The 60,948-nt window shown below is 33.7% G+C and overlaps 8 protein-coding genes across 8 annotated transcripts in view; 2 read left to right on the forward strand and 6 right to left on the reverse strand.

Annotated features, from left to right (window-relative positions):
• LOC110650589 (putative glucose-6-phosphate 1-epimerase) overlaps nucleotides 1-2,045 on the reverse strand; it is a 9,534-nt gene extending 7,489 nt beyond the window's left edge. The window contains exons 1-2 of the mRNA XM_021805626.2: nucleotides 1,775-2,045; nucleotides 375-449 (exon numbers count right to left, since the gene is read on the reverse strand). Coding sequence (XP_021661318.1) covers nucleotides 375-449; nucleotides 1,775-1,867 — 168 coding nt within the window. The 5' untranslated portion in view covers nucleotides 1,868-2,045. The remainder of the gene's footprint in view (nucleotides 1-374; nucleotides 450-1,774) is intronic.
• A 3,207-nt stretch (nucleotides 2,046-5,252) lies between these two features.
• Nucleotides 5,253-6,350, reverse strand: LOC110637376 (fasciclin-like arabinogalactan protein 14). Its single transcript, XM_021787442.2, has one exon. It carries the CDS (start codon nucleotides 6,277-6,279, stop codon nucleotides 5,431-5,433), a length of 849 nt encoding a protein of 282 aa, XP_021643134.2. The 5' UTR covers nucleotides 6,280-6,350; the 3' UTR covers nucleotides 5,253-5,430.
• Nucleotides 6,351-8,980: 2,630 nt separating this feature from the next.
• Nucleotides 8,981-11,698, forward strand: LOC110632398 (uncharacterized). The gene is made up of 3 exons (XM_058154058.1): nucleotides 8,981-9,881; nucleotides 9,929-10,738; nucleotides 10,829-11,698. The coding sequence occupies exons 1-3, from the start codon at nucleotides 8,981-8,983 to the stop codon at nucleotides 11,581-11,583; spliced, it is 2,466 nt and encodes an 821-aa protein (XP_058010041.1). The 3' UTR covers nucleotides 11,584-11,698.
• A 16,308-nt stretch (nucleotides 11,699-28,006) lies between these two features.
• LOC131183318 (uncharacterized) lies at nucleotides 28,007-29,568 on the forward strand. Its single transcript, XM_058154062.1, has 3 exons — nucleotides 28,007-28,105; nucleotides 28,220-28,618; nucleotides 28,732-29,568. Exons 1-3 carry the CDS (start codon nucleotides 28,007-28,009, stop codon nucleotides 29,566-29,568), a joined length of 1,335 nt encoding a protein of 444 aa, XP_058010045.1.
• A 4,584-nt stretch (nucleotides 29,569-34,152) lies between these two features.
• Nucleotides 34,153-35,604, reverse strand: LOC110637359 (disease resistance protein SUMM2-like). Its single transcript, XM_058154068.1, has one exon. The coding sequence runs from the start codon at nucleotides 35,602-35,604 to the stop codon at nucleotides 34,153-34,155; it is 1,452 nt and encodes a 483-aa protein (XP_058010051.1).
• Nucleotides 35,605-47,941: 12,337 nt separating this feature from the next.
• On the reverse strand, nucleotides 47,942-49,153 carry LOC131179954 (probable disease resistance protein At5g63020). Its single transcript, XM_058147304.1, has 2 exons — nucleotides 48,274-49,153; nucleotides 47,942-48,134 (listed from the first exon to the last, which is right to left on the reverse strand). The coding sequence occupies exons 1-2, from the start codon at nucleotides 49,140-49,142 to the stop codon at nucleotides 48,128-48,130; spliced, it is 876 nt and encodes a 291-aa protein (XP_058003287.1). The 5' UTR covers nucleotides 49,143-49,153; the 3' UTR covers nucleotides 47,942-48,127.
• A 2-nt stretch (nucleotides 49,154-49,155) lies between these two features.
• Nucleotides 49,156-51,227, reverse strand: LOC131183321 (probable disease resistance protein At5g63020). The gene is made up of 2 exons (XM_058154072.1): nucleotides 49,325-51,227; nucleotides 49,156-49,199 (listed from the first exon to the last, which is right to left on the reverse strand). Exons 1-2 carry the CDS (start codon nucleotides 50,982-50,984, stop codon nucleotides 49,156-49,158), a joined length of 1,704 nt encoding a protein of 567 aa, XP_058010055.1. The 5' UTR covers nucleotides 50,985-51,227.
• A 5,760-nt stretch (nucleotides 51,228-56,987) lies between these two features.
• LOC131183324 (probable disease resistance protein At1g12290) lies at nucleotides 56,988-60,057 on the reverse strand. Its single transcript, XM_058154077.1, has one exon. The coding sequence runs from the start codon at nucleotides 60,055-60,057 to the stop codon at nucleotides 57,013-57,015; it is 3,045 nt and encodes a 1,014-aa protein (XP_058010060.1). The 3' UTR covers nucleotides 56,988-57,012.
• Between the last annotated feature and the right edge of the window lie 891 nt (nucleotides 60,058-60,948).

Here is a 60,948-nt window from a genome sequence, read left to right on the forward strand (position 1 = left end):
AGGGATGTGACTATCCCACTCATAACCAATTGGTGCCCTGTAGACACAACCATTGCCAAATTGCATGACATGACACAAAAGTTTGCAAAAGTTTACAACTCCAAAACTTGATAACTTCTCAAAAAAGGTGAATTCCAAGTTAATCATCCCAGTTATAATGGAAAATAACAATTGACAAATGCAACTCTATCCCTAGCCAAAACAAGAATCTTGGTTAATCATCTTTCAAGGGAAAAGTGATGCACTGATTTCTGCGCCACAAAGAGTGGCTTCACCATTGGCTCACATTGAAACACACATATGGACGCAATAGTTTAAATTCACCATGGCTGTTCAGCCATACAGCTTAAAGCAATTACAATTAAATTACATACCTTGCTACTAACAAAAAGCAATTCTTCCCGATGTTCATTCTTCCAAGATGTGACTTGACCTCCATACAAGTAGATCTGTTAACAAACAAAAGCACAACAGTTATAAGACCTCTAACCAATCTGCTTTAATAATGAGATCTCCACTTTCCTTTTCATTAAATATTAGAATAGAGAAAAACACAGGAACATACATTGTAACCAATAAGCGAGGCATTTATGATTTGCCTGGCAATAAAATGGAAAGAAATACTAAAATGTAAAAGACAAGTCATGAGAGTGGCAATAGAGATGGCTCCAAACTATAGCAGCAAAGACGAAGGATGATACGGAAGAACACAAAGTGATCAAGAAGGATTTAACATTTCTAAACCATTTAAAAAATATACAACTAATCCCTTGTTTGGATGCTGGTTTATCATGGTTTCATATTTATTGATATAATTATACTCTTTGTTTGTTTAGATTGTTCTTAAAGAATGGTGGTTTTGGATTGTAATATGATGGTTTCATAACTATCATTTTACCACAGGTTTTCATTTGGTGGTTTGAGATAATTTTAAATTTTTATATTCTCATTTTATACAATAACAATTTATATATTTAAAATAATAAGGAGGGTATTTTAGCAATCTTCATATTTATTTTACTATTAAACTATCCTATATCATACCACTTTTCTTAACATGTCAACAATAAAAACATATTAATAAACCCACTGCACTCAATCCGAACAGGGTGTAAATTGAGCAGAATAAGAGAAATGAACGAGAAAGCCAACTACAACTAGATTGAGATTCAGCTGAGTTGTGTGCGCTTGTGCAGGTGTATACACACACGTGCTATAAGAGGTTTTTCTTTTTTATCACCATATGATGCTGAAATTACAACAGGATGGAATCCCCAACCAGAGAAAACGAGTTGATACAGGTTAAAGACAAGTAAGCAACACAAGCTAGAAAAGGTAAACAAATAAACAAAAGATGAAGAACAAGATGAAAGATACAGCCTTTACAATTCAATGAGCATTCAAAAACCATAAAAGAGATCCCAAAAGGGTATCCAAAGTTTCATGTTTCTAGATATAACAAACAAAGTCAATTTACAATTTAATAAACCGAGAAACGGGAAAGAAAATTATAATACTCCTTGGCCGGATTCATTATTAATCATCAATAGAAGCCAATAAACATGGAATTGCTGAGACACCAAACACAAATCCTAATCCTAATAAAATTGGCACAGATCTAAACAGAAGAACAAAGTCATAGGCACCAACTTATCCTGAATCAAGCAGCATTAGTCGAAAATAAAATTTCGAAATGTTGATGAAAGAAACAAAAATCGAAAAAAATGAGCAAATGGGTATTATTAATTTGAGCAAATGAAAGAGAAAGATATACCTCGGCAGAACAACCACGAACCTCACGCAAGATGACCTTGTCGAGGCCATTAATGCCCTTACAGTGCTCGACGTACTTGCTGTCCTCAGACATTTCTCCTCTTACACAGTGTGTACGTATCTAATAAAATTAAGCGAATGAATCTGAAGGATTGGAAAGGGAGAGAAAAGGTGGAAAGGGTGAAGGAATTTAAGAGAATGGGAGATCATCTTATCTCATCTTTTTCCATTTCTATACGAGTCCACTGTTCAAAGCGCTCTCCCCTCCAACGGTGTTTTAATCTCTTGCTTCTTATAAAAAAAATAAATAAATTTATTTTTATTGTTATTATTATCGGTGATAATTATAATAATTATTATTATTAAATTTAATGATAAAAATAAATTTTGGATTAAATTTTGGAAGAATGCAGGAAAAAAAAATCATTATAATAGGCTTAATTTAACATGTAATCTATTAATTATATCGCTTATATTCGTCGTTTTTAATTGAAATAAACTTTAATTTGCTTTTATATATGTTTAATTTATTTTATTTTTTATTTAATTTAATTTAAAATTTTTAATTTATATTTAATTAAATCAAAAATTAAAAAAATTCGTATGTAAATTGATATATATATATATATATATATATATATATATATATACTTAGTTAATTATTTTTATTGTTAATTAAATAATTATAATTAGTTAATTTTTTATATTTTACTTTTTTAATATTAATTAATAATATGGAAATATAAAATTAATATTTTATATATTTAATTTTATTAATTATAATTTTAAATTTTAAATTAAAAATAAAAATAACATTTTGTAATTTAAATAATTAAAATTAATTGTAATAATAATTTTTAATTTTAATTGATTATATGAAAATAAAAAAAATATATACTTTTACTATTTCTCAATTTAATTAAGCATAATTATTATATTTTTTTATTTTAATTAATTATGTGAAAATAAAAAATAATATTTTTTATATTTTTATTTTAATTAATAATATTAAATAATAAACATAATATTTTGATATTTTAATTTAATTAATTATAAAAATAACATTTTAATATTAAATAAATGTTGCATGTAACTGAAATAAGAGAAATAGAACTAATTTAAGTTTAAATCAAATTTTATTGTAAAAATTAAAATTAAATTAAATTAGAAATTCTTAATAAATATAGAAGGTAAATTGAATTTTAATTTTTTTTTAATTTAATTAAATTTTATTTAGTTTTTAATTTATCACTTAAAATTTTTGTAAAGAAATTAAGAGAATGGAAGGCGAATATTAGCAGACAAATTCAAGTTGAAGCAAAATCTTTAGACATTTATTCAGTGCATATTAAAATTCTTATTATTTGATTTCACCATTTAATTGGTAACAATTGATGTGACATTCCATTAAAAGAAAATTTTTGTGGCTTTTTTTTTTTTTTTTTTTTTTCATCAGATAAGATTTTTTGGATTTAATAAAAGGCCTTTAGCCCATCAAATTAGCCACTGCTACCCACTCATCAAAAACTATGTACAAACCTACAACCCACTGATCGGCAAAGTAATAAAGTCTAATGGTACGATGTCGTTTAACGCTTTACAACGTAGGGCTGAGAATATATATTTATATATATATGGATTTATTTTGTTAGTACTTTAAGTGACAAATTGGTTAATTGGCATTAAAAATACTGATATGGCATAATAATTTTTATTTTTTATTCTAATGTGGCATAATTAATGGTTGAGTTGGACCCACACATTAATTGCATAAACCCTAATATTTTTAATCCCTAACCCAAATCTAAGTTCCCATCATCCCAACTCATCACCCCTCCACACTCTACAATTCTTTTTGCTTAAATGAGATGTATTAGGCTTCTACATTTCTCTATTATTATGCGCTTAAATGATGGCACTATTTATATTATTTAATAGACTTCTTATATGTATTGTTAATTGACTTGTATATTTATTAATTATTACAAATTTATTGGATACAATTTTTTATGATAAAAGGAGAAATTATATTAAATATAAATTATATGAAATTTAATATTATATATATATAACTAATATTTAAATATATTAAACTACTAATTTTTTTCATCTTTTCCGATGCCTACATTTATATTTATATTATTAGAAAATTTTATTTTCTACCCTTCACTTTTTTCTTTTAATTTGAATTTTTCTCTTCGCCTTATAATACAAGAGATTATTAAATATTATTGATATATATATTATCTCTCACATTATATGTGATATACTCTTTATATTATAAAAAAAGTCTATTTTTTTATAGGAGAAAAAACACAATTCATATGTATATCGAGAATATATAACTAAATAATATTCTTGGCTGGTAGTTCTTCGAACTTTCCCTATAAAAATATTTATTTCAATCACTATAATTCTCTAAAGTATTTGCGTTAATATTATTTAATAGTAAAAAATAATAATATTATTTTTATATTTCCCTCTATTTAACTAAATAAAAAATAGAAATTACAGGTATTTATAATTATTTAATATAAAATTAAGATATACTAATATTTTCTATAATTTATAAAACTAAATTCAAAATTTATTATATGCGTCATAAGTTAAAAATATCATTTTTACATTTTTTATATAATTAGTAAATTTAATTAAAATTAATTGCAATTAAAAGTATATAACGTGAAAATTAATTTGAAAATACGCTGACCTAAATAAAAAAATAGCATTTGGTTTTTCAATGATTTATTCTTTTTTATCAGTAGGGGCTTTTTTTTTTTTTGAATGAGGAGCCATTTTCAACTCTGGGTAAAGGTTCCTTATTGTTCTTCAAGATTGACATGACAAGCAATATCAAAGAAATTTGATCCTTTGGGATAGCAGTTCATATCAAAGCCCTGCAGAGAGAACGACACTGCCACTGAAGAATCCAATTGTGACAGAAAATTAACGTAAACCATGAGAAGATTAGTGATTAATTACCTCACTTTCCGCATACTTACGTTGCTAACACTTCCATTTCTTCGCCATCGTATTCATAATGATGCTGCTTCTTTAACCCTTCACTTTCGGAGTTATCTTCAACCTCTGGGTGCTTCGCTTCTTCAGAATGCAAGTTATGCTCAATCTTCTGTTTATTTATATGTGATTCTCGCAAAGCGCTGGCTCATTTTCTGATTCGTCTTGCTTCTTTGGATCATGGATGGTATTGGTGGTGGAACTTCCTTGATTGGTTGATACTTGCCCGAGATTTTAGATTTGGCAATTGCCGGAAAGTGAGTTAATTGTTGAAATTTGGCAGTCATTTGAACAAGGTACATCCACAGAGACGAGGCTTGCACACTGTACAACAATGTTGGTACAATGCTACTTTGTGTAGCATATATTAAAAAAAAAAAAAGCAGCTCTGAAAATGAAAAGGCAATCTTTTCTAATGAATCAAGCACTCATCTCTGATTCCATTTATGGTGGAAGGCTTACAAAAATAAACAGTTTTAAAGGCAAACAATTGATTGAATTGAAATAATTTAATCACTCAAACGCCAAAAAAACACATGAATTCAAAGAGGCACTGCAACCAACACAGCCTCAGTTGGTGAGTGCAAAAAGAACTAATCTTTCTACTCCCTTATTACTCCTAATTCCTATCCTGATGAATCAGATCATATTGGCTAGACCCCAGGCTGATGACAAAACCATCGCAACCATAGCAAGGCTAGTTCCTGTTCCACCATTGACAGATTCACCGCCAGAATGAGAATCCGCCTCAGGAGCATCTGCGGCAGTTGGACCATCCATGGTGGGAGATGAGGCTGAAGAATCTGCATTTGGGGTAGGAGATTTCGACGGTGTGTCAGCTGTAGGTGAGTCAGCATCTGCTGGTGCAGGAGCCATATCTGAGTCAGGGGCTGGAGACTTTGCTTTGGATGGTGCAGGTGCCTCGGCTGGTTGTGGGGTACTTGTTCTTGTGTTAGTCTTGGTAACAGACTCAGGCATTATAGGAGAGCTAACCTGAAGCACTGAAATATTATAGGGTTGGGAGGTAACAGACTTAACCAAATTGGAATTAAGACTGGATCCTGCAACAGCAGAACCAAAGGCAACCTGATCACCACCCATATCTGTCACATTCAAGAACCCTTCTTTGCCTCTGGCCTGCCCACTGGACTGGTAAAGAGTGGTGAGGATTACAGTTTTCTTTGATAAGTTTTGGAGCTTTGCAGCATCATAGTAATCCAATATCACGTGCAGGCTCAAGACCCTTTTCTGCGCGTCCGATGATAACCCATTTATAGGGGATAAGTTGCCATTATCAACAGCGAGGACGGTGATGGTTCGTCGGCTGTTAATGGCGTCTGCTAATTTAGTTCTTGATAGCAGGCCATTGAAATTGCCGAAATCTGAATAGTTGCTTAGGATTGTGGTGATGTTAAAAGCAGCAACAGTCGAGAAGAGAAGAAAGAGAGTAAAGAAGAGAGCAAAATGGGAGAAGTTGATGAGATGCATTTTTACTCTTCACCGTCACACACAGACTACAGAAGAGATGAAGATGATGATAACGATGATGATGAATGATAGAGAAAGTTCATTAGAAAGTGAGGTAAAAGGGAACTTTTATATGCAGATCGAGTGGACAAGAAAACAGGTCTATATTTGTCGAGGAGATAGTTTGCTAGATCGATTCGCCGCGTTTAAGGGGATGTTTGGAGCGTGGTTTTGGCAAGAAATAAGGGTGGAAATGGTTTCCAGGCGCCAGGTGCCAGTTTTACAATGGAATTCACAGTTTTTGCACCGAAACTTCGATGCTCCATGTGTTTCAGTAGTTCAACCATTTCAGGACATTGATGTTCAGATCTGGAAGCAATTGTTACCTTACTCTCCTTTGTTTCATTACTAAAAGCAGCTGCATCAACATTGCAGTTCATTCGGCCCTCAGCTGAACTGGTCTTCTAATTTCACAATTGTATTGCCATTGTTTCATCAAAGTTCATTTTGACATTCTTTTTAGGGGAAATTACCGTAGAAGTGTGCCGTGAGAACGAAATTACGGAAAAAGGGTCGATAATCCAAAATTTACCGAAACGGGGTGGGGAGAAAATAAAGACGCTAGTCAAGATAGCGTTTTAGAGTGGGATGCTATCAACAATGGCGTGCAAGCCCGGACGCTAGTCAAAGAAGCGTCCCACTGCCTGCACGCTATTAACAGAAGCGTCCCATGCCTGCACGCAAACAAGAAAATCGTCCAACTGTCCTGCACGCTAACAACAGAAGCGTCCCGAGCGTCCAGCACGTCCAGCAGTTTGGACGCTACTAACACAAGCGTCCCGAGCGTCCAGCAGAAGCCTCCAGCATCCAGCAGTTTGGACGCTACTAACACAAGCGTCCAGCAGCATTCATGTCCAGAACAGCAACCAGAACGCCAGTAACACAACCAGCTGAGATTCTCTGCATCAACCAGACCTCGCTTGCGTGTTGGTCATGCAGCCCCGTCGTGCAGCCCCGTCTCCTGCATCGCGTGCCCGTGGCGTCCCGTCGTGTCCCGTCAAGGCAGAACCACAGTGGACGCTTCTCAAACTAGCGTCCCAAGCTCCCACTGATTTAAGCACCACTGTCTCTCTCGTCTCTCTCATTCGTCCCTCTCTTTTACTCCCTTTCTTCTCTCATGTTCAAGCTGCTTCTCCCTTCTCGCGGAGCTGCTTGGGAGCTGTTTGGTGGACCAAGAAATTTTGTTGTGTTTACATCCTGGTACGTATTTTAGTTTTTTAAGGAAATAAATATATATTATATTTAAATATTTGGGTGTTTATATTTGTTTAAATATGCATGCATTATTTAAATATTTGAGTGTTTATATTTGTTTAAATATGTATGTATTTATATGTAGTTGTTGAGTAATATTTTATAAATATTAGGTGATATTGTCATATATTAGAAGAAAAATGAGTGATTTATTATTAATATTTTGAAATGAATTTTTTTGAATAATATATATTTAATTTTTATAATTTTTAACTAGTTTATAGATAATCTTAAAAATTAAAGGAAATATTTTTAACAAAAAAAAAAAAAAAATATATATATATATATATATATATATATATATATATATATATATATATATATATATATATATATATCAATAATAGTATAATATTTTAATAAATGATGAAATTTATTAAAAATATAAAATTTTATATAAAAGAATAAATGAATAGGAAAATTCTTTTATGATATATTATATAAAAGAATGAAATGAAATAGATAAGATAATAGTATATTCTTAATAAAAAGTTTAATTATGAAAGAAAATAAATTTAATGTAAATTAGAAATTTAAGGATAATAGGAAAAGTTAATTTAATCTAAATAGTGGTTTAATTGAAAAAAAATTTAGTACTAGGTTAAGATTCGAATATATATATATATACATTTTGAAAAATTGTAAAAGTTAGTGAAAAAAGAGAAAAATAATAGGAAATTTAGTTTATAATATATTATATTAAAGAATAAAATAAAAGAGATAATATAATATTATATTCTTAATATAATTAAAAAAAATTAATAAATACCATAAATAGCCGAAATAAAGTTTATATTAGTTAAAACATAAAAGATATATATATATTTTTTAAAATATAGTAGTTGAATATGTAGATTAGAAATATTTAATGTTAAAATTATAGAAAGAAGAAAAAATTTCAAACAAAATAGTGTTTATAATATATTATAATAAATAATGTAGAGAATATATAATATAAATGAATATTATTAAGTTGATAGTTCAAACAAAAATAAAAAAATAAAAGAAATTAAAATAATTGAATATTTATGGTTATCCTAATCGATTATGAGAATTCAGAAAATCAAAAAATAATTAAATGAATCGAACCAAAAAACCAAAGTGGTTCGATTCATTTTATTATTTTTTTTCAACACATTTAGTTGAATATATGAGGTGAACCGGACAGTTTATCCGAGTACTTATAGAATTTCTTAGGTGACCGAATCAAACCGCAGCAGCATTAGATTTGATTTTTTAAAAAAATTTTAGATTTGAATTAAAAATTTAATAGGTTTGGCCGAAATAAAGAACCAAACTGCATATTTATTTGAATTCTTTTTTTTTTTTATAAAGTTAGGCAATACTATTAATTATAATTTTTCTTATGTGTCATTCAAATAACTAGAATTCTTATTTAATCAGAAAAATGTCAATTCCATCGTTTGCTACCTTATATTGGGATGGAGAAATTATTATTGATGGTGAAGGCTGCGACTATTGTGGGGGTTCATCAACAGTCATTACCATTGGTAGACGCATGGATTTTGGTACTTTAGGTATGAAAATAGTACGTGCAATTGATCTTGAAGCTGGGTGTGAATTTATATCGAATATCTTTTTCAGACAACCAATTGAAGGAGATGGTTCGGTGAAATGGGATTGTATGGGTTTGACTAACGATGATGATGTAAATATTATGTTTAATTTTATTGATGAAATTGGAGGTATGTCATCGATAGAATTATATATTGATATTTTTCGACCGGATGCATCTAGAAATGTTGTTGATGAAGCGGGACCATCAAATGTTGGTACTATTGATGAGGTAGTTGTTCGCTATCAATCATCTGAACTTGATAGTAGTACGTTTGAGGATAATGTTTTGGGGGTTATCAATGAATCTGAAGATATTTGTGAACGTCGATGGGTGTACGAATCAAACGAATCATACTTTTCTGATAGTCATAATTGCCCCAATAATGGTGTCGATGAAGAGGATTCTGATGAACAATGGATTGATAGTGATGAGGCAGACTTCAATCAGGATGTTGAGCATGATAATGAGGTAGTAGTCAACTTGCCTTCATACTATAACACTCATGTTGCAAACCCAATAATGCCTATTGTCCATCCTCCACCTTACTGTGAATTAGATTTTTCATTGCTAACAGTTGATCCATGGTCAAAACCGCAATATAGTTCAATGTGGGATCCATCGAATGAGTTTGAAGTTGGAATGACATTTCCGTCTAGAGAGGCTGTCCAAAGAGCTGCCAAAGAATATCATTTACTTAGGCACCATGACTTTTCTTATGATGAGACAAAGAGCAAAACGTATGCTATAAGGTGCAAATATAGAAACAACAATTGTAAGTGGAGAATGCGTATGCCTCGTCGGAAGGATCTGATATATGGAAAATTACTCGATATAACGGACCCCATACATGTGTTAATCCATCAATCTCACAAGATCATAGGCAATTGGATAGCAAATTTTTATCTGATTTCATCCTAGCAATTGTACGAGAACAGCCAAATGTGAAGATATCTGCGTTACAAGCAGAAATCAAAGATAAGGTTGGATATATGCCGAGTTATCGGAAGATGTGGAAGGCTAGACACGATGCAGTTGTTAAGATATTTGGTGGTTGGGAGGAATCTTTTACAAGATTGCGTCAATTCATGCTTGCGTTGTGCAAACACAACCCCGATTCTTCGTTCTTGATTGAAGATGACCCTCTGTTTGTTAATAATAAATTAAAACCTGAGAATCGGGTTTTCGATAGGATGTTTTGGGCATTCAAACAAACAATTGAAGGTTTCAAGCACTGTCGGCCAGTTATTTTTATAGACTCCACATTTTTATATGGAAAGTACAAAGGGTGTTTATTTTGTGCTACGGGACTGGACGGCAATAACCATATTTTTCCTATTGCATGGGCAATAGTTGATTGTGAAAATACAAGGAACTGGGATTGGTTCATGTCTTGTTTACGGGTGTTTGTGACTGATCGTTCTGATATTTGTGTTATATCAGACAGACATATTGCCATTAAAAAAGCAATGCAGCAAGATTGGTGGCAGCCTCCTAATGGACATCATCGATACTGCTTAAGACACGTACTGAGCAATTATAACACGAAGTTTAAAAATCCTGACATGAAAGAAGCTCTCCGAAAGGCAGGTTAGTTTTTGCCAAAGAATATTATTTTTGCAAGTATTAATTGCATTTTCAATTTTATATAATACAAAAAATGTCAATTTTTTTTAACAGCTCACCAAATTCAGAAAAAGAAATTTTTTGATGCCATGGACACAATCAAGAGCGAGCATCCAGATACATTTGAATGGGCCAGAAATATACCATTGGAGAAATGGACACGTTCTCATGATGGAGGAAAAAGGTATGGCTCCATGACAACCAATACCGTTGAGTCAGTTAATGGAATGCTTAAGGGGATTCGTGCACTACCAATAACTACAATGGTAGAGAAAATATTTTTCCAATGTGTCCAATATTTTGACACACGCCGCACGACCTTCCGCGAACAATTGCAGTTGGGCTTCAACTTAACACCGGCATGTCGTCAAATTTTGAATGAAAATTTGAATGAAGCAAACTCACTTAATGTTCGATTATTTAATCGCGATTGTGGTGAATTTGAAGTTTGGAAGGATAGAACTGGGGACAACCACATCGTCAAACTTTATGAGAGGACATGCACATGCGAGAAGTTTCAAGAGATACGTATTCCATGTTCTCATGTCATAGCAGCATGCCAATCAATGTCAATTAATTATGAGCAATACGTTTCAAATTATTATACATTGGAACGAACGCTTAAGTGCTATGAGTGGCAGTTTCATGCACTTGGACATCATGATGATTGGCCAACAGACAATGATCCAATCCTTGTACCTGACCCAAATCGGAAAAGGTCTAAAGGAAGACCAACTTCTTTAAGGAAGATGAATGAAATGGATTGGATGGTGATTCAAAAGAGAGGGGATCCGTCTAAAATCCATTGAAGGACACTATTTTCAAATACTTTGTATTATTATCATAAATTGTTGGACATAGTTTTCATTATTATGTTTTCATTTTATGTGTATTATTACCCCCCCGTTGTTAGGTTACGTACTTTTCAATTTTATCTTAAATTATTGCATTATTTAATATAATTACTGCATTATGATTTATTTCGTATATATTTATTTATGCTCTCTTTTGTTTATGACTTAGATAAAATAATGGCTCGTATAATGCGCACTCCGAAAAGAATTGTCAGTCAACAACAGCGGGCAAGAGTACATGGTTTAATTAGGAATTTGATTAATCTACCTATGGAAGTAACACCATCAACTACAGGAGATTACCTACTCTGCATTGTTAAGCATATGATAAGGGTGAATGGGCTAATTCAACAAATCATATGGGAAGGAGAGCTATTAACAGATAAACCTAGATATTTGGCTTTAAAGTCAGCTTTTAGTTGTGTCCAGGATAAAGGCATACTTGACAGTGTATGGCGAAAATTAGAAGCTAACCGTACCCCATCATATTTACTACTTCTTAAAGGATTTGTCAAAGAATATGCTAATTGGGTCGCTACAAGGACAATGTGTCGGGCGAGTGGTATAAAAATGAGTGATAGGATGAAATATACTATGGTAAAGACTTTTTTACCTAAAATTGACTACACATTGGAGAAAGATATTTATGACGAGCTAATTAGATCATGTCCTGTAAATCAAATAGTCAGACTGACCTAATTAGTTGATGTAGTAAACAATGTTTATATAGTAAACAATGATGTACTTTTATCTTTGCATTGACTATGTAATGTAGACTTATTAATTAATGCATTGAATGAGAAATTTTTATTTATACCATTTTATACGTGTATTAAATATTTTTGTTACCATTCATGTTTTATTTACTGTATAAGGAAAATATGTGTATTGTTTTACCTGTCACAAATACAAAATGAAAATGTATATTTAATATAATGAATAGGTATGGCTAATCAACAAACAAGAAGAGATTACATTGTGCCAGGTCCAATTGATCCAGAGCTTCTACGACTCCAGTCACAACACCGTTCTGAAGGGATTTGGTCTGGTACAATGGACCATGAGGTGCTTACATGTAGAAGGCAGGGGAACATATTGCATGCTGACATTGATGCCCGAATTATTCCTCATCTCCACGATTCTGGATTTATTGGAATTGCTAGATTAGGATTTTTTCCCCTTGACTGGCACCTTATTAGTGCCTTTGTAGAGCGATGGCGACCGGAAACTCATACATTTATGATGCCAATTGGGGAGTGCACAATCAGTCTTTAAGATGTTGGCATTATCACCGGATTGCCAATACATGGTTCTGCAGTAACTGGAATGTCACGAGCCGAATGGCCAGAAGTTTGTGAGCTCTTGTTGGGAGCTAGACCATCTCCAGAAATGATTCGAGGACATACATTAAAATTATCATGGCTAACTGATGAGTTTGGAGCTATTCCACATGAAGCTGATGATTTAACAGTGTTATGGCATGCAAGAGCATTCATATTACGACTCATCGGTTCGATATTTCTGACAAGACAAACTCACGTGTGAACTTGATGTTCCTACCCCTATTAGAAGACTTGAGGCAAGCTGCGACATACAGTTGGGGTGGAGCTTGCTTAGCCTTCCTTTATCGTGAGCTTTGTCGTGTTGCAGTTACTGAAGCAAAGGAGATTTCAGGACCCCTGTTCATATTGCAAATCTGGGCTTGGGAGAGATTTAAAATAATCTCTCCATCAATAAGAGATCCATCGGCACCTCATGATGCACCTCTAGGTGCTAGGTATGTAACTAAATTTATATTTTTTTCCATTAAACAATCAAAAAATTGATTTTTATTGCATTATATTTTAAATTTTCTTATCAACTAACAGGTGGAGTGATGCGTCCCTACCGCAAGTGCACGGGTCGTACAAGTAGTATAGAAAAGATATCGATCCCACGAGGAGTTGTGTTAATGATTGAATTTTTGATATAAAAGTTGACTAAATCGAAGTATTTATGAAATTAAAGTAATGAATTGATGGGTAATGGAGTGTGAAATCTATATATGCAAAATCAATATTCTATTCAACAGTGTATTAATTAAACTAAAATTGCATCAAATTGAAATAAGCAAGTTGAAATATGGTAAGATTAAAAATGGCAAGTAATTAAATTCGATTAGAAATTAACAATGGTAAAAAGATGATTCCGGAGTTTGGGATTTCATATCCGAGCTATTTTGGGATTTTTAATTGGTTATCCAATCTTGTGAAACTAATGGTTTTAAGGAGATTAATTCTTAAATCCTTTGAATACCCTTTCGAATGAGACAAAGAGTGCCTTAATCAAACTAATCCTACTTTCGTGGACTTAGAATTAATTAAGACCCATTAAGTTCTTTAATTAATCTGTGAATCCTCTTAATCTTTAGCCTATTTCTAGGTCTAAGTTAATTAAGTCCAATTTCTTGATTATCTATCACAAGACCTTCTCCTTTCGGTGCTTCAACCATGGATTAAGAACATTACTTAATGGGATCCTACACTAAGCATGTCATTAAGCACACAAGAAATGAATAAAACTCATCAAGACCACAAAATATGGATTACCCAATCAAAATCCACAAAATATCTCAAATATTACAACCATTACTCCAGAATCAAAAGTAAACTACTCACTATCCATAATGCTTACAAGATATATTGAGTTTAAATGGAAATAAAGCTTTAATCTAAGCTAAGAAGTAAGAAATTAAACACTAAAAGTATAGAAAAATATAAGGAAGGAAAGAAATCTGCAAATCTTAGTTGAAAATGGTGTGGAAGGTGAAAATGACTCTTCAAATTCTGCCTCTACTCCATTTTCCTTTTCTGCTCCTTTTCTCCCCCTTCTAAAATGGGATAATGAGACTATTTATAGCATATTTCTGACATGGAGCCCTAAAATGGTCTGTTCTAGTAGGAATTATTTGTGGTAATCTTCTTGACTCATTAATGAACTCTTTATGGGATCGCATAAGTGGATCGCATAAGTTATGCGATCCCTTATGCGATTTTACTGTTCTCGAGTCACTTATGCGAAACTGCATGACTTGGTGCATAGGTTATGCACAATTCCGTGATGGTGCATAAGGGAGGCGAGAATGTGCATAAGCTATGCAGTCTCCTTATGCACATTTCGGCTGGTTCTGGAACAGTGATCTTTCTACTTATGCAGATCTGCATAGCTTATGCGGCAAGTTATGCACAATTTGGTCAATGCATATTTCAGCTTGAAAACTTGTTTTTGACATCTTTGGCTGTAGAAGTCACTCCTCAATGGCAAAAATTTCTCTTCAGTCCTTCAAAAACACCATTTTTCCTACAAAACAAAGTAAAAATCACAAATTAATTCAAAATCGACAATTATGAAAAACTAACTAATTAACTAATGAAATTAGCTAAAAATGACTAATAATCAAATAAAATGGTTATGAAATTAGACCTAAATGACTATGCAAAATGTGTGCATCAAATACCCCCAAACTCAAGCTTTTGCTTGTCCTCAAGCAAACTTTAAAATGTGATGCAAAATTTTAGGGGTGCCTTATCCAAAGAGCTATGAAAATCACCTATTAAAGCAACTTAACACCCCTTTAGCCATACCAGCAATCCATATACCCATCCTTCAAAAATGCAAAGAATCTAATGCTTATCCAAGCTTTCACCGCTTAGCCATCAAGTCAATTATCATTCAAAATCCCCAAACCAACCAATCAAAAGAGAGAGTCATGCTCAAAAGGAATTCTAGAACAATCAATAGTCAAAGTGCCTCTATATAGAGTGATGGAATTAAATGAATGAATGGATAATTTTCCAATCCCATAGGCAAATTCCCTACTCCCATCTCCACTAATGTAGCAAGTACTATCAAGAGATCAAAGGTCTTTTTAGGGATGTAATGAGGCTATGGGGTTTAAAATGAGGCTAAGAAGAAAAATGGGTAAAAAGGATTCAAAGCATGAGAATATTTTCAATCTTGACAATATAAGGTACACTTCTTATTATATCTTTTTCTCTCTTTTTTTTTTTTATACATAGGAGAAAGAAATACACAATGAGGATTGTCAAGTGCTAGCATATTTTACAAGACACATAAAATGGAGGGACATTTTGATACTTTAACTTGTATTTTGCATTTTCTTTTAATGATTGTCCCTAAAATTGCCACCCCCAAACTCATTTCTTTTAATACTTTGGGTGGATTTCTTTCATTTTGAATGACAATGGTGAAAAGCACATATACTAGCACTTTTACAAAATGACAAGCACTTCTTCTCCCTTTTATTGTATATTTTTTTTTCTTTTTTTCTTTTTTTTTTATTTTTTTTAGAAAGTGTACCTAATATTCAATATTATTCTCATGAAAAGGGTTGGAGTGTTTGGTTCATTGGCTAGGTAGTAATAAGGATTTCAAGAAAAATTAGGGATAAAAAGGCTCAAAGGGGTTTGCAATGGTCAATTTTAATTAGGAAAAGGGCTAAAGGGTTTAAAATGAGAAGGTTTAAATCAAAGAATGCCTAATCATTTCTCTTTTCAAGTATAAGCTGGTATTTCGCCTTGAAAGGTTTAGAAAATTTGTTCTAGGATTGGTGAGACATCATTTGACTACCTTATATCCAATAACTCCCTCTAAACACTTCCATCTCCAAATGACTAGTTGGGTGACTTTTTGGCTAAGAAGATATAGGCAAGGGATAGACACTTCAAAACCTTGCACCTCTTAGGAAACTTTCAATCCACAAACCCAACTAAAGGGTGAGTCAAATCACTCTCATAGGCAACTTTTCAATACTCAAGGGATTTGGCAAAAGATTTTAATGCATGATGTATGATTCCTAAAATGAGTAATTTATTAACTAAATGGAGGAAGTCTATTTGTATGCAATGTGTGCAATTTCTAAGTGATGTATAATGTGTGTGTAAATGTGTTATGTATATGTATGTGTGGATGTATATGTAAAATATTTACAATATATGTAAATGGAATGGGATGAGATGTTCCTATACTCAAAATGTGAAAAATGAAGCAAAAATCAAGCAAAAATCAGAATGTGCACCCCCAAACTCAAAATTGGACATTGTCCTCAATGTCTCAAGTAGTGGATAACCAAAACTCAAAGCAAATAATATTGACCAGGAATTGTAAAAATTAGGAGCAAAAAGAAAGAGTTACCTGGTATGGAGTAGATGAGAATTCAAGATAAAGGGATGCATAAGAAGCTGCACAGGTTATGCAGAGTTAAGTGCTGTCCAGAACATGTGCATAAGTAAGGTGTATAAGCCGTGCGGTTCTGCATAAGGGGCAATATAGGTTGCATAGGCTATGCAGGACAGTTGCATAAGGGGAATACAACCTGTGCAGTGCTGCATAAGTAGCAGAAAGGGTTGCACAGGCTATGCAAAATATTTGCATAAGGAAATTCATAGCCGGTGCAGTGTATACAAAAGTTGCTGCAGGAGGATTGGCAAGGGGAAATGTACAACCAGCAGTAGAAGCATTGAAATATATACAGAGTATGGGCAAATATGTACAAAAGGGTAATAAGTGCAATGAAAATCAAAGAAGACTAATGTAATAGCTCTCTAATAAAACTTCAAGAAAAATAGAATTTAAAACAAACTAATTCAAAACAAATAAACATAATTCAAAACAAACTATAAATGTTTGAACATATTTACAAAGAAAAGGTCCTACAAGATTGAACAAAAGTAAAACAAAAGCTAATCTAGGTCTATTGTTTTGCCTTTGTCTAAAGATGTTGCTAAAGGGCTGGTGGCTGCTGCCGGCTGTCGAAATGATGGTGCTGGAGGAGGTGATGGAGGTGGGGGTGGCATGCCCAGAAAGATCATGAGTTGATTCACCATTTCCATCAATTCTTTCTGCTTGTCCCTGGTTTCCATGACAAGGTCAAATAGTTGATCATGACGATCCTTGAGTGTATCAAGACCAGTGTCAAGCTTCCTATCCACAAAGTATATATCATCACTAAGCCTTTCAAGATAGGTGAATAAGGCTTTAGTGTTGAATACTGAGGGGTCGTGGATGAGGAAGGTTCACCAGAGGAGGTATGAGCAGAGGTCTTGGGGTGTCTTGTGCAGGCTGAGGGGGTGGGGTAGGTGTAGTAGGGTGCTGTGGGACTGATGGGAAAGGTTGGGTTTCTGGTTGTGCAATGGGCCTGGCCACTGCAGTTGAGCGATATCAAAATATGACAAATTGAACCTGTTTTGGTTAAGTGTGCGATATCAAAATATAAAGTGTCCACAAGTCTTTGGTATTGAGTGTTCTGCAGATTAAAACCAAAATGCTTGGCTATGACATCGATGAGCCCACCCAAAACAATGTCACCTATGGATTTGGTGGCAATATGCAAGACATGCTCACAAAAGAAATAACCAGAGAAACCTTAACTTTGTAAAATGCACACCATAACATAAATAGCTCAGATTTTCCCAAAGACTGTAACTAGTCCCTCCGCCCAATATGGTGCTAGCAATCAGCCTATGAATAAACCTAAGTGCAGGGTCAAGTATTTGGGATGTTTTTGATCTTCCAGCAGAGAAAGTTTGAGGTTGGTTTGTGATGATTCTCCAAAATTGGGCAGCATTCCAAATGCCCTTGTTGGCTACCTCTACTCCAGTATGTGGTACTCTAAATAACCCATCAATTGCAAAACCAAAAATGCTATGAAATTGGTCCAATGACAGCTCTCTATTTTGCCCCAAGCATCTAAATTTCATAATTGGCTTATGGTCTACATCATGCAATTTAAGGGTAGCAGAGAATGAAGAAATAAACTCCAAAACTAGAGTTGGATAAACTATCTCCTGCTTATGCACAAATTCCATCCAACCCATCCCATCAAGATATGTAACTACATTGTCAAATAAACCAAGAGATTGTAGGGAATCAGCAGATATATACCTAGTGGGTTGTACCCTTCTATCTTTGAGTCGCTTAAAAGCTGCTTTTTGAATTGTATCAGGAAGAGGCCAGGGTAGCTTTGATACCTGTGAGGCTGCCGAAATTGTCTTTTTGCTGGAAGAGGGTGTAGAGGTTGGAGCTTTTGGCTTTTTGGGTGGTGGTTCCGACAATGGGGTGGGAGGTTCTTTGCGTTTGGACAGAGGAGGGGCAGAGGGCATGGGTCGCACAGATTTTGACCGGATTTTACGTTTGTACGTGGTTGGGGGAGGTGGTGGGGGTGTCGCTTGTGGAGGGGAATTAGGGTTAGGGGGTAATGTTGACAATGGTGAAATTTGGAGAGGGGAAGCTGGACGGGAATGGGGAGGAGAGTCCATTGCCGATGGGGAGGATGAAGAGATAAGGACGGAAATGAAAATGTAGGGGGAAGTTTAGGGTTTACGTGGTGAAAGTGCTAGTGGAGAAGAAGGGAGAGAGACGGTGAAAATGCCGGAAGAAATGGAGGTTGAAGGACGGTCGTGGGTAGAAGAGTCGGGAAGTGGAGGTGGGAATTTTGTTTGCCGAAAAGGAATTTGAATCGAGTTTGTAAAAGACTGCGTAAGGGGAAAATGATTTATGCATAACATGTGCACTCTTTTATACATGTTTCAGAATGATTTAAACTTCAGAGAAATGGCTTATGCACAAGTGCATAGGTCATGCACTGTCCTTATGCACTGTTCGGCAGGTATTGAAATCTTGGGTTGGTGGTCATGCAGTTGTGCATAAGTCATGCACCTTCCTTATGCATGTTTCGGTGACTTTTGAAATTTTGAGGAGTGAAGTCATGCGGGAGTGCATAAGTCATGCACTCCCCTTATGCATCTCTCGGCAGAATTGGTTTTTCAGAGAATCGGGTTATGCAGAAGTGCATAGGCCATGCACTCTGCTCATGCACTCTTCGGTAATTTTTTTGAAATTGGGCTGGTGGTCATGCAGTTGTGCATAAGCTATGCACTCTGCTTATGCACTCTTCGGTGGGTTTCGAAATTCAGAGTATAAGGTCATGCAGAAGTGCATAAGCTATGCACTCTGCTTATGCATGGCTCGGCAACTTTTGGAATTCAGAGTCTTTGGTTATGTAGAAGTGCATAAGTCATGCACTCTGCTTATGCAGACTTCGGCAGAGAGAGAAAATGAAGAATTTGAAGTTATGCAAATGTGCATAGGTCATGCACTCTGCTTATGCAGGTTTCGAAAGATGTGAAATTTGACAAAATTAGGCTATGCAGAGTTGCATAAGCTATGTACTCTCCTTATGCACTTGCAATAAAGGTGAAAAATGGTAAGAATTGTGGTTATGCAGGATTGCATAAGCTATGCAGTTGCTTATGCACAATTCAACAAGATTAAGATTGCAATGGAACATGAATTGCAACTGAGAAAAATACCCTAAAATGAAGAAATATAATTCCATGAAGCATAAACCCTGAGAAATTTTCACCAAAAACACATCAATATATACAAAGTTCATAAAAAATGCATCACACAAGCTTGTAGAAGATGGATCCTGCATAAAAGATCTTTGAGAACTATGCCATTTTGACTCAAATTCTGCAAATCAACATTTAGCACATAAAACTCAATAAAATCTGCATAAAGTTGCATCTATTCACAAATGATGAACTCTCCAAGTTATGCCAAGAAAATGCAATATTGTACACTTTGAATCCACAACCCAAGTAAGCTCAAAACTGCAAAAATGACCAACTTACCACCATATTAGCATTAAAAGCACATATACTTAAAAGTCACACACCCCACCTCACCAAAAACACAAGCCATTTGCTGCAGATTTCACTTTTTGCTGCAGATTTCATTTTGTTTTCTCTGCATAAACCAGGTTGCAGCTCCTGCACAGGTTATGTAGCAAAAATCAATCAGTTTTTGGGAGAATTTGAAGGACAAAATTTTCAAGTTAAGAATCACTTCCCCAACAGTTCACCAGCCTTTCTTCATTGAAATACATCTACAAGGAACAAGATTTAACAATGTCAAAGATTGAATTTGGGGGTATTTGAGATAAAAACAAAATCAATGAAAATGAAAGTAAATCAGCAAAAGCAAAATAAAAGGACTTGGGATGCCACCCAAGAGGGCTAATTTATAGTCCTTAGCTGGACTCTTCATGAATTTCAGTGAAAAAGGGGTGAGGGATTGGAGAGCTTGTAACAGCTTGCTCCCTTTATTGGGTCTCCAGTTATGTAATGTTTCAATCTATGCCCATTGACCTTAAAATTCCTAGATTTTTCACTCCAAATTTCTATTGCTCCATAAGGGAAAACCTTAGAAACTCTATATGGACCAGTCCACCTTGACTTGAGTTTTCCAGGGAACAATTTCAATCTTGAGTTGAACAACAAAACTAAATCACCTTCTTTGAATTCCTTTTTCCTCAGATGCTTATCATGCCAAACTTTAGTTCTTTCTTTGTAAATACGGGCACTTTCATAAGCATCCATCCTCAATTCCTCAAGCTTATTAAGTTGTAACAACCTTTTCTCACCAGCTTGCTTAAGATCAAAATTCAAGGTTTGAATGGCCCAATATGCTCTATGTTCTAGCTCCACAGGTAAATGACAAGACTTACCATACACCAACCTAAAGGGAGTAGTTCCTATAGGGGTTTTGTAGGCAGTCCTATATGCCCATAAAGTATCATCTAGTTTGATAGACCAATCTTTCCGAGAATTGTTCACTGTTTTCTCCAAAATATGCTTGAGCTCTCTGTTAGAAATTTCAACTTGTCCTGAAGTTTGAGGGTGGTATGGGGTAGCTATCTTGTGCACTACACCATACTTCCTCATTAGGCTCTCAAATTGCTTATTACAAAAATGGGAACCCCCATCACTAATTATAGCCCTAGGAGCTCCAAATCTGCTCAAGACAAATTTCTTCAAGAATTTCACTACCACTCTAGCATCATTAGTTGGAGTTGCAATAGCTTCCACCCACTTTGACACATAGTCAACCCCAACTAAGATGTATCTATTACCATATGAAGGAGGGAATGGCCCCATAAAATCTATTCCCCAAACATCAAACAATTCCACTTCAAGAATATTATTTAGGGGCATTTGATCTCTTTTTGACAAATTTCCACTCCTTTGACATTTATCACAATCCAACACAAATCTCCTCACATCCTTAAAAAGATTTGGCCAAAAGAAACCAGCTTGCAAAATTTTACTAGCTGTCTTAGAGATTCCAAAATGTCCTCCATAATCTGAAGCATGGCAATGATGCAAAATACTCTGTGTCTCCTCATCAGGAATACACCTCCTTATTAAACCATCACAACATCTCCTGAAGAGTAAAGGATCGTCCCATCTATAAAACTTCACCTCATGCAAAAACTTTTTCTTTTGTTGCCATGTCATACCTAGAGGTAAAACTCCACAAGATAGATAATTCACAAAGTCTGCATACCAAGGTAATTTAGCAACAAGAGAGAAAAGTTGTTCATCCAAGAAAAACTCATCAATAGGGATTTCATCCAATTCTTCATCATCCAATTTCAACCTACTAAGGTTATCAGCAACTACATTTTCAGCTCCCTTCTTATCTCTAATCTCCAAATCAAACTCTTGTAGCATCAGAATCCACCTAATGAGCCTAGGTTTAGCCTCCTTTTTACAGAGCAAATACCTGATGGCTGCATGATCTGAAAATATAACCACTTTTGAGTCAATAATATAAGGTCTGAACTTTTCCAATGCAAAGACAATTGCTAAAAATTCCTTTTCAGTTGTTGCATAATTTGTTTGAGCCTCATCCAGTGTTCTACTAGCATAATAGATAGCATAAGCCTTTTTGTCCTTTCTTTGACCAAGAACAGCCCCAATTGCATAGTTGCTAGCATCACACATAATTTCAAAAGGTAGGCTCCAATCAGGTGGTTGCATGATTGGTGCAGTGATAAGAGCTTGCTTCAACCTGCAAAAGGCATCCAAACACTCTTGGTCAAATACAAATGGTGTGTCATTACTTAACAAATTAGACAAAGGTTTAGCTATTTTAGAAAAATCCTTGATAAAGCGTCTGTAGAACCCGGCATGTCCTAGGAAACTTCGAATTCCTTTGACATTGGTAGGAGGAGCCATCTTCTCTATCACCTCAACTTTGGCTTTATCAACCTCTATTCCTCTGTTAGACACCAAATGTCCAAGCACTATCCCTTCCTGAACCATGAAATGACACTTTTCCCAGTTTAACACAAGTTCAGTATCTGCACATCGCTGCAAAACTTTAGAAAGGTTAGCCAAGCATATATAAAATGAAGATCCATAAATGGAAAAATCGTCCATAAAAACCTCCATTATATCTTCAATGAAATCTGAGAAGATTGCCATCATGCACCTTTGGAAAGTGGCTGGTGCATTACATAACCCAAATGGCATTCTCCTATAAGCAAAGGTTCCATATGGACAAGTAAAAGTGGTTTTCTCTTGATCATTTGGATGGATAGGGATTTGAAAAAAACCTGAATATCCATCTAAATAGCAAAAGTAAGAATGCCTAGCCAGTCTTTCTAACATCTGATCAATGAAGGGAAGTGGAAAATGATCTTTTCTAGTGGCAACATTTAATTTTCTGTAATCTATGCACATTCGCCAACTAGTTACTGTTCTGGTGGGAATTAATTCATTATTTTCATTTTTGACCACTGTCATTCCACCCTTTTTTGGAACAACATGTACTGGGCTCACCCAAGTACTGTCTGAGATGGGATATATGATCCCTGCATCAAGCAATTTTAAAATTTCCTTTTTAACAACTTCTTTCATATTTGGGTTCAACCTCCTCTGATGTTCAATAGATGGTTTACAATTTTCTTCCAAAATGATTCTATGCATGCAAAAGTGTGGGCTTATTCCCTTAATGTCATCTATGGTGTATCCCAAGACTTTCCGAAATTGCCTCAACACTCTTAACAACTTATCAGCCTCTAAAGTACTCAAATTTGCATTTACAATTACTGGATAAGTGTTATTAGTGCCAAGAAATTCATACCTGAGCTGAGAAGGAAGTTGCTTAAGTTCTACCTTAGGTGTATCCTCTTCCTTGAATGATGGTTGCTTAAATTCGACTTTTTCCTTTTGTGTGAGTTGAAAAACTGGAGCAGAAATGAATGGTGGACTTCCCTCTAAGTGTTGAGCATATGCAGCTACATGAGGGTTGTCATAGTCTATGCCTCCTCCATGAACCAAACAATTTTCAAGTGGATCTTCTGGATATTTCTTTCTGAAGTGTTCTTCAACCAGCTTATCAATAATATCAACTCTCAAGCAAGTATCAGCTTCAGAATGATGCTTCTTCATAGTGTTATTAATATTGAAAACCAATTGCTCTTCACCAACCCTAAGAGTCAGTTTTTCTCCCTTAACATCAATTAATGCTCCTGCTGTAGCTAGAAAGGGTCTTCCCAAGATAATTGGGATATTAAAATCTTCCTCCATGTCCAAGATGACAAAGTCAACAGGTATGTAGAACTTCCCAACCTTCAGAGGCACATTCTCCAAAATCCCTTCAGGATACTTAATTGACCTGTTAGCTAACTGAAGAGAAATGTGGGTTGGTTCAAGATCTCCCATATTGAGCTTCTCATAAATGGAAAGGGGCATAAGGCTAACACTAGCCCCTAAATCACATAAAGCTTTTGTAGAACATGATTCCCCTATGTGGCATGGAATTGAAAAACTCCCTGGATCCTTGAGCTTTGGGGGAAGTTTCCTTTGAAGGATGGCACTACATTCTTCTATCAAAGCTACAGTTTCATCATCTTCAAGTTTCCTCTTGTTTGAAAGAATTTCTTTCAAGAATTTTGCATAAGAGGGCATTTGTGAAAGAGCATCAACAAACGGTACATTTATGTAAAGTTTCTTCAAAACCTCTAAGAACTTCCCAAATTGCTTATCAAGCTTGGCTTTGTGAAATCTTTGTGGAAAGGGAAGTTGTGGCTTGTAGGGTTCAGGAGGTATATATTTCTCTTCCTTCTCTTTAAATTCCTCCTTACATTTTTCTGCACTCTCTTGTTTTTCACTCTCATCAGTTCCTCTCTCATTTTCTCTCTTCTCACTGTTTTCACTCTTCTCATCATTTATAACTTTCCCACTTCTTAAAGTAATAGCTTGACATTGCTCTCTTGGGTTTTCTGGTTGACTTGGAAGTTTTCCAAAAGACTTAGCACCTGAGGAAGATGCTTGTTGTGCAATCTGGTTTTCCAGCATTTTGTTGTGTGTTTGCATCTGTTCCAGCCTTGCTTTCATCTCTCTCATCTCCTCATCATGCTTATTTTGGTTAGCAAGAATCTGTTGCAATAAAGCTTCAGTGGTGAAATTTCGTTCTTGCTGTTTTGGTGGAGGGTTCATATTTTTCTGCTGAAAATTAGGCAGTGGTTGCCTATTTTGCTGATATGGAACTCCTTGTTGCTGTTGTGATTGAAAATTCTGATTTTGAACTTGATTTTGCTAATTTCCCCATGAAAAGTTGGGATGATTCCTCCAATTTGGATTGTAAGTTTGAGAATAAGAATTCCCCATTTGTTTGTTTCCATAATTACCAACATATGCTGCTTGTTCTCCATAATCTACTCCACAGCTGGTAGTTTCCTCTGCATAAGCCACTTGTTGTGAACTTCCAGCTGATGATGATGAACTAACCAACATACTCAGATCTTCCATCTTCTTAGCAAGGACATTTGTAAGTGCATCAAACTTTGCATTAATCATGTTGAATGGATCAAGATCATACATTCCAGCAGCTTGCCTCTTTTGAGTTGGAGCTGGTCCTCTTGGACTACTCCAAAAATGAGTATTCTTTGCAATTTTCTCCAATAGCTCATAAGCTTCATCTTCATGCTTAATAATAAATTCTCCTCCTGTTTGAGCATCAATAATTCCTCTGATTGCAGGAGTGACATTTGTGTAAAAATTCTGGTTTATCATCCATTTTGGAATGGCATGATGTAGGCATAATCTCTCTAATTCCTTCCATCTCATCCATGACTCATAAAGAGTTTCATCTTCTCTTGGTCTGAAAGCATTCATTTGATTCCTCAACTCTTGAGTTTTTCCAGGTGGAAAATATTGTGCAAGAAATGCATCAGTGAGTTGCTCCCAATTTGTAATGGAGTTATGAGGTAAAGAATCAAGCCAATCCAATGCTCTATCTTTCAAAGAGAATGGAAATAGCTTCAATCTTGCTGCATCATCAGACACTCCAGGTTGTTTGTGCATGTCACAAATCATAGCAAACTTCTTCAGATGTGTGTGTGGATTTTCAGAAGGATGTCCTCCAAATTGAGAATTCTGAATCATTTGAAGAACTCCAAAATCCATCTTGTAGCTATTTGCATCAATCCTTGGTCTTGCTATGCTCTCTCTCAAGTCATCAAAACGTGGAAAAGCATGATCCATCATACTTCCCCTAGGCACGTTTGCATTAACAACTTCTTCCCCTTGAGCTTCATTTTCATTGTTTTGACCATTTCCAGCATTCCCATTACCAATTCTAATTCTTTCATCAGCCATGTCTGCTTCAATTTCGGTTTCTCTCAAAGCTTCTTTTCTTTTTCTGGTTTCTTTCTTGTTGGCTTTACAAAATTTCTCAATTTCAGGATTAAACAATAAGGATGTGTCACTTGTGCTTCTAGCTCTTCTCATAAAAGGTTAAAAGTACCTGAAAAAGAATAAACAAACACAAAATGAAAAGATAACAAAAACAAAACTAAAAATAACTAAAATAATCAAGAATTCAATCTTAAACAAACAACTCCCCGGCAACGGCGCCAAAAACTTGATGCGTCCCTACCGCAAGTGCATGGGTCGTACAAGTAGTATAGAAAAGATATCGATCCCACGAGGAGTTGTGTTAATGATTGAATTTTTGATATAAAAGTTGACTAAATCGAAGTATTTATGAAATTAAAGTAATGAATTGATGGGTAATGGAGTGTGAAATCTATATATGCAAAATCAATATTCTATTCAACAGTGTATTAATTAAACTAAAATTGCATCAAATTGAAATAAGCAAGTTGAAATATGGTAAGATTAAAAATGGCAAGTAATTAAATTCGATTAGAAATTAACAATGGTAAAAAGATGATTCCGGAGTTTGGGATTTCATATCCGAGCTATTTTGGGATTTTTAATTGGTTATCCAATCTTGTGAAACTAATGGTTTTAAGGAGATTAATTCTTAAATCCTTTGAATACCCTTTCGAATGAGACAAAGAGTGCCTTAATCAAACTAATCCTACTTTTGTGGACTTAGAATTAATTAAGACCCATTAAGTTCTTTAATTAATCTGTGAATCCTCTTAATCTTTAGCCTATTTCTAGGTCTAAGTTAATTAAGTCCAATTTCTTGATTATCTATCACAAGACCTTCTCCTTTCGGTGCTTCAACCATGGAATAAGAACATTACTTAATGGGATCCTACACTAAGCATGTCATTAAGCACACAAGAAATGAATAAAACTCATCAAGACCACAAAATATGGATTACCCAATCAAAATCCACAAAATATCTCAAATATTACAACCATTACTCCAGAATCAAAAGTAAACTACTCACTATCCATAATGCTTACAAGATATATTGAGTTTAAATGGAAATAAAGCTTTAATCTAAGCTAAGAAGTAAGAAATTAAACACTAAAAGTATAGAAAAATATAAGGAAGGAAAGAAATCTGCAAATCTTGGTTGAAAATGGTGTGGAAGGTGAAAATGACTCTTCAAATTCTGCCTCTACTCCCTTTTCCTTTTCTGCTCCTTTTCTCCCCCTTCTAAAATGGGATAATGAGACTATTTATAGCATATTTCTGACATGGAGCCCTAAAATGGTATGTTCTAGGAGGAATTATTTGAGGGAATCTTCTGCCAGCTCATTAATGAACTCTTTATGGGACTGCATAAGTGGACTGCATAAGTTATGATCCCTTATGCGATTACTGGTTCTGAGTCACTTATGCGAAATCGCATGACTTGGTGCATAGGTTATGCACAATGCGTGAAGGTGCATAAGGGAGGCGAGAATGTGCATAAGCTATGCGATCTCCTTATGCACATTTAATTTGGTTCTGGAACAGTGATCTTTCTCCTTATGCAGATCTGCATAGCTTATGCGGCAAGTTATGCACAATTTGGTCAATGCATATTTCAGCTTGAAAACTTGTTTTTGACATCTTTGGCTGGAGAAGTCACTCCTCAATGGCAAAAATTTCTCTTCAGTCCTTCAAAAACACCATTTTTCCTACAAAACAAAGTAAAAATCACAAATTAATTCAAAATCGACAATTATGAAAAACTAACTAATTAACTAATGAAATTAGCTAAAAATGACTAATAATCAAATAAAATGGTTATGAAATTAGACCTAAATGACTATGCAAAATGTGTGCATCATGGAGTAGAGCTCGACAAATCACTGAAGTTACAACCCATGTACTACAACAAATTCGATACAATCTTGATCGAATGCGACCTGAAGATGTAAATCAAAATTCGCAAAATCTGACTTAAAATAGTGTTATATTTTTTTCCTATATTAATCACTTTATGTTTTGCAAATTTAGTACTTCATGTTTTGCTCATTTTCACTTGCAGATTACATGGGAACCATATAATGAGGAATTGTTGGATGAGCTGCCCGACATGTGCATACAGGGTCGTCCCATATGGAAGGCAGTGGTGCCATTAATTTGCTTCCATATTATTGAATGGCACCAGCCTGATAGAGTGATGAGGCAGTTTGGTTTGGCCCAACCTATTCCACGACGACCGATGCAAACAGATGAGTTACATGAGATTACTCTCCGATTTAGTGAGAGTAATTGGGCGCACCACCATGCGACGTACATTAATCGTTGGAATAGGCGAGAACATTACATTGTTCAAGGGCAAGAAATGGCACAACCACTCCACCATCATTCTGAATATATGGAGTGGTATCGTCGAGTTGCAAGACGTTGGATCTCAATAAGTGGAGCTGCCATTGGTTGTGTGGTAATCATTTACAATACATATTTTTTCATTATTAAATACTTAGTAATAATAATTTTTAATTACAGTGTTTAACACAAACTGTAACATAATACATGGACTTCATATTTTTACAGGAGGATGCAATTGAGGATTGTTTGCTAAAATTACAGAACCCATCAACAGAAAATGTGGCTGAAGTTAAACGTACATTAAGAAAAATGATGATTGCTCTAGAGGAAGAAAGTCGACTTTGCCAAATGCCACCTCCTCAATCCGCACCTCAAGCAACAACCTTTAATGATGAATTAGAAGAGGACCAACCCATCAACCAGCCTGAGCCCTCACAAAGAGTAGCACGACGCCGATCACGTCCTGCTCGAAGTCGTCAACATCCAGTGCGTCCAGCCTCTCCTCCCGATGATGCTTTGCCCCCACCTGTTGCATTCCACCCTCATCGCATCACATCACCGATCATTCTAATCCTATTCCCTCGGCTCCTGCACTATCTAACCCTGCTCATTACACTGGTTGGATGGCTACCCCATCAATGCCTGGCCCATCAGCACCATGGATGTCATATCAAACTCAAATGCAAAACAGAAGCACATTCGACTTTACTGAGAGTCAACAGCCGCAAACACCATTCGGCGGCTTATTTGCTCCATTTGGCAGAGCATCAAGCATTGGGCCATCACGATATCGCCAGTCAATTTAGTGGATATGGGTCAGAACAATACTTTGAACCATATACTTCTTGTGCCTTAGGCAATATTCCATCTGCGGGTCTATTTGGATACCATGAACAAAGTGCTGTGCATTATACTGCAGGGGGAGAATCATCGGGACAACATCAAGGGCAAGCTAGCCAACCCAAAGATGCACAAGGTCATCCAGCAGAACATCAAGAAGGGGGAGAACATCGAGTTCTTCGACCGAGACGACATATACGAAGACCTGGTTGTGGCACATGACTTATTTAAATATTTGTTATCATTTATATATTAATTATGAAAACTTCTCTCAAGTTATTTCTCGCTTTAAGTCAATTGCTACAATATGTTAGTGACAATTTTTATATTTTTTGCACAATTAAATTTCCTACAAATTTTTAATAACTTAATTTGGCACTAACTGAAAATCAATTACAGTATTTAAATTTTATATTGTTATACATGCCAACACATAATAAATAATAATTTTATTTCTTTTAAAATTTAAATTTATTAATTGCTATCAACAAAATAAATTATTCTAATTATAATAAGAATAAAATTTAATATTAAAGCAACGAATTTTACTTAATTTATTATAAATTTCAATTTTAATTTTTTTAACTTGTATTAATTATTGCAAATTTTTATATGAGTATGATGCTAAATACTTTCCATTCAATTGTACAACATTTAATTTATTTAAATCTATAAAATTAATTATTCTTTTAATAATTACAATTTAAATTTTTATTAAAAAATTTAGTTCAAATAATATTGTTATTTTATAAAACTAACATATTTTTTTTAAAAAATTATAGTATATATTTTTTTATTTTTTTCACATAAAATTTATAGTAATTTGAAATTACACAATACCCTTTTACATTTAACATTTAATTTCCTTAAATATATAAAAATAATTATTTACACTTTAATAAAAATTATACTACATATTTTTTTTTAATTTAATACAATTACAATTTTACACTTTAATATTTTAAATTTATAAAACTATTATATTTAAAAAAAAAATTTTTTTTGGCCGAAATACTTTGTGAAAATCGCTACTCATAGTAGCGTTTTCACACTTTAATATTTAAAAAAAAAAATTTTTTTTTTCGCAGAAATTCGCTACTCATAGTAGCGTTTTCACACTTTAATATTTAAAATTTTTTTTTTTTTGCAGAAATTCGCTACTCATAGTAGCGTTTTCACACTTTAATATTTAAAAAAAAATTTTTTTTTTGGCAGAAATTCGCTACTCATAGTAGCGTTTTCACACTTTGATATTTAAAAAAAAATTTTTTTTTCTGTGGGCAGAAATTCGCTACTCATAGTAGCGTTTTCACACTTTGATATTTAAAAAAAAAATTTTTTTCTGTGGGCAGAAATGCTTTGCGAAATTCGCTATTTATAGTAGCGTTTTGGTAGAAAATTGTGCCAAAACGCTATTGTCACTGGCGTTTTATTTGGACGCTATTTCTAACAGCTTTTTTGACATTAAAACGCTACTAATAATAGCGTTTTTAACGTTCTGACTTTTTCTCACCTCTATCCGGTAAATTTTACACATCACACCCATTTTTAATAATTTTAATTTTCAATTCACCCTTGTACGGTCAATTTCCCTTCTTTTTAGCCCTTCAATTTATTTAATTGATTTTTTTTCTTGAAAATCTATTTTAGCGTATATTGAAAGTGAATGTTGTTGGGTTGGACTTATAGAAAAGTTTGATCAATTTCGTTCCATGATAATATAATTAATTACAGTAAAACGTAGAGATAATAAGCAAAATGGTAGAAGAAGAACATATTTTTAAATAAAAGAAATAATCATTCCACTACATAATTCATTTCATTGCATTTGACAGAGAACTTATTACATTCTACTAAAGAACTGTGTTGACATCTCTGCGTGAAAGGTATTACACCATGCAAGCTATCATGATTATGCTAACGACGATTCCAACAGCCATGCAAGCTACTTGAGCCACTGCCAATAGAAGAGAAACCTCTTTTGACGGAGAACTTATTGCAGTCCTGATACTTCAGAATGCGCAAAATCAACAAAATAACGCCACCTACACCCCCTGATTACGAAAAAGAAAAAATCCATCAAGACAGCTTCCAAAGCTAAATGCAGCATTTGGCCAACAACAGCACTCCATAGTTTGCCAGCTCATCCTCTGCCACCAAAAAAATTGCATCAGAAGTCAGACTCAACAATAATACTAAAAGCCTTCAAGCATTTGATCCAGGAAATAATATGATGGAAATATGTCAACGTGAGATAATAAAATTGTTTTACAGACACTTTAAAATAAAGCCAAAGTATATATTGATATGCAAAGTGGCAAAACAAAGAACTGAATTGGGCTTTTTTTTTTTTTTCGGAAGAATAAGAAGGAGATTGAAATAACGAGTTGAAAATAAAAACCAATTACCTATGGAAACCAAGCAAATGTAAATATCATTAACGACCGCGAGAAGGCACGAAGCATGGTAGAAAGGTAGTTTTAGTAGAAACATCCTCCCATTTAACATATTTCCACCATTTTTCCTGTGCTTCAATCTCAACTTTGCCTCCATTTGCGCTGCTCGAGTTTAATGGCAGCTTCCTAAGCTGTGTGCATTCATATACTTAGATTTTTTCTAGAGAGGTAAAGGACAAGGCTTTGGGTTATATGCTTTTCAGTTCTGGTAATTGAGACAAGGTGAGAAATTTGAGTTTTAAGAATGGGTTACAATTTTCATACCCAACTTGAACAACATCTAACTTTTCAACACTTATTATCTCTTCTATATGCTCGTTAAAGCGCACATCCAAACGCGTCAAATTTCGAGCTAGAATAACCCATGTCAGATCCCTCAATATGAGGTTTCTCCCTAAACTCAATGTATGAAGGCTATTAAAGCATGTCTCTCTTGAGATTATTGAGTTGCCTAGACCTCCACCTGCACCATCATGTGTTTCTATCTCTTCCATTACAACATGGACACCCAACTCTTGAGTTACTTCCACCATCTATAACTTCTAGATTATGCCAAACGACGATTATGATAAACTAGATATGACTGGTAAGCTATCATGATTATGCCAACGACGATTCCACCAACCATGCAAGCTATTTGAGCCACGGCCAATGGAAGAGAAACCTCTTTTGGCACAGTAGGAAAAAAAGCACACAAGAATCCAAACATTCTGCCACAAACTGATTTTAAATATGATATTTTGTGCTGTGTTGGTGGGCTGCTTAATTCTTATAGTTGAATCTTTATTTGTAAGTGAAGTCTTGGCTCTTAATCTTCAAAATCTTGTTTCCTCAAGGACTAACAAGCCTTATCGGCTTGATTAACGGAAGAAATGAGTATATCACATTATCTCACATTGCACAGCATTATTTATCAAGAAAATTATTGTCTAAATTCAATTTATTATAAACTCAAAATTCAAAATACAAATATATATGATTCATATACTTAATAAATAAATTTCACAATATATATTATATTTAAAATTTATAATGAATAAGATATAAATAAGAAAAATTCTATTTTTCAATGGGAAATTGGCACGGTTCAAGTAATTGGGCCGATTTTGTCATTTTGTTAATGTTTGAAGATAATCTCTTTATTTTCTTTTGCTAACGCTTTTTTTTTTTTTTAATTTGAGCTGGCCAGATTGATAAATGCGTTAAGCTTAGCAATAAGAACCTGGATTTTTACTTCCTTTTGAGCCGCGTTGTTCGTGATGAACACTAATAAATAAATTGAATGTATCAAAGAAAAAATCAATAAAAATGCTTCACGAGACTTGTAAAACTTTTTAAAATGATTAAAATAAAAAAGAAAATGAAAAAAAAAGAAAAAATTTAATTTCTAATTAGGATAAAAAAATTAAAAAAAAAATCTCAATAAGTTTGTAAATTATATGTATTACTATATGTGATTCTAGAGGAAATTAGTTTATTATGAGTCACAATATTTTTATTTATATATTATATATTGATTGAAATAGAAAGATTGAAATGATTCAATACTTAAATTTTATTATTAATATGTATAGCTAAATGTGGTTATTCAAGATATTAAATAAATGGTAGCTTGATCAATAGTAAGTAGTAATGTTAGTATCATATAAAATGAATTATTGACAATTTCATTATGAGAGATATAAAATTCACATTTATATATCAACTAACACAAACACAGAATATTTGCAATCAAATTCAGAAAATTCATAGCTTTGGAATATAGATATGAGATCCAATTTTATATTTAAACAATAATGCAAGCTTACACATGTAGTAATAGGAAATGCGCAAGAATTGCAGTTCTGATACTTGAGAATGCGCAATATCAACAAAATAACTCCACCTACACGCCTTGATTAAAGCAAAAAACTCCACCAACATAGCTTCCAAAGCTAAATGCAGCATTTGGCCAACAACAATAGTTTGCCAACTCATCCTCTGCCACTAAAAAAATGGCATCAGAAGTCAGACCCAACGTGATAATACTGAAAGCCATCAAACATTTGATCCAGGAAATAATATGATCAAAATATGTCAATGCGAAATGATAAAATTGATTTACAGAGCCAAAGTATATATTGATATACAAGGTGGGAAAATTAAAAAATGAATTGGGCTTTTTTTTTTGGAAGAATTAGAAGGAAATTGAAATAACAAGTTGAAAATAAAAACCAATTACCTATGGAAACCAAGCAAATGTGAAAATCAATAGCGATGGCAAGAAGGCACAAAGCACGGTAGAAAGGTAGTTTTAGTAGAATCATCCTCCCATTCAACATCTTTCCACCATCGTTCCTCTGCTTCAATCTTAACTTTTGCCTCCATTTGCGCTGCTTGAGTTTAATGGCAGCTTCTTAAGCTGTGGGCATTTATATACTTCGATTCGTTTTAGAGAGGGAAAGGACAAGGCTTTGGGATAAATGCTTTTCAATTCTGGTAATTCATCCAAGATGAGATATTCGAGTTTAAAAAATGGATTGAATTTTTCATCCCCAACTTGAACATCATCTAACTTTTCAACACTTATTATCTCTTCTATATGCTTGTTCTCGCCCACAAACAAATATGTCAAATTTGGAGCTAGAATAATCCATGTCAGATCCGTCAATCTGAAGTTTCTCCCTAACATCAATGTATGAAGGCTATTAAAGCATGTCTCCCTTGAGATCATTGAGTTGCCTAGACCTCCACCTGCATCATCATGTGTTTCTATCTCTTCCATTACAACATCAACATCCGGCTCTCCTAAATCACTTCGACCAACTGTATATATAAATCCTAGATTCTTCATATTTGCTAACCACCAAATGTTGAGAGATTGTGGACCTGGAAACAATCGAAGGCTTAGAGCTCGAGTACAGTAGAGTAATGTGTGGGTGTTGACATAACTCTGGAGACCTGAGACACTTGTTATTGTGATGCTTAATACATTCAAGTGTTCCAAACATTGTAGCTCCTCTATTAGCATATTATCTTTCCTCAATAAATTATCTTCCCCTTTTTGGACCTCAAAAATACCAACGTTGTACATTTCCAAAACTTGCAATGATGATAAACTAGATATGACTCCCCTTGGAATCATATTTAGATTGATGGTATTCTCCAATTTCAGATATTTCAGATTTACCAACATTTTCAACTCAATTGGCAATTGCCTTGTCAGCGTCCCTGACAGATTAAGATATTGCAATGAGTTCAATTTTGATATTCCCATTGGCAATTCCCTTATACCAGTGCCGAAGAGGTCCAGAACATTTAGTGCATCCATAAACTGAAAGAAACCATCACTGATCTGCCTCAAACTATAATTATAACTGAGAAATAAAGTCAAAAGATGAGGACGTCTAGGAACTTCATGGATTCTCTCAATGGAGTTTGCCATCAGGGACATCCGTTTTAATCGTTCCCATTTTCCAACCTCTGGTACTTGAGTTAATTGGGCACCCGCTTCCACAAAAAACTCATGCTTTTCTTTTTCACATTTACATGCTATCCACAGAGCCATGTAGCGAATCACATTATGCATTTTCACATATTCGCGTAGCTCTTCCAATAAACATGCCCCAACAAGTGAACCGATTATAGAATATGACTCATTGCGATCACCAAAATTCTCACAAATCCAATAATCTACCAATCCACGTTTGGGAATTTCAAAATCTTCCAGAAACAAGGAACAATATAAGAAACAAGATTTAACTTTATCACTACTAAGACTATCATAACTAAATTTCAATCGTACAAATACCTCAACCTCCATATCTTGAAATACCTCATCCTCCATGACTGGTAAGCTTGAGGCAGAACTTCTTAGTATCAAGATCAATATCTTGAGCCAGAGGAACAATATCAAGATCAATATCCCCAACCTTCTTCAGAAACAACGCCCAAGCTTCTTCCCAATTCAAAGGTTTCACTTTTATCATCTTTTCAGCTTCCATTTGCCTGCCTACTCTGTAAGAGCGTGTTGTGAATACTATCTTGCATCTGTTTTGTTTAGTAGGCAGAGGAACCCCAATTTCTTCAAGGTCAACACGCTGCCATACGTCATCAAACAATAGTGCAAATTTCTCTCTACTCAATACATGGAATATGTCATCTTCTTTCTCACGGAAGCTTTTCTTTTCCCATTTATCATCAGAAATGCCAATTTTTTTCCAAATCTGCTCTTGAATCTTCTCAGGTTTCAAATCTTTAGAAACCACAGCCCAAATCACAACATCTGTTGTCCCAAAATAGTCAGGGGGTGAATTGGATTTAAACAATTTTTCGGCCCTTGCTTGTAGCCTAACAAAAAATTGTAGCTTTGTTCAACTAGGTTCTCCTTTATATATAATGAAAGTGATATGTGTTTTAATAATGTGTCACTAAATTGCAATTCAAGCTTTTAATCAATATTTATAGCAATTTTTAACATAACATGTATCACAAAATATTCAACTAATTTCTCAACTTACTCAATATATCCTCAAGTATATCAGCTCAATCTATTCAATCAACATTCAATATCATGTGTAAAAATTAAATTGCACAAAAGTAAAGAGGTTAAGGTTAGAGAGATCAAACACAATGATTTTTATAGTAGTTCGGCTTAACTAGCTTACATCCACTCTCTCAAAGAACCCTCTTTGAGTCTTCTCTCCACTATTTGCTCTTTTAAAGGAAAGAGACCAAAAGCCCTTTACAACTTTTCAACACCAAGCTTTTACCAAGATAGCTTGAACCCTTGACAAGTGCTATCTCAAGTGCTCACACTCTCAAGCTTCAATAGGTGCTTGTACTACCTCTCTTAAATGCAATTTAATGTTTTAACACTCACTCTCGCTCAATACAAATTGAACTATAAAGAAGAGATGAGTTGATTTGCCAATGGTAGCTCAAAGACTTTAAAGCTCTTGAATGAAAGTAATAAATGAAGAATCAAGATTAAAGTGCAATTGTAAGCTTTCATAAAAAATAAAATGAAGTAAAGAAGGTGTATTTATAGTCCCAAATCATTTTAAACCGTTTGAAACCTTTTTAGAACGTTATACACTCTATTCTAGGCAAAATAGCAGTTATTTTATCTTTTTGTGCGAAGTTAAGCAACTTTGATCATTTAGCAAACTAATAAAATTTTGTCGATAGTAGTAAACTAATTAGCAAACTAATGTTTTAGCAAATGCATTAGCAAACTAATATTTTAGCAAACAAGTTAGCAAACTAATTTACTAGATGCCTATTTCAAATTGTAATCTTTAAAAAATCTAATTTAGACCTTAAAAATATATATTCCAATAGCAATAACCAAGGTCATGATGAAAGAAAATTTTATAAAGTAATTGAAAAAAAAATTTAATTTTGAGCTCTATTTGACTAAGCTTTCATCTATTCTTTTTACAAGTTCTAAGACTCAATTTCTAACTCTATGACTTTCATCCCTTTACTTTGAGTCTTGGCTTTCATAATCTTGTTCTTTCTCATCTTGGATTTGTCTTGAGATGCCTTTGAGTATTCTTCCTCCTTAGATGCAACTTCAAAGATTCTTTATGAATAAGAGAAAGAATCTACACATCACTTTAAAGTTGAGTTAGATAGATTCTGTTTGAGTTTTGTTATCATCAAAATCAATGCTCATTTTGAGCTACACGGGGTTAACAATCTTCCCCTTTTTGATCATGACAAAACTCAATTGAATCATCAATCAAGAATAAATAAAAGTGTGCGTAAGTTTATGTATATCCAAGCAAGTTAGTATGCAGAAAATACTCCCCCTAAATATATGCACACAAGTTAAAAAATATTATCAGCTATACAAAACTCCCCCTGAATTTATGCTACAAAGCATGTTCATAAGATATTCACAATTTCAATATGCAAAATGTTAAACTTAATAAACTTAATAATTTGCACATAAACATACTTCCATTTTCAAAGTATAAGCACATATCCATTCCATTCTCCCCCTTTTTGTCATCATCCAAAAAGGAAACAGGAGATATTAATAAAAAAAGAATCAAGTTAGCCCAAACTTAAAAGCAGTAAAGTAAACAGTAGCAAACTGAAAGAGCAGTCAACAACAGTAGTAAACATACTAGTAAACTAACAATGCAGATAGAAAACTAAAAATGCAGATTAGTTTCTAACCATTAAGTCTTTTGCTCCTTCGAATAGCTTTGGAAGGCACCATCTTCTTCCTAGAATGTTTAGCAGTAGGTGGCTGAGAAACTTGGTCAGCCAAATGCTCATGCTCTTGTGGCTCATCCTCATCAGATGGGGTTTGAAGGGTAGTAGCTAGAGTCTGGTATGGATTGGACACCGTAGATTTAACTCTTTTTCTTCTTTTCTTAGCCTGAGGTGCTTCAGTTACAGAAGGTTTAGGTGGAGCACTCCCCTGCTGATCTTTTAGAGAGTCTTCCTTCCTCTGTGGAGACTCAACTGCAGGTTCTACAGTTGGCTCAACTATAGATTCTACTTCAGGTTCAACAACCTGTTCACTTTCATGTGCCACAGCAGCAGTAGACTCACCAAGCCCAGTAACTCCACAATCAACATTACCATGATAAAAAACATGAGTTTCATGAGTAGAGGGGCCACCTGCAGGTACATCAGTCTCAACTTGGGTTGCAAAACCAGGTTCCTGTCCCTACTTAAGAGCTGCAATATGTTTCTTTAACTCCTCATTTTGAGTAAGCAAATGACTTACTTTGTAATCAACCACATCCATAAATTTTCTCAAAAGTTCAATAGACTAATTTGTTGTACTGAATTTCTCATTAATAAAAGTTCTTAGCCCTTGAAGCTCACTCATAATCTCACTTTGAGAATCTGAATCAAATTTAGCTGTAGAAGATCCACCTTTTTCAAACCGTTTCTTTCTTCCATCAGTATCAGAATGAATTTCTCTAAGCACAATTAAATTTGCCCTAGAACTCTCCTTAGAGACATTTATATCCAACTCTCTAAACAAGGTAGTTAAGAGATGTGCATAAGGTAATTTACCAATCCCATAAGCTTTACACATATTCTTGAAAATTAGATATGCCAAATTCATTCTTACTCTGTTAACAATATGCCACATGATGCACATATACAGGTAACTCAAATAGCCATAGCTGCCAGACTTAGGACAAAAAATATAATTCACCATACTATGAATAATTTTAATGTGCTGAAAAGCTTTTATGCTAGTGGACTTTTCACTAGTGGCAGTGTTGGCAGGAAAGACTTCATTTTCAAATTCAGCCAAGTTAAAGCCTGGAACTCTAGCAACATCTCTATGAGTAGAGATTTTATTTCCATCATTTGGTAATTTTAAGGCCTTAACAATCAACTCAACAGAAATGACATATGCTCTGCCATTCAAAGAGACCTCAAATCTGTCTTCTTCATCAACTATTTTTAAAGTTCTATAAAATTCTTGGATTAGTCTAGGGTAGTAAACATCAGTGCATTCACAAACATTCATCCATTCTTGAAATTCAAAGAGTTCCTTGAATTGAAAATTTACCTGATCAAAATTATCCCATTTAATGAACTTACAATCGAGAAGCGCTTTGTCAACAACAGAGCCCGAAGATTTTGCAACACCCTTTTTGCGTTGAGTATCAGTCTCGTGCATTTTCCTCCCCTTTTTCTTTTCTGGTGCCGTCACAGCAGGTTCGACTTCCTTAGATGGATCGGAGGATACACTAGTCGATTAAGTTTATGGTGTTTTTTTCGTTTCCTTCAATTTCTTCTTTAATGCGGCAACAGGGAGTTCTTCAGATGACGACGAGGATGGCGAGGTTGTGGCTAGGGCTTTTCTCTTGGTGCGAGCCATGAATGGTGAATTTGAAACAGAGAGGTATCGGGAAAGATGGGTTCCGACATAATGAAAATGAGTGAGGGATTAGAGAGTGAAATAGGCGCTCTGATGAGTATGAGTCAGTGTTAATGATAAAAAAAAATGGTAATACCATAAACCAATGCAGAGGAGAGAAAGAGTCGGGTATGGCGAAAAAGAAAAATTTTGATGGGTGACGATTTCGTGTAGCAGTGGGTAATATTTCTTGAGTCCACGCTTTTCCTCTTCTAGTGTACCTTATTTGAATTTTATTTTTATTTCAAATGTATCTCTCTCTCTCTCTCTCTCTCTCTCTCTCTCTCTCTCTCTCTCTCTATATATATATATATATATATATATATATATATATATATATATATATATATATATCTGACACAGCAAGGAAAATGTGAATGGGTAAGAGCATTGATTGGCGCGCAGAGAATTCAAAGCACAATCACTTTTTGGTTTGGAATTTGAACAGTACACGATACAGTAAACTAATTTTAGGCACACAAAATTAGCATACAACTTAGTAAACTAATTACACGAGTACAAAAATAAGTTAGCTACTGTTATTTAGAGGTTTCTCAGCAAATTTATATCACAGCAAATTACTCACACATTGGATAATATGCTGATATATTAAATCAATGTGGATTAAATTTCAAGCAAGTGGCTTACTCATGCCAATTTCCCTTCTAATTTTACAAAATGTTTCCTCATTAAGTGGCTTTGTAAAAATATCAGCAAGTTTATTTTTAGAGGCAACAAATTCAATTTTGATATCTCCATTTTGAACATGATCTCTAATAAAGTAATGTCTGATCTCAATATGTTTTGTTCTTGAATGTTGGACTGGATTTTTGATCAAGTTTATGGCACTTGTGTTGTCACACCTAATTGGAACAAGATTATATTTTAAACCAAAATCTTCCAATTGTTGTTTCATCCATAAAATTTGAGCAACACAACTACCAACAGCTATATATTCTACCTCAGCTATAGACAGAGCTACTGAAGTTTGTTTCTTACTGTGCCAAGAAACTAGTGCAAGACCAAGAAATTGACAAGTACCTGAAGTACTTTTTCTATCCAATCTACTTCTAGCAAAATCTATATCACTATAACCAACAAGATTAAATGATTCACATTTTGGATACCATAAACCAATTGAGTGTGTGCCAATGAGGTATCTGAAGATTCTTTTAACTGCACTTAGATGGGATTCTTTTGGACATGATTGAAATCTTGCACACAAGCAAACACTAAAATGTATGTCTGGTCTAGATGCAGTAAGGTATAAAAGAGAGCCAATCATACCTCTATAAAGCTTTGTATCTACTTCTTTACCTTTTTTATCATTGTCCATTTTAATTGTTGAACTCATAGGAGTGCCCATGCTCTTCAAATCTTCCATTTTAAATTTCTTCAACATATCCTTGATGTACTTTGATTGATTTATAAAGATGTCATCTTTCATTTGCTTAATTTGAAGTCCAAGGAAGAATGTGAGCTCCCCCATCATGCTCATCTCAAATTCATTCTGCATAATTTCAGAAAATTTCTTACAAAGAGATTTTTTAGTAGCACCAAAAATTATATCATCAACATAAATTTGCACAATGAGCATATCATTATGATGCTTCTTAACAAAAAGTGTTGTGTCCACTTTGCCTCTTTGGAAATCATTTTGTAAAAGGAATTTACTAAGCCTCTCATACCATGCTCTAGGAGCTTGTTTTAAACCATATAAGGCTTTAGTAAGTTTATAAACATGATTTGGATGCTCACGATTTTCAAATCCCGGAGGTTGTGCAACATACATTTCCTCATCAATATAACCATTTAAAAATGCACTTTTGACATCCATTTGATAAAGCATAAAATCCGTGTAATATGCAAAGGCACACAACATTCTAATAACTTCAATTCTAGCAACCGGAGCAAAGGTTTCATCAAAATCAATACCTTCCTCTTGGTTGTAGCCTTAAGCCACTAGTCTAGCTTTGTTTCTAACAACATTGCCTTTTTCATCCATTTTGTTTCTAAAAACTCATTTAGTATCAATAATTGAATGATTTTTGGGTTTAGGCACCAAATTCCAAACTTAGTTTCTCTCAAATTGATTGAGTTCTTCTTGCATGGCAAGAATCCAACTTTCATCATTTTGAGCTTCTTCAAAACATTTTGGGTTCAATTTGTGAAACAAATGCAACATTACCAAAATATTTTCTCAATTGTGCTCTAGTCATCATCCTTTGAGATGGATCATCAATGATGTCTTCTTGGGGATGATTTCTATGGAATCTCCATTCTTTAGGTAAATCTTCATGTTGGGGCTCATACACTTGTAATTCCTCCAAATTTGGCATTTCTTTATTGATTTGATCATTATTGGCATTATGGGCATCTATTGTGGTATCTCCTTGAGTTTCTTCATCTTTGTCATCACTTTGTTCCATTTCTTGACTTGATTTTACATTATCTTTTCCAAATACCTGCTCATTATTATCATCAAAAACATCTTTCCTTCTAATAGAAGGGTTAGCCTATCAAACAAAAAATGAATAGTTTCCTCAATGACTAATGTTCTTCTATTAAACACCCTATATGCTTTACTCTTTGTTGAATACCCAAGGAAGATTCCTTCATCGAATTTAGCATCAAATTTCTTCAAGTTATCCTTCTTGTTATTTAAAACATAGCACTTACAACCAAATGCTTTGAAATATGAAATATTTGGTTTTCTTCCTTTCCAAAGCTCATAGGGGGTCTTTTTCAAAATTGGTCTAATCAAAATTCTATTCAACACATAGCAAGAAGTATTAATAGCTTTAGCCCAAAAATACTTTGGCAAATTATTTTCATTCAACATGGTTCTTGTCATTTCTTGCAAAGTCCTATTTTTCCTTTCTACAACTCCATTTTGTTGTGGTGTTTTAGGAGCTGAAAAATTATGATTGATTCCATGTTTATCACAATATTTCTTAAATAAATGATTTTCAAATTCAGTTCCATGATTACTCCTTATAGATGTGATGCAAAAACCTTTTTCATTTTGAACCATTTTACTGAAAGAGGTGAATTTCTCAAAAGTTTCATCTTTGTGAGCAAGAAAAAATGTCCATGTATATCTTGAATAGTCATCAATAATAACTAAAGCATAAATCTTCCCACCAAGACTAGCAGGAGACGCGGGTCTAAATAAATCAAGATGAAGCAATTCTAATGGCCTAGTGGTAGAAACAATATTTTTAGATTTAAAAGATGCTCTAGTATGCTTTCCTAGTGCACATGCCCTACATTGAAATTCATTTTCATAATTAATCTTAGGAAGACCATTAACAAGTTCTTTCTTAGACAATTTTGAGAGTGTATGCATGCTTGCATGACCTAATCTTCTATGCCATAAATAACTAGAATTATTAAAAGATACTAGACATGTACCATGATTAGTTTCAAAGTTATTCATGTCAAGCAAGTAAACATTATTAGATCTATTGGTAATAAACAATGTGTCATTTTCTAAGTTATTGATTGTACAAAGAGAAGAAGTGAACTTTACCTCAAAACCTTTATCACAAAGTGGGCTTACACTTAGCAAGTTGTATTTCAAGCCTTCAACAAGTGACACATCTTCAATGCAAGGTTTGGTTCCAATTGTGCCATTTCCAATTATTTTTCCTTTTCCTTTATCTCCAAATTTCACATGTCCTCCATCTACCATTATGATTTTTGAAAACTTATCCTTTTCACCGGTCATGTGCTTTGAACAACCACTATCTATATACCATTTTTCACTTTCCTTCATCCCTTTGAAACAAACCTGAAATTTAATCATTGAGCTTTAGGTACCCAAGCAACTTTGGGTCCTTGAGGGTTAGTGATCTTAGGTAAGATTCTCTTTGGCACCCATACCTTCTTTACCTTAAGAAGACCCTTCCTAAGTGCACAAGAACTAATCATATGACCTTTTTTATTGCAATAATAAGATGTGACATTAGGCAAGGAGGATGTAGATGCTTTAATGAAATGATTCTTATATTTACCATAGTTCATGAAACCATCAAAACCAATTCCATATTTTTCATTTGAAATTCTTTGGTTTCCAAGAAGTACATCTGGAGTTTCTTTTCCTTTTGTAAATTTTGCCAAATCATTTGTCAAAGATTCTACTTTAGCTTCAAGAACTTTATTTTTCTCAATGAGCTTTTCACAAGTTTTTTTTGAGTTGTTCAACTCCAAATCTAGCTCTTTAAACAGAGCAATTTGTCCTTTGTAAAATTCATTTTCTTTATACACATTGGACATGGCAATATTTTGTGATCTCAATTATTCAATTTCTAAATTCATTTTAATGCACTTTCTCTTATAATTTCTATACTCATCATATACTTTAGCAAATGCAAGCTCAAGTTCTTCTACATTAGGAGGTTCAGAAGAGTTTACCTCATCATCACTCTCTTCTTCCTTTTGAGAACTCTCGACTTTTTCTTCAAATGCCATCATACAAAGGTGAGCAGTCTCCTTGTCACTTGATTCATCATTTGAAGATTCTTCACTGTTGCTCCATAATACTTTCATAGCTTTCTTGCTCCTATCTTCTTTTCCTTTCTTCTTTTTGAGCGATGGACATTTGGGCTTGATATGTCCTGGTTTGTGACACTCATAACATACAACTTCTTCTTTTAAATCCTTGAAACGTTTATCCTTGGGAGTATACTTTTTTAGGAATTTCTTATATTTACTTCCTCCCTTCCTGAAAGCTCTTTTGAATTTCCTTGCAAGCATAGCCATTTCATCATCATCATCACTTGAAGCACTTGAGTTATCACTTGAGTTAACTTTAAGTACAACTCCCTTCTTCTTATCTTCATCCTTATTTGACTTGAGAGCAATGCTTTTCTTCTTCTTTTGCTCATTTTCAACTTCATCTTTCTTGTATACCATCTCATGTGCAATGAGAGATCCAATGAGTTCATCATAGGTGAAAGTTTTAAAATCCTTGGTATCTTGGATAACTGTAGTCTTTGCTTCCTAAGATTTTGGAAGTGATCTAAGAATTTTCTTCACAAGTTCAGCTTCCTCAAATCTTTTACCAAGTGCTTTGAGAAGATTGACAAGATCGGTAAACCTTGTACTCATATCCGCAATTGATTATCCTGGCTTCATTTCGAATAACTCATAATCTCGGATAAAGAGGTTTGCTTTGGACTCCTTCACGACATTCGTTCCTTCATAAGTGACCTCAAGCTTTTCCCAAATTTCCTTAGCAGATTGACATCCTAAAACACGGTTGTATTCATTAAGGTCAAGTGAGCAATGCAAAATATTAATAGCTTTAGCATTTATAGAAATTTTCTTCTAATCATTGTCATCATATTCATTTTCATTTTTAGGAACTTTGTTATTTCCTTGACCATTCTTTTGAGGAATATGTGGACCATTTTTAATAATTCTCCATGCATCAATATCTATAGATTGTATGAAATTTCTCATTCTCACTTTCTAAAATGAGTAATTAGTGCCATTGAAGAGTGGTGGTCTAGTAATTGAGTAGCCTTCAGCTAGTGGTGCTGGTATACCGGCAGTGTTGCTAGATGAACTAGCCATTGGGGATCACTCCAAGGTTGTGACACCTTAAGCAAGAGAGACAGGCTCTAATACCAATTTGTTGTCCCAAAACAGTCCAAGAGGAGAGTGAATTGGACTTAAACAATTTTTCGGCCCTTGCTTATAGCTTAACGAAAAATTGTGACTTTGTTCAACTAGGTGCTCCTTTATATATAATGAAAGTGATATGTATTTCAATAATGTGTCCCTAAATTGCAATTCAAGCTTTTAATCAATATTTATAGTAATTTTTAACATAACATGCATCATAAAATATTCAACTAATTTCTCAACTTACTCAATATATCCTCAAGTATATCAACTCAATCTATTCAATCAACATTCAATATCATGTATAAAAATTAAATTGCACAAAAGTAAAGAGGTTAAGGTTAGAGAGATCAAACACAATGATTTTTATAGTGGTTCGGCTTAACTAGCCTACATCCACTCTCTCAAAGAACCCTCTTTGAGTCTTCTCTCCACTATTTGCTCTTTTAAAGGCAAGAGACCAAAAGCCCTTTACAACTTTTCAACACCAAGCTTTTACCAAGGTAGCTTGAACCCTTGACAAGTGCTATCTCAAGCACTCACACTCTCAAGCTTCAATAGGTGCTTGTACAACCTCTCTTAAATGCAATTTAATGTTTTAACACTCACTCTTACTCAATACAAATTGAACTATAAAGAAGAGATGAGTTGATTTGCCAATGGTAGCTCAAAGACTTTAAAGCTCTTGAATGAAAGCAATAAATGAAGAATCAAGATTAAAGTGCAATTGTAAGCTTTCATCAAAAATAAAATGAAGTAAAGAAGGTGTATTTATAGTCCCAAATCATTTTAAACCGTTTGAAACCTTTTTGGAACGTTATACACTCTGTTCTAGGCAAAATAGCCGTTATTTTGTCTTTTTGTGCGAAGTTAAGCAACTCTGATCATTTAGCAAACTAATAAAATTTTGGCGACAGTAGTAAACTAGTTTGCAAACTAATGTTTTAGCAAACGCATTAGCAAACTAATATTTTAGCAAACAAGTTAGCAAACTAATTTACCATATGCCTATTTCAAATTGAAATCTTTAAAAAATCTAATTTAGACCTTAAAAATATATATTCCAATAGCAATAACCAAGGTCATGATGAAAGAAAATTTTATAAAGTAATTGAAAGAAAAATTTAATTTTGAGCTCCATTTGACTAAGCTTTCATCTATTCTTTTTACACAAATCCTAAGACTCAATTTCTAACTCTATGACTTTCATACCTTTACTTTGAGTCTTGGCTTTCATAATCTTGTTCTTTCTCATCTTGGATTTGTTTTGAGATGCCTTTGAGTATTCTTCCTCCTTAGATGCAACTTTAAAGATTCTTTATAAATAAGAAAAAGAATCTACACATCACTTTAAAGTTGAATTAGATAGATTCTGTTTGAGTTTTGTTATCATCAAAATCAATGTTCATTTTGAGTTACATGGGGTCAACAATCTCCCCTTTTTTTATCATAACAAAACTCAATTGAATCATCAATCGAAACTTTTTTTAACCGTGGAATAAATATTGAGCTAAACTTAGGAGGCCAAAATTATCATTATTATTGTTATTATTATTAACGTACTCATGGAATGAAATTACCTGTTCAGAAAATCATAATGAAGTTATCAACCCACTCTCAAGTAAGTTATGTATATTAATTTTTATGAATTTTTAAAATTGATTGGCATAATTTTAGATTTTTAGTTTTATTTAAAATTGTATTAAAGTTTAATGAATTTTAAAATACAATATTATATTAGGCGTTTGATGCGGAGAAATATAGAAATAGGAATTTCTTTTTAATTGGTGAATTTTTATGGATTTTTTTTTTATTTGTGAAGAACTAGTTTATATTAAAAATGTGTTTTTAGAGGAAATTAGTTTATTTTGAGTCAAAAATATTTTTATTTATATATTATAATTGAACTATTATTGATTGAAATAGAAAGATGGAATTGAAATGATTCCATACTAAATTATTATTATTATTATTATTATTATTATTATTATTATTATTATTATTATTATTATTATTATTCAAGATATTAAAATAAATGCTAGCTTGATCAATAGTAAGCAGTAATGTTAGTGGTTGTATGATTATATAAAATAAATTATTGATAAATTTATTATTAGATATATAAAAATCATATTTACATATTAATTACAAATGAAAATTCTTTCATATATTACGTGATACAAACACAAAAAGCTTGCAAACAATTAAATTCAGAAAATTCATAGTTTTAAAATATAAAAATGAGACCCAATCTTATATTTAAATAATAGCTAGACTTATCAGATTAGTGATTATTAATTTTAGAGTTTTAGATTGAGCTAAGGCTATCCCAGATTAAACAGTGCATCTAAAAAATATAATATAATATAATATAATCATGTGGATTTGTATGTAAATTTTCAAGATTTCAAGTGAAGAAGGTTAATTTCTCAAACCAGAGGCAAAGGTTATAATAAGCTTTTGATTATAGAAAAATAAAGAGCACAAATATACATGGAATATATGTATCTAAGGACCCATCCCTAAAATGATATGCAAAATTCAGACCAAACATAAAATGAGCTTATACTAAGCAAACTCAACTTTAATTTCAGGTAGAAGGCATTGACTGGGCACAAAGCTCGAAGAAAACATCTCAAAATAAAATCAAAGCAAAAAAGCTACGCATGCAGTAACAGAAAATGCGCAAGAATTGCAGTCCTGATACTTGAGTACCAAAATCACTCCATTTGGCTGTAACACATCCACCAACACAGCATCCAAAGCCAAATGCAGCATTTGCTCTCACAGCACCATTCAATAGTTTGCCAGCTCATCCCCTGCCAAAAAAAAAAAAATTGCATTAGAAATCACAGTCAACAATAATTTTGAAAGCCTTTAAGCGTTTGATCCAAGATATAATATGATCAAAATATGTCAATACGAAATAATACGAAGTTGAAAATGAAAACCAATTACCAAAGGGAGCGAGAATGCACAAAGCACGGTAGAAAGGTAGTTTTAGTAGAATCATCCTCCCATTCAACATCTTTCCACCATTGTTCCTCTGCTTTAATCTCAACTTTGCCTCCATTTGCGCTGCTCGAGTTTAATGGCAGCTTCTTAAGCTGTGGGCATTCATTTACTTCGATTTTTTCTAGAGAGGGAAAGGACAAGGCTTTGGGATATATGCTTTTCAGTTGTGGTAAAACATGCAACCTGAGCACTTGGAGTTTAAAAAATGGGTTAAAATTTTCATCCCCAACTTGAACATCATCTAACTTTTCAACACTTATTATCTCTTCTATATGCTCGTTCACTTGCACATTCAAACACGTCAAATTTGGAGCTAGAATAACCCATGTCATATCCCTCAATCTGAGGCTTCCTCCTAAAGTCAATGTATGAAGGCTATTAAAGTATGTCTTCCTTGAGATCATTGAGTTGCCCAGACCTCCACCTGCATCATGTGCTTCTATCTCTTCCATTACAACATTAATACCCAACTCTTCTGAATTTCTTCCACCAATTATAACCATATCTTCTAGATTCTTCATATTTGCCAACCACCAAATGTTGAGAGATTGTTTACTTGGAAACAAATTAAGCCATAGAGCTCGAGTACAGTTGACTAATGTGTGGGTGTTGACATAACTCTGGAGATCTGAGACACTTCTTATTGTACTGCTCAATTCATTCAAGTGTTCCAAACATTGTAGCTCCTCTATTAGCTTGTTCTTTTCCCTCAATATATTATCTTCCAATTCTTCGACCCAAAGAAAACCAACGTTGTACATTTTCAAAACTTGCAATGATGATAAACTGGATATGACTCCCCTTGGAATCATATTTAGCTCGAAATTACCCACCAAGTTCAAATATTTCAGTTTTACCAACATTTTCAACTCAATTGGCAATTGACTTATCAACGTCCATGACAGATTAAGATATTGCAATGAGTTCAATTTTGATATTCCTACTGGCAATTTTTTGATATTAGTACTTGATAGGTCTAAAATGGTTAGTGTACCCATAAACTGAAAGAAACCATCACTGATCCCACTCAAATTACGATTATCGCTGAGAAATAAAGTCAAAAGATCAGGACATCTAGGAACTTCTTGGATTCTCTCGAAGGAGTTTGCCATCAAGGACATCCGCTTTGATACTTCCCATTTTCCAACCTCTGGTACTCGAGTTAATTGGGCACCCGCTTCCACAAAAAACTTATGTTTTTCTTTTTCATATTTACATGCTATCAACAGAGCCATATCACGAATCACATCATGCATTTTCACATGTTGGCCTTTCTCTTCCAATAAACATGCCCCAACAAGAGTGCCAATTATAGAATATGCCTCATTGCGAGCACAAAAATTCTCATAAATCCAATAATGTACCAAGTCATCTTTCTCAATTTCAAACTCTTCCGGAAATAAGGAACAATATAAGAAACAAAATTTAACTTTATCACTAAGCAAACCGTCATAACTAAACTTCAATCTTACAAATACCTCAACCTCCATGTCTGGAATTACCTCATCCTCCATGCCTAGTAAGCTTGAGGCAGGGCTTCTAAGTACCTCAAGAGCATGCTCCCATTCTTCCTTTGTAATTTTACTGGCCATGGCTCTACCAATGGTAATGAGCGCGATTGGCAACCCACTACACTCTTTAGCAACATCTTGAGCCAGAGGAACAATATCAAAATCAATATCCCCAACCTTCTTCTGAAACAACGCCCAAGCTTCTTCCCAAGCCAAAGGTTCTACTTTTATCATCTTTTCAGCTTCCATTTGCCCGCCTACTCTGCAAGAGCGTGTTGTGAATACTATCTTGCATCTGTTTTGTCTAGTAGGTAGAGGAACCCCAATCTCTTCAAGGTCAACTCGCCGCCATATGTCATCTAATAATAATACAAATTTCTTTCTACTCAGTACATAAAATATGTCTTCCGCTTTCTCACGGAGGCTTTTCTTTTTCCATTTCTTATCCAAAAAGCCAAATCTTTTCCAAATCTGCTCTTGAATCTTCTCAGGTTTCAAATCTTTAGAAACCACAGCCGAAATCACAACATCAAAATTATTAGATATAGTGGCAAATCTGTTGTTGATTTTAGTAAGAAGAGTAGTTTTACCGACTCCCCCCATACCGTATATGCCAACAATTCTCACCTCATCTCCCGTGATGTAGCTCCATGCCTCGTCTAAGGTAGTTTCAGTGCCCAATGTTGGATTAACATTTCCTACTACCACTGGTTCTGGAAGTGTCCTCTCAACCACTTCCTTAAAATCTCCTTCGCTCATCAAACCAACCACATGTTTGAGGCTTCTGGAAACGCTTTTCCCAAACATGTAGGTGGACTTACAGTTCTTGGAGCAACAGCCTGCGAGACACAATTTCTGTCTTTCTCGCGTAGCTCTGTTGAGGAGAGAATTAACTTCAGTAATGGTAGCGTCTACCCTTGAAAGCCATCCTCCAACTCGATCCAGCTGCACTGTTTGTGGAGTTTCCTCACTGTTGACCCTCCGCATCACATCATTGCTCAGCTCTCTTAATTTATCTCTTGCAGTCTCAAGTTCTTGAAGATTGTCTTCAAGCTGACATACATAAAGAGCTTGTCCAGCAACGCAATCCCAGCAACGACCGATCAAGGCATCACCGCATTGAATTGAAAAGACGTGACCCATAGCTTATGAAGAATTGGACAGAAGCGTAAAAAAATGAACAGAAGCTAAGTTATTACAAGAAATCTAAGGGATGAAAAATGAACTCTTTGTTTGAAAAAATGATAAGAAAGAAAGGGAGAGGAGAGAAATTGAGAGTGGAGAGAATGATGGAAATGAAATTACTTTTCTCTCTCTTGATTGAAATGTGAAGAGAGAAAATAAAGTGAAGTGAAAAATGAGAGGCAAAAAGATGAAGAATAATGGTATTGATCCCTTTAAATCTTTGCAGTTTGCATGATAATGGATTCTATGGCTTTTTGATAACGATGCATGAATCGTTTTATTCCTTGCTTCATTGTGGAGTCTATGGCTTTTGAGGAAAGACAGTGGCCTTAATAATGCTAGTTTAAAAATGAAATAAAATTTTTTTTTATTATAAATGGTATTACTTTAAACTTTCATTTTTAATTATTTTCTGAAGTAATAATAAAAAGAGGATCAATAATTTTTTTCTTTTCAGAGTCAATACACTAACGGCAAATTAATTATCTTTTTAACTGAAGAACTAATTTATTTAACAGAATTGAAATTTAAGGACTCAATTATTAGCTAAATTTTAAACAAGGAATAATATATGAATTTTACCAAATCTTATAAACTTAGTTATAAATTATTCTAATTATTAATAGTGAAATATTTAGAGGTAAAAGAAGATTCCTTTCATACAAGGGCAATTTTGCCATTATAAAATAGTTTTTTAAGACGATAAATTGGAAAGAAATGATCAATTTGTTTAATAAAATTGAAATTCACGAATTCAATCTTTACTCAAACTTTAAATAACAGTTAGTATGCGGGTTTTATTAAATTTTAAGGACTTAGATATAAATTAATAATTTATTCCAAGGAAGAAAGGGAGAGGAGAGAAATGGAGGGTGGAGAGAATCATAGGAAATGAAATTACTTTTTTCTCTCTCTTGTTTGGAAAGCAAAGGGAATAAAGTAAAGAAAAAAAGGAAATAATAATTTTTTATTTATTTAAATTATTACGTTGGCTTTAACGTTTTTTAAAAAATTAATTATAAAACCAAAAATTATAAAGGTAGATCAATTTCTTTTCTAAACTATATATGATCTGTTTGAATCAAACCAAACTAATAAAATCAGTTTTAATAGTATTTAAATCAAAACAAACAAATTAAATTTCAAAATAAAACAAATTTCATTTTTACATTAAGTGAATTGAGTTCAATTTAAATTATTTTTATTTTTTTAATATTTTCAAATTTTTATAATTTAACTCTTATTACACCTTTTATATATATATATATATATATATATATATATATATATATACACACACACTACCTATTAAAATTCTAAATAAAATGATAAAAAACATCATACCAGTGGCCAGAGCAGCTAGTCACGAGTTTCTGTGGGAAATCAAGTGCGGATGTTGCCTCAAAGTCTAAGCCCTGCATGAGGGTAACTCGATGAATCATTCATCATCTTGAGGCCTCTAGAAACAAGCAAGCCTCCAATATTGGCCATGATATGCGATGGACAACGTTGAAGCATCAGCATATTCATCACCTTAAACTCCATACTGCTAGACATTATACATTACAGGATATGAAAAAAGTTTGATGGAACATCTAATAGAATGATCATGTCAAAAGCAAAAAAACAAGAAATGTGGCAACTCCTGGCAATTCAAGTTCTTGAATATAAAAGACAACAGATGCGATACAATTCACAAATGTTTAACCTCATACAACGCATTGGAGGACTTGCAAAGGGCATTCACTTTGACGTTGAAAAAATATATAAATATTTCTCTCTCATCCCGCAAAATATTTTCAGAGCATAACGGAGCCTGTTGGGGTTTCTGACCATTAACACTTTGGAAAAGATTACCTTTTTACATGACTGGAAATTTGTTTAACATCTATTTGACAGATTGCTTCTCAAAGTATGAGTTCAATGAACTGAGCAATTAAGTAGAAAATACCAAATAGGCAAATACAGATTAAAAACAGTAACTTCAAAAAACTATTGTGATTCATTTGCTGAAATTGAAATACACATTCAGCCAATTAAATAAATAAAAAAAAACTAAAAGGAAAATTTAAAAAATACGAATAAGCTGTTGTAACTTGATAAATCAAAAGATAAACAAAAATTATCTAGATTATACATTTCTTTCATGCCATTTATTCCTTACAACATCTTGACATCAATTAAGGAAAATATATTAGAGGAGAAAAAAGAGACTAAATCAGGTCAGCTGACAAGAAGCATACTATTAGCAGGTAACAAATTTCTTTGCACCATCAAATGCTCCCCATCTGAAATATGAATCGTACGACGTAGATTTGTCAATGTTGCTTCATCTTCCCAACGCAAAGGCCCCGAAGCATACAAATTCTCAACAATATGTAGATAATTCTGACCTGTAGAATTCTACTCCCAATCGCTCATCTAAAGAAAGTGGACATCCTTCAGTCGCATAATCCACTCTAGAAGATGATTCAGCATCAATACAGCAATCCTCTATATTGTTACTGTGTGGTGTAGAAAACCTAAAGGGAAAATTTTGATAATCATCGCCCATAGCACTACAACTACCAACAGAGGATCTACAACTATCAGTATGCACAGATATTGAGGACTCTACAAGAAAACTATCACTTCCCCTACTTTCATCCACTCTAGAAAACTCAGCTGTTGAAACATTAAAAGAAAAAAGAACATGATTTCTACCCAATGATGCATCTGGATAAACAACTATATCTACCTTTTCAAGAGTTGGAGATGGATGCATTGAACAAATTCGATGATGGCTACCATCTTTTTCAATCAGTCCCTTCTTTTGAGCAGTTACTGGATGAGCTTCAAGGCCATACGTGCCAAGTGGTGATCCTCTCTTCAATGTTCTTGTTGAAACCATATAAGGTTTTTAATTTCAATACTTTTAGGCACAGGGCAGTAATCATCTACAGCATATTGATTTATCCGTGTCTTTTACCCATAGGCATGCCACAAATCTCCAAACCCTGTTGCAAACGCCCAACAGAGAAATGATAATTAGTATCAAACTGATACATAAACAAGAATCACGAATTTAACCATTGAGATGAACTGAATAAACAGAGAAAAATAAAGAGCTTACTAACCTTGTCTGCAGCATTTTTCAGTTCTTGTGCTTGAAATTAGGTTTGTTCAGAATCTGAGTTTGATTTGAGTGAGTGAAGTGATCAGGAGGTTTTTGAGTCGAATATAAGTCAAGCATTTACGACGATCGGTCGCTTATCATGTGATCTCGTGGAAGCAGGCGTTTATCTAGTGGTGTCTGTGGAGCACTTGAACTAATAAAACCGACTGTAAGAAGTAATCTACTTCTATTGGTGTTTAAGCTTAGATTTGTAATTAAAGTTTAGCCCACACACATATATATTATTGAAGTTATAAATTTATTTAGTACTTAATTTGTGATTTTAAATTTAATCCTAATGAATTTAGGATTTGTATTTAATTTCTAAAATATTTACTAATTAATTTAATCTTTTAAATAAAATGTAGAGTTACTAATTATACCACATGAATAAAGTTAATTCATCTAATAAAAAGAGATAAATGTAAAAATTCAAACTCAAAATTTTCCTATTTTATATATTTATTAAGATATAGAAAAACCAACTAAATTACACTTTCATTGGCAATACTTGTATTACTTTAATTTATTAATAAACATAATTGTGTATATAGTTTAATTCTAGCTCTTTTTATTGTAAAAAATTCACAATTAATCTACTAATTTCATTAGATCTATTATGAATATTTATTATATAAATTAGGTTTAATAATTTTATCATTATAGTAAAACAAAAAAAAAAGAAATGTAATTAACAAATTTAAATCTTAAAGGTATAGTATAAGAAATATATAAACTATTTATTTAAACCCCTTTGAGCTGTAGCCCCAGATGTTGAGTAATTCTACAGAAATTTTATACTGCGCAGTCGTTTGAAGGCTTTTTTTTTAAGGACCGATCTGTCAACTTTTTAATTTTGAGCACCTAAAACAAAATTTGAAGCTGTCTTATTTAACAATGTTTAATAAGGATTATTCTTAGATTCTCCAAAGGTGCATTCAATAATTTATTAATTCAATTAATTAAAAATTAAGAAAATATGTTTTGTCATTATTTTAATGACACGTCAATTTTGAATAGGATAGTTTAATTCTAGTTCTTTTTATCGTATAAAATTCACAATTAATCTACTAATTGCATTAGATCTATTATGAATATTTATTAAATAAATTAGGTTTAATATTTTTATCATTAGAGTAAAATAAAAAAAAATAAGAAATATAATTAAGAAATTTAAATCTTAAAGCTATAGTGTAAGAAATATATAAACTATTTATTTTAACCCTCGATATGTCGAGTAATTCTATAGAAATCTAATAATACGCAGTCGTTTAAAAGCTTATTTCCTAATGACTAATCTGTCAACTCCTAATTTTGAGCACCTAAACCAAAATTTAAAACTGTGTTATTTGACAATGTTTAAGAAGGATTATTCTTAGATGCACCAAAGTGAACTCAATAATTTATTAATTCAACTAATTAAAAATTATAAAAATATGTTTTGTAATGAAATTCGTAAGACTTATCATTATTTCAGTGACATGTAAATTTTGAATTGAATGGTTGTATAATAAGCAATCATTTAATAGACTAATCATTTTCTATCATTACATTGGTGTATATAAAATTTTGAATTTAGATTAATTTTTAAACACTTCATAATTTTCAAAACAATTTTTCACTAATTTCATAGATCTCACACAGCAGAAACTCTTAGCATTATGTCTTGTACTAAACTTTGAAGGTCAAAATGTGTCTAAACTGTGTTTTTTATTTCCGTTAAGCAAAACAATAGAGAGAGAAAATAAGCTTCAAAGTTAAAATTTTATTTTCCAACATTTTTCTGAAATTTTATAGATTATTTTGAGTATCTTTAATTTTTGGATTATTTTCTAATGAGTAATAAGTTACGTATTAATTTTTATGAATTTTAAAATTAATTAGCATGATTCTAAATCTTGAATAATTAGCATAGTTTTAAATTTTAAATTTTATTTAAAAGTTTTATTGTTAGTATTATTATTTGTGAAGAACTAATTTATATGAAAAATATATTATACTAGTTTATATAATATATTATATTTGGACCATAATTGATTGAAATAGAAAGAATGAATACTAAATTTTTAATTATTAATAATATGTATATCTATATGTGATTGTTGAAGATATTAAAAAAGTGCTAGCATGATCAGTAGTAGTAATGTTTATGGCTGTATGATCATATAAAATGAATTATTGATAATTTTATCATTAACAGTCACAACTAATTAAACGCAGGATGAATTTACCTGAAATTTTATTGTTCTCTCCTATAAAAAGCAAATTCCAGCAAAACAAATCAACTCATGAAACACAAAACAAGTTCAAGATGAGACAGAAAGTTACAAAATTGAAGAAAACATCTCAAAAAGCTACACATGCAGTAATAGGAAATGCGCAAGAATTGCAGTCCTGATACTTGAGAATGCGCAATATCAACAAAATAACTCCACCCACACACCCAGATTGGGAAAACAAAAAAAAAAAACAGACTCCACCAACACAGCTTCGAAAGCTAAATGCAGCATTTGGCCAACACCACCACTCCATAGTTTGCCAGCTCATCCTCTGCCACCTAAAAAATTTCATCGGAAGTCAGACTCAACAATAAAACCGGAAAGCCTTCAAGCATTTGATCCAGGAAATAATATGATCAAAATATGTCAATGCAAAATGCTTAAATTGTTTTGCAGACATGCTAAAATAAAGCCAGAGTATATATTAATATGCAAGGTGGCAAAATAAAGAACTGAATTGGGCTTTTTTTTTGTCGGAAGAATTAGAAGGAGATTGAAATAACAAGTTGAAAATAAAAACCAATTACCTATGGAAACCAAGCAAATGTGAAAATCAATACCCACGGCGAGAAGGCACAAAGCACGGTAGAAAGGTAGTTTTAGTAGAATCATCCTCCCATTCAACATCTTTCCACCATCGTTCCTCTGCTTCAATCTTAACTTTGCCTCCATTTGCGCTGCTCGAGTTTAATGGCAGCTTCTTAAGCTGTGGGCATTTATATACATCGATTTGTTTTAGAGAGGGAAAGGACAAGGCTTTGGGATAAATGCTTTTCAATTTTGGTAATTTTTCCAAGTTGAGATCTTCTAGTTTAAAAAATGGATTCAAATTTTCATCCCCAACTTGAACATCATCTAACTTTTCAACACTTATTATCTCTTCTATATGCATGATGTAGCCCACAGACAAATGCGTCAAACTTGGAGCTAGAATAACCCATGTCAGATCCTTCAATCTGAGCCTTCCACTTAATTTCAATGTATTAAGGCTGTTAAAGCATGTCTCCCTTGAGATCATTGAGTTGCCTAGACCTCCACCTGCGTCATCATGTGTTTCTATCTCTTCCATTACAACAGCAACATACGGCTCTCTTAAATCACTTGGACCAACTATATATATAAGTCCTAGATTCTTCATATTTGCTAACCACCAAATGTTGAGAGATTGTGGACCTGGAAACAATTGAAGGCGTAGATCTCGAGTACAGTTGAGTAATGTGAGGGTGTTGACATAACTCTGGAGACCTGAGACAGTTGTTATTGTGCTGCTTAATACATTCAAGTGTTCCAAACATTGTAGCTCCTCTATTAGCATATTATCTTCCCTCAATATATTATCTTCCCCTTTTTTTACCTCAAAAATACCTACTTTGTACATTTCCAAAACTTGCAATGATGATAAACTAGATATGACTCCCCTTGGAATCATATTTAGATTGACGGTACCAAACAAGTTCAGATATTTCAGATTAACCAACATTTTCAACTCAACTGGCAATTGCCTTATAAGCGTTCTTGACAGATTAAGATATTGCAATGAGTTCAATTTTGATATTCCCATCGGCAATTCCCTTATACAAGTGCCTGAGAGGTCCAGAACATTTAGTATATCCATAAATTGAAAGAAACCATCACCGATCTCCCTTAAAAGAAGATTATTGCTGAGAAATAAAGTCAAGAGATCAGGACATCTAGGAACTTCATGGATTTTTTCAAAGGAGTTTGCCATCAGGGACATCCGTTTTGATCCTTCCCATGTTCCAACCTCTGATACTTGAGTTAATTGGGCACCCGCTTCCACAAAAAACTTGTGCTTTTCTTTTTCATATTTACATGCTATCCACAGAGCCATGTCATGAATCACATCATGCATTTTCACATGTTCGCCTTGCTCTTCCAATAAACATGCCCCAACAAGTGAACAGATTATAGAATATGACTCATTGCGATCACCAAAATTCTCACAAATCCAATAATCTACCAATCCACGTTTGTGAATTTCAAAGTCTTCCGGAAATAAGGAACAATATAAGAAACAAGATTTAACTTTATCACTACTCAGACTATCATAACTAAATTTCAATCGTACAAATACCTCAACCTCCATATCTTGAAATACCTCATCCTCCATGACTGGTAAGCTTGTGGCAGAACTTCTTAGTACCTTAAGAGCATGCTTCCATTCTTCCCTTGTAATTCTACTGGCCATGGCTCTACCAATGGTAATGAGAGCGATTGGCAACCCTCTACACTCTTTAGCAACATCTTGAGCCAGAGGAACAATATCAAGATCAATATCCCCAACCTTCTTCTGAAACAATGCCCAAGCTTCTTCCCAATCCAAAGGTTTCACTTTCATCATCTTTTCAGCTTCCATTTGCCTGCCTACTCTGTAAGAGCGTGTTGTGAATACTATCTTGCATCTGTTTTGTCTTGTAGGCAGAGGAACCCCAATTTCTTCAAGGTCAACTCGTTGCCATATGTCATCTAACAATAATACAAATTTCTTTCTACTCAATGCATGGAATATGTCATCTGCTTTCTCACGGAGGCTTTTCTTTTCCCATTGGTCATCCAAAAAGCCAATTTTTTTCCAAATCTGCTCTTGAATCTTCTCAATTTTCAAATCTTTAGAAACCACAGCCCAAATCAAAACATCAAAATTATTAGATATAGTGGCAAATCTATTGTTGATTTGAGTAAGGAGAGTAGTTTTACCGACTCCCCCCATACCGTATATGCCAAAAATTCCCACCTGATCTCCCGTGATGAAGCTCCATGCCTCGTCTAAGGTACTTTCAGTGCCCACTGTTGGATTAACATTTCTTACTACCACTGGTTCTGGAAGTGTCCTCTCAACCACTTCCTTAAAATCTCCTTTGGCTTTTAACGCAATCACATCTTCTAATTTTTTGGCGACCCTTCCCACGAACATGTAATTGGAAATATCTCCAGCTAGCAATTTCTGAACTTGTTGTGGACCATCTCTTTCGAGCTCCTCTGCTTCGGTTATCATCGCTTCCGCCATCGAAAGCCACAATAGAACTTGTTGCAGCGCCTTCTTTTGTTGTCCTTCCTCAAAGTCAACCTTCCGCTTCACATCCTGCTTTGAAGCCCATAATTCTCGTCTTGAAGTCCTTAAAGCTTCGAGATTAGCTTGAAGTTGGACAGCAGGGGCACTGATAACCACTTCTTTGAATTCACCTTCGCTCATCAAACCAACCACATGTTTGAGGCTTCTGGAAACGCTTTTCCCAAACATGTAGGTGGACTTACAGTTCTTGGAGCAACAGCCTGCGAGACACAATTTCTGTCTTTCTCGCGTAGCTCTGTTGAGGAGAGAATTAACTTCAATAATGGTAGCGTCTACCCTTGAAAGCCATCCTCCAACTCGATCCAGCTGCACTGTTTGTGGAGTTCCCTCACCGATGACCATCCGCATCACATCGTTCCTCAACTCTCTTAATCTATCTCTTGCAGTCTCAAGTTCTTGAAGATTGCCTTCAAGCTGACATACATAAAGAGCTTGTCCAGAAATGCAATCCCAGCAACGAACGCTCAAGGCATCACCGCATTTAATTGAAAGAACGTTACCCATAACTCATGAGAATTGGACGAAAGTGTAAAAGAAGAACGGTAGCTAAGTTATAGAGAGAAATGTAGGGGATGGAAAATGAACTCTTTGTTTTAAAAAATGACTGGAAAGAAAGTGTGCGGAGAGAAATGATGGAAATGAAATTACTTTTGAAGAGAGAAAATAAAGTGAACGGAAAAAATTGAGAGGCAAAGAGGAAATAATAATTTTTATATTCATTTAAATTATTATGCTGTCTTTAAATTTTTCATACAAAAATTAAATATAAAAATAAAATAATAAATTTAACAATTTTCACAATTCAATTTTCTCTCATTTACTTTTCCGTCTTTCACCTAACATTTTCACTTAAAAGAAAGTATTTAGGAAGGAAAGAAGATTTTTTTTTTTTTTTTATCAAAGGAACCGAGATTATTTTAAAAATAGTATTTGAATTTGTTAGGATTGTCTAATTAGTTGAAAACTATAAACCTAATAAAAAAAATATAAACTTTACGATTTTTTTTATCAAATTTATCCATTATTTTTTAAATTTATTAATTTTAACCTAAATTATTAACCGATAAATCTTAAGCCTAATTATAATTATAATAATCCAAATACTTGGATTTTTCGCCTTTTGATTCAATAATCTGAATTAGAATGCAAAGGGACATGCATGTTCACAAAAACATGTAAGAAAGAATAGTTTCCCTTCTTCTCTCTCTCTCTCTCTCTCTCTCTCTCTCTCTCTCTCTCTCTCTCTCTCTCTCTCTGTTTTTTTCTCTTTTTTTCTCCTTTTTGTTTGTTTAGATTTCATTTGGGTTATTAGTGATTTTAGCATGGAATTTGTGCTCTCTTTTGTCTGTTTCTCTTTAGCCTCTTCAGTAAGTTATTCATGATTGGGACGAGAAG

Source organism: Hevea brasiliensis, chromosome 1 (genome assembly GCF_030052815.1).
Source record: "Hevea brasiliensis isolate MT/VB/25A 57/8 chromosome 1, ASM3005281v1, whole genome shotgun sequence".
NCBI lineage: Eukaryota > Viridiplantae > Streptophyta > Magnoliopsida > Malpighiales > Euphorbiaceae > Hevea > Hevea brasiliensis.

Excerpts from the sequence above, each read along its gene's own strand:
- LOC110637376 (XM_021787442.2), bottom strand. The coding sequence starts at position 6,279 with ATGCATCTCATCAACTTCTCCCATTTTGCTCTCTTCTTTACTCTCTTT.
- LOC110632398 (XM_058154058.1), top strand. The coding sequence starts at position 8,981 with ATGTCAATTCCATCGTTTGCTACCTTATATTGGGATGGAGAAATTATT. Across the intron at positions 9,882-9,928 it reads TTCTTATGATGAGACAAAGA|TGGAGAATGCGTATGCCTCG; the intron begins GCAAAACGTATG and ends AACAATTGTAAG. Across the intron at positions 10,739-10,828 it reads AGAAGCTCTCCGAAAGGCAG|CTCACCAAATTCAGAAAAAG; the intron begins GTTAGTTTTTGC and ends TTTTTTTAACAG.
- LOC131183318 (XM_058154062.1), top strand. The coding sequence starts at position 28,007 with ATGTGTGCATCATGGAGTAGAGCTCGACAAATCACTGAAGTTACAACC. Across the intron at positions 28,106-28,219 it reads ATCGAATGCGACCTGAAGAT|ATTACATGGGAACCATATAA; the intron begins GTAAATCAAAAT and ends TTTCACTTGCAG. Across the intron at positions 28,619-28,731 it reads GAGCTGCCATTGGTTGTGTG|GAGGATGCAATTGAGGATTG; the intron begins GTAATCATTTAC and ends ATATTTTTACAG.
- LOC110637359 (XM_058154068.1), bottom strand. The coding sequence starts at position 35,604 with ATGGAGGTTGAGGTATTTGTACGATTGAAATTTAGTTATGATAGTCTT.
- LOC131179954 (XM_058147304.1), bottom strand. The coding sequence starts at position 49,142 with ATGATTCCAAGGGGAGTCATATCCAGTTTATCATCATTGCAAGTTTTG.
- LOC131183321 (XM_058154072.1), bottom strand. The coding sequence starts at position 50,984 with ATGGGTCACGTCTTTTCAATTCAATGCGGTGATGCCTTGATCGGTCGT. Across the intron at positions 49,200-49,324 it reads TGGTTTCTTTCAGTTTATGG|TTGAAAATGTTGGTAAAACT; the intron begins GTACACTAACCA and ends TTGCCAATTGAG.
- LOC131183324 (XM_058154077.1), bottom strand. The coding sequence starts at position 60,057 with ATGGGTAACGTTCTTTCAATTAAATGCGGTGATGCCTTGAGCGTTCGT.